We start from the raw sequence: 72,089 nt of genomic DNA on the forward strand, positions 1-72,089 counted from the left end.
AAAGAGCATTGAGCAATTTGATCATGCCGTCAGAAAGGCTAAAATAATTGAGGTCAAAGAAGAAGAAGACGTGATGATGATGAAGCTGAAGGAAAGAGATCATATTCATACAGATGATCAGCTTGTATTCTTTGAAGAGAATGAGAGATTCATAAAAATTGGACAAAAGGTGGCTGGATTGGAGGAATGGAATAATAGGATAATGATCTTTATTTGCAGCCTAGAATAATATGAAATTTGAAAATGAAATATTGTGGTTTCCTAATGAGAAAACTGTTGAGCATATCTCAATGTATGTGTATATTTAAAAAATAATAGACTACATCATGATAAAAAATTAAGGCAGAAGAAGTTTGAATACCTATAAAGTATAAATTTATTATAGAGGCTTATTATGATATAATTTATAAATTATACAATTTTTATTAAGACTAATTAGATTTTACATTCATTTCAATAGCATCAGGTAAACGAAATTACTTTAATATTTTTTTAAATTTCAAATTTACGCAAATCCATTTTTATATAATTTTTCATTATACAATATCTAAAATAGCTTTTAAATCAAATTATGTAAAAAACATTCTATTACATGTTTTTATATTTGCAATCTACTCTTTAAAAACATCAAAGATTAGTTATAAAAATATATACAAGAAAAATAGTATTTATTTTTATTATTATACACTTTAACTGACTTTTGAATCAAATTATCTAAACAAGTTTTAGTTTGTCTGACTAACTTCTAAAAAAAAATATCCAAACATAAATCACGTTAAAGTTACAAACTTTTTTCTAACCTCAGTTTGTTAATCTCAGTTGAATCTAACCTCAGTTATAAATTTTTTTAATCCAAACACACTCTAAATAAGGTTGAAATTACTTTGTGCATGCTGTTCACCATGCTGCTAATGCATGCAGTGGCGGACAATAGTTGTGACCATGGTGAGTGCTTGGTGCATGTTGGCTAGGGTAAATAGAGCTGCCGACTATGACAAGTGGGTCATGATGACTTGCGCCATGGCAAACATGCCTCTAGCTATAGCAAGTGTGTCAATTAACAGTTGGTTGTGGCAAGGCTACTCTTAGCTGCGGCGAGTTTGTACAAGTTTTCAAATTGACTATTTTGTCCTTCAATGTTCCTCTAACAATGCTAAGTTGTACATATCATGTCTTCACATATTTTCGATCACTCTTACTTCTGAAAAATATTTTTTTTCTCTTTGAGTCTGTGTGTATATATATATGGGATTCAAATTTCAAGTTTGATCTTTATATATTTTGTTAACTTTAAAATCATGATTGATCCTTTCATTTTAGGTTGTCAGTTACTGGAGTTAATTAGGAATTAATTACATAAGTCATTACAATTTTTTCACTCTAATAAGAAACCTCCTTCACGCAAACACACACACACACACACACACTGAGACACGCACGCACGCGCACGCCCACGCGCTCACACACATATGGGTTGTGGCTACAGGTATAATTTTGCTAATTGAACATACAGTCACGCAAACAAAGAACCTCGTCAGATGGCTTTTCTTTAGAAAAATATAATTAGGTGTCAAAACATTGAGTTATATTGTCATTTAAGTTCCAAAATATAAAATTAATAAAAAAATTGAAAAAATGTAACTCTTTGATTGTAAGCATGAGATTCTTGTTTATAATTATCTAAATTGATATTTACTTTGATTCTATTTATAAATCACTTCTATCATTTTTATTACAATCAAATAAAATTTTAAATCTCACTAACTCTATTTGAAAATTCAAAACATTTTTAATTTTACCCCTATTAATTATATACATTTTAAAAATAAAATATTTTAGCATTTAGTAATATTTCCAACATTAAATAAGGGCAAAATAATAAAGATGGATATGATAATTATTGAGGTGACTAAAAATTAAACCAAAAATATCCTCTTCCTTTATCCTATAAATAAGATCAGTTATGTTTAAGTAAACGATTCATTTTTTTAATAGCCATTGTGGGCGTATTAAGCATTAACAAGTGATCTCGGGAAACAGTTTCTCTTCTGTTCTCTCTCTCCTACACTTTTCCTCCTGATACTTTAAAATCCATTAATGGCTTAATTCTTTTGGACTTCTTCATTTAATTATTATGTTTACCATATGTAATTCCATATTTTATATGCAACCGGGAGGGAAATCAGCAAGAGAATCCTATTATGTGATCTTGATGACATATATATACATGATTCAATAACTGGGAGATGTCAATAAGAAGAGGACAAAAGTGAAGTGACATTTGGTAATAAATCAGCAAGAGAATCCTATTCTTGATTTTCTTGATATATTGATCCACGATGGCATCCTCGTCCACCGATCGGATTTATCTATATAAGTGTAAATACCGGTGACATAATATGAAATATGAAATACTGGGACAACAAATTAGAAGAAATTAAAATATGCTAAAAGGGAAAGCACCAAGAAAATGAAGCTAGACGTGGAAGTAATCTCTACAGAAATGGTGAAACCTTCGTCTCCTACACCTCACCATCTTCGTCACTACAATCTCTCCTTCATCGACCAGATAACTGCCCAAATCAACGGTTCTCTGGTCTATTTCTTCGATGCCGATGATGTCGCAAACAAACTGAACATCAACGAAGCCTCCAATCTTCTCAAGAAATCATTATCTCAAGTCTTATCTCTCTTCTGCCCACTCGCTGGAAGACTCCTCAACGATAACCTAACCGTAGATTGCAACGACGAGGGTGTCCCTTTCATAGAAACCAGAATCAACTTCTCCGTCAGCCACGTCACCGACAGCTCCTCTACTGATGACGTCTGCAAGCTGCTTCCCTACGACATGGATGAGGTTGTCGACACAGTCCTCGGAGTCCAGTTCAATGTCTTCGACTGCGGCGGAATAGCCATCGGAGTGTGCATCTCCCACAAGGTCGCCGACGCGATGTCGGATTTACAGTTCATGAAGAACTGGGCTGCCGTGACACGTGGTGAACCGGCAGAACAAATCAGAATTCACTTCCAATCTTCCTCACTCTTCCCGCCAAAAGACATGTTGGGATTCGACCCGAATCTATACATCGGAAAGCAAAAAATCGTGGGAAAAAGGTTCGTGTTTGAAGCATCCGTTATAGAATCTCTGCGAACAAAATATTCCAAGAACGTTCTGGAAGGCCAAAAACCACCTACAAGAGTAGTGGCATTATCAACTTTCTTATGGACACGGTTTGTTGCAGCTACTAAGAAAGAAGGAAGCAAACAGATTCACTTGGTCGGATGGACAGCGAATCTACGCCCAAGAATGGAGCCGCCATTACCGGAATATGCATTTGGAAACTATTATTGGTATCTTCAAACCTTTCCAATGTTAGACGAACAAGGAGAGTGTAATGACCTTGGAAGACTGTTAGGACGAGAGCTAAGCAAAATCGACAAAGATTTTGTTGTGAAAATTCGAGAAAGTGAAGAATGGAACCCTATTAGCGAAGAAATGGTTAGAGAAATTGAGAAGGGAGAGATGGTGCTGTTCAGTGTCACGTCACTGTGTAGGTTTCCGATGTACGAGGTTGATTTCGGATGGGGGAATCCGACGATGGCATTACTACCTACGTGGAAATTCAAGAATATGGTCTGTTTAAAAGACACCAAATCAGGCGGCGGCATTGAAGCATATGTCAACTTGACGGGGGATGACATGGCTAAATTTGAACGTGACGAGGAACTTTTTGCTTATGTTTCTACCACAGGGTTGCAATAATCTTACACTAATCACTAATGTAATAATGTTTAAATTTGTGTACTTTGGGTGTTTTAGTGTTTAGTTGATCTTCATGTATATATAAAAAACTTTATGATCCTTCATAGTAATTAATATTAACTCGCGAAGGTCTCTCTGTGAAATTTTCACTAAAAAAAATATCCTTTCCAATACTCCATCTACTAGATGAATCTCACAAGACAAGGATCCAAATCGAGATCATGATGTATAAATTGAGTTGCGGAATTCGTCAATAGAATTTGAAATAATTCCACAGGCTCAAGGTATCTCTTGCGATTAAAATTTTGAGTGAAAAGACATAATTGCACATTTATAAAATAAACAGACCTTATGTTAAAAATAAATAAACTTTGACAGTTATTTACGAATGGTTTGTTGTAAATTTCATTTTGTGAATTTCTTTTCCTTAAACAAGTGTAGCTAATGTGGATTATGTGAAATAAATGGATATTTTGTTATACATAAATAGATTTTGAATGTTATTTATTGAGTTTATATTAAGTATAAATAAACCACGTGGACATATGAATTGAATAAATATTTTGTTGTTAATAAATGGACTTTAAATATTATCCATAGAGATTTTGTTATAAATATCACTTGGGTAACTTGTAAATCTCCTTTTTTCTTCAAAAAGTATAAATCATGTGGAATATGTGAAATAGATGAACATTTATTTTGTTAGCAAATAAATTTTAAATATTATTTTTGGATATTTTGCTGTGTATTTAACAAAAGGTCAATAATTCTGTCCTTTGAAAAATTTAATTGCAAAAGGGGTTTTTGGCCTACAAAAAGCCGTTAATGCAAATGTGCTAGTTTTAGGGCATGCATTGCAATTCTCCCTTTAATATTTTTGCGTTAATTACATGTAATGTTATGAGAACTAGACCGGCTATTAAATTGGTGAAGGCAGTATTTTACGGTTCAATAGTTTGATTGGAGTCAGACTAGGGTTAGACTGGATGTAATTAAATTAATATATTTAAATATTATAGAGAAGTTTAAATTAATTTTCTTATTTTTTTTAGAGTTTCAAAATCATTGTTGATTTTTTAGGATGGTGATCACACATATTTTAAAGGAAATAAGAAATAAATTTGTTTGAAGATATGTAAATAAATATTTCACTACTACAAAATAAGCTTACAGGAACGCTTTTTTTTTTTACCTTAGGGAGCGCTTTTGAAGCGCTCCCGTATCAAGCGCTCCGAAATTTACAGGAGCGCTTTTTTTAAGCGCTCCTGTATGTAAGCGATACAGGAGCGCTTTTAAAAAAGCGCTCCCGTAATAGCGCTAGAGTACACGTCATGTACGGGAGCACTTTATGTAAGAGTGCTGCTGTATGATGCATACCGGAGCGCTCTCTATAGGAGCGCTCCCGTATGTAACCTTACCGAAGCGCTTTCTACAAGAGCGCTCCTGTATATGAACTTACCAGAGCTCTCTTTAAAAGAGCGCTCCCATAAGTTTCTTTACAGGAGCGCTCTTCAAATGAGCGCTCCCGTATATTATATTTATTTTTTTTAAATTAAATTTTTTAAATTTCTCCTTTTAAATATCTTTAATAATGACAAATCATAATATCAAAAACTAATTTAAAAATAATATCAACATAAAAATTTTATATACAAGAAAAAAATTTGAAACTGATACAACAATTTCAATTTTTTAACTAACCTAGTTTAATTTCTAACAAGCCTAACAAATGAAACTATTGTTATTTTTTTAACATTGAAATCTAACTTCCTATTACAAACAGCCAATAATATATTCTGACCATTCTTCAACTAAATCTTCTATTTGCTCCATAGTAAAATGCGAATATCTTGCTCTAACAAAATACTACACAAGATATGAAAGCAATATATAAGTAATTAACATTATATTAACTTAATTTCAAAGCTTTTGACTTACATTTTTAGGAATGATCAACTCTTGTTGTGTGATTACTTTTCTCATAAATTTCATAACATAGTATCCACACTCCCAACCTTGTAATTGTGTAGGTACCTATAAAACAATAAAAGATGTCATTTATATGGTAGAAATAAATTCTAACTTAATTTAAAATACTTCAGTGATGAAATTATATATATGATACAAGTATTTGCTGTCAAAAATCCGGCAGAGTCTCCCCTATAACTTGGAAGTTCCAGAATTTTTCAAAAATTCTACATCAATCCAGAACAACATATTCAGAATAACAAACATAAAATATCAATCAAATAATCATTTAGATATGTACCAACTTGTTTTATTAAGAAAATAATACAAACCTTTATTCTTTTCCAAGAATAAAACTCAACAGGATCAGGTCTTTCAGTGTTTGGAGGGAGACCTTCACCTCCTCGATAACGTGCTACAACCCTATTATATAATGATTAAGCATACCAAGTAAAAATTAATTATTATAATAAACATATATAAAGAATATAGAACTAAAAACTTACTGATTAAATAATATACTCATAGATTTGTAGTTCTTAAAGTCACTATCTCTTAATGAATCAAGATAATAAATCACAAGGACGAATGGATTGATACAAACAAGCACCCAATGTTGCTTGAAAAAATAAAATAGTTCATTAACTAAAATATCAACTAAAGTTAAAAATAAACAATAATAACAATTTACCCTGGATTGTGAGGAGCTAAAAATAACATGTTTCTTTTGCCTTTGACTTTGAATGCATCAGTAATCTTTTGAGTATGGTACTCAACACTGTAGGTACTAGTGTTGTGCGGGCTAATAAATGAAAATTTTGTTATCAATGAGCCCGGCACCACAAAAGTATGATATAAGTACCTAAAATGAAAAAAAAATAGAATCATTCACAACTAAAATTAAATAAATACCACAATAAGTAATAAAATTGAGAGAGCACCTGATGTATAAACTAATTTATGTTGTTTGTAGCCAATCCTTGGTCAGAATCTCGTTAATATTTTCAGCTGCTAATTTTTCGCTAATTATTTCATCATAAATCTCCTTTTCAAATTCTACTTCACAGATCTCATTTTTCAATGTTGTCCGCATAATCATTTCAAGTGCATTTTGATGAGGATATTTCAACTGAGTAGATTCTGTGCTGGTCTTCCTTGCCTTAGTCACAGAGGTAGATCCTTTCGATGGCTCTCCTTTCGCTTTGATTGGCTTTTTTACAACTTCTTTAAATTTTGAGGACTACAAGATGTAAAATGGATTGATAAGGCCGTAAGAAAACATGAATGATTTTAAAGAACCATCAATTATTATACCTGTAACTTAATGAGCTTTAAAGGCCTAGCCACATAAGTTCCAACAGCATCAAAAATCGTGAATATATCCTCATCTTCTATTTGCACTGGCAACTCAGCATCATTTTCTATTGGAATAGTTATAGTCACCTTTAAGTGATCAGCAGGCAACGGTCTGGAGTGTATAGTAACACTATTATCATTATACACAGATCCAATTGCCACAACACGACAATGTGGTGATTCTAACCATAATTGACATTGAGACTCGCCCTAAAAATTAAAAATTAATATCTTAAAAAATGTGAAACATAATTTGTGAATAAAGAGAAGATAATAGAAAGAAAAATTATAACCTTAAGAAAGTCTTCTTTAGTATGGAAGGAGCAACTATCTTTATCACTGGGGCTACCTTGTGGCATATTTATAACTCCAATCATTTGCTCAAATCTCTTTTCCATTTGAGCTTGAAATTTTTTTTCCATTCTCACCTCCATTTCTGCCATCCTTGCATTAAAATCATCTTCAGTAAAAATTTTAGACCGATGTCCAAAGTAGGTGCCCTGAGAAATGCCAAATCCAACTCCTCTAACACAACCAGAGACCTCTGGAGTTCCCAATGCCCTACCAAGGACATCCACATGCTCCCCCACATCATCTTGTGATATTGATTATGATAATGCTTCCTGTTGAACAAATTGTAAACTAATTATTAAGTAAATAATGTAAATAAAGTAATACACTAAAATATTAATACTCATACAATCCTCCCAGACTTTTTGAGTGCGTTCATCAGGTAATTTGCCTTCTTTATCTTCTCGAGCAGTCTTCCAAACAAGAGCTCGAGAAATTGGAGCATTAGGTACAACTTCTTCCCTCTATTTAAAGAAGATATTAGAATAATTAAAAAACATTTCCTTATATATATATATATATAAGTAATATCAACAGACGATATTAATTGAAACTCACCAAACTATGTTCAATATTTGGATAGCTCTTTCTTCCTGCTCTATATTGAAAAGGAGTACTTGCGGCTCTAGAGCGATTGACCTGGCTGATCTGTTGAAATTCAGGCTGTTGGCGCATTTTAATAAATTCATCCCAATGCTCTTGCTGGATCTCTGGATACATTTTAGGAGGATGAGGATTGAATTCTTCATTTGCATCTTTTAGATGACATGTTGTGAGGGTAGCTCAAAACTTTCTATGAGCATATGCTGCTTTTCTCATGATATAATGCCTATGACTCTCATCCAGGTCAAAAGATATACACAAATCTTCCCATATATTATTTTTTACTTCTTCAAGCTGTGGGTCATTTTTCTTTCTCCAATCTGCAATGCAACAGGGAACATAATGACGAGCTAAGACCCCTATGTAACTGACCAACTGAGGAGACTTAACTAATTGGCCCCTATCATTCCAATTTACTGGTAATTTACGACCAGCTGCTCGAGCCCGTATTACTGCTTTCATAACAGTTTTACCCCGTTTAACCTCCTTGAATGCTTCTTCTTCAGTGGGTGGAGCATCACCACTATTTTCAGGTGGGGTAGCCATATACCTGAAAGGAAAAATGTAAATTTTTAACAACAAAAAAAAATTTAACTAAAAATAAATTTTTACAATTAAAAGAAAATTTAAATAAAGAACTTACAAGTGTTAACATTTATTTTTTCTTTTTTTTATTTTTTCTTTTGTGTGTTCTACATATCCCTCATCAATCCAAATCCCTTCCGCGTGATCTTCTCTAATATAGAAGGCATTATCCCCAGTTGAAACATCAAATGTCCGTGATGTTCCCATGAAAGGGTCATCCTCAATATTGAAATCTTCATCCTCCTCATTACCCACTATTTTATTTGTTAAAAGAACAATCGACCAATTTTTATGCGCTGGATCTGACACATAAAACACTTGTTGAGCTTGTGATGCCAAAATGAATGGTTCATCTTTATGAGCCACTTTATTAAGATCTACTTGAATAAAACCTAACTCGTCAATTTGAAAGCCGTTTTTATTATCAACCCACGTGCAACAAAAGACAGGTTCACAAAACTTGATATAATCCAATTCCCAAATATGCTCTATAATCCCAAAATATGACATCATTGCATAGATTGGATTCTTGTCTTTAAAACTAGAGACATGCATTCATTGAGCTTTAAGCGTTACACCACTATTCTGTATAGTGCTCCGAGCATATTGACTTTTTGTATAAAATGTAAAGTCATTAATTACATAACCTGTATAAGAAAATACTTCAAATCCAGGACCCCTAGCCAAAAACCTCAACCTTTTGATGGGTGAGACTCCTCAGAGATGCGAGATCTAAACCAATATATAAAGTGCCGGTTGTGATATGTTGCTAGCCATGTTTCATTTTTACCTTTATTCTAACTCTTAACTATTGCCTTGTGTTCGTTGATATATGGTTGAACTTCCTCAGTGTTGTGTAAAACATACAAGTGAACTTGCTCCCATTGTGTCTTGTCTATGCTAATGAGTTTCTTCCCAATGATTCCACCCTGTTCACCTGTGGTGTCTTTTGTGTACTTTGGTAACCCAATGGCATCCACATTAGAGAGATATCTAGTACATAATTCAATTGCTTCTTCCATGATGTACCTCTCAACAATACACCCCTCGGGCCGACTTTGATTTTTTACATATCCTTTTAATACTTTCAAGTAACGCTCTATTGGGTACATCCATCTCAAATAAGCGGGGCCACACAACTTTATCTCTCTAACTAAGTGAAATGATAAATGAACCATGATGTCGAAGAACGAAGGCGGAAAATACATTTCCAACTCGCCTAAAATCTTAGCTATTTCATGTTCTAGCTTTGGCAATTTTTTCGGGTCAATCACCTTGCTACAAATTGCCTTAAAGAAGAAACAAAATCTAGTAATCGTGGCTCGCACCTTCTTCAGCAAAATGGATCGTATACCAACCGGCAATAAATTTTCCATGATGACATGACAATCATGAGTCTTGAGACCTACTAGTTTGAGGTCTTTCATGGATACGAGGCTACTTACATTTAAAGAATATCCTTTTGGCACTTTAACTTCATGCAAGAATTCACAGAAAGCTAATTTTTCTTTTCTAGACAAGGTGTGAGCTGCTAGAGGTAAAAAAGTACGTTTTCCCTTCCTCTTTGGTGCCAACTCTTCTCTTAACCCCATGCTAATCAAATCCATCCTTGCATTAATTCCGTCTTTACTCTTTCCTGAAATGTGGAGTAATGTGCCAATAAGACTATCGCAGACATTCTTTTTGATGTGCATTGTATCCAGGAAATGCCTAACATCTAGGGTCTTCCAGTATGGTAGCTCAAAGAATATGGACTTCTTTTTCCAATCATTCTTAACAATCTTACTTGCAAATGGTTTTCCAAATTCAATATTTAAATCTTTGACCTTTTCAAAAAGCTGCTCACCAGTTAATGGCATGGGAACTCTACCCTTCTCCGGGTGGCCATTAAAGGCCTTCTTTAGTTGTCGGTAATGATGTGTTTGCGGCAAAAATCGTCGATGACCAATAAAGACATTCTTCCTACAATGTTCCAACCGCACTGAACATGTGTGCTCCTCACATACTGGACATGCATCTCGTCCTTTGATACTGTATCCTGATAAATTGCCATAGGCAGGAAAGTCATTTATGGTGCCAAACAACATTGCTCGCAGGATGAAATGTTCTTCTCTATACCCATCATAAACTTCCACACCTGTCTCCCACAAAATCTTCAGATCTTCAATCAGAGGAGCTAAGTACACATCTATATCATTTCCTGGTTGTCGAGGCCCAGAAATCAACAATGACAGCATCATAAATTTGCGCTTCATACACAATGCTGGAGCGAGATTGTAGATCATTAAAATAACCGGCCATGTACTATGAGTACTACTTTGCATGCCATGTGGGTTCATTCCGTCGGTGGCTAGTGCAAGGCGTAAGTTTCTATCTTCAACCCCAAACTCAGGGTATATAAGATCAAACTTTTTCCATTGAGGAGAATCTGCAGGGTGTCGTAGCTTGCCATCCTTAATTCTCTCATCAGCATGCCATGTTAAGTGTTTAGCATCTTCTGCAATGCTATATAGGCGTCTAAATCTTGGTATAATTGGAAAATACCACAATGCCTTCGCTGGGCTACATCCATTTCTTTTGTACCATGATGCATCACATTTTGGACACTTATCTAAGGTTGAATACTCTTTCTGAAAGAGGACACAATCATTTGGACATGCATGTATCTTCTCATAGCTCATCCCAATAGAACAGAGCACTTTTTTAGCTTCGTAAGTATTAGGTGGAAGCTCGTTGTACTCAGGTAACATTTCATATAAGAGTTCAAGCAAATCCGTGAAACTCTTATCGCTCCATCCATTCGTTGCTTTTAGGTTGTATAGTTTCAAAATAACTGATAGTTTTGTGAATTTTTTACAACCGGGGTATAATGATTTATCAGCATCACTCTTCAATCTCTCAAACATCTCAGGACAGTCTCTAAGATCCTCTTCAATCACATCAATCATTGCATCAAGACGGTCAACATCATATATCCCACTATCATGATCAAATGTTGAGTAGCTCGCACTATCCCTCCAATCACTTGCATTATTCCTTCTCTCCCCATGCATGGTCCAACAAGTATAAGTTGGATCAATCCCATTACATATTAAATGATCTTTCAATTCTATTGGCTTTACTCTTTTTCCATAGCAACATTTCAAACAAGGACATATGACTCCACGGGGGTCTTCATCATGACAAAATGCAAATTCAATGAATTCATCTACACCATCCCAATATTCTCTAGATAGTCGATTAGCCGACATCCACTTACGATCTATGTCACTAATATGATTACCAAAATTCAATAAACAAAAAACTTAAATTTCTATAAAAAAAATTCAACAGTATCTTCCTTAAAAGAACAATCCCTCAAATAATCAAACAATCAAATTTCACAACACAATATATCTAAACTAAATAAATCAATTCATCCAAATAAAAATTTAGTACCATAATGTATCTAAATTCTGTCAATCAATTGTAATTTAATTAATAACAATAATCTCCCATAAAAGTATATTTCATAAATAAAATAAAAATGTTCAAGTAGTTTCCTCAACTTTAATCTAAATTATCAACTACAAATACTCCATAATTTTAATATAAATAACTTCAATTCATATATTTTCTATAATATTTATTATTAAAAAATATTTAAAATTTATTCTCAAATATATATAAATTAATTATTAAAAAAAATACCTTCAAAGTGTAGTCTTCACGGCAGCAGCGACGTCAATTCCTCTGCTGTACAGTAGCGACGCACAGCGGTAACGGAGGTCTTCACGGCGTCCCTTCCTCCGGTATACAGCAGCAGCACAGATCTGCAACAGCAATACAGATCTGAAACAGAGATGCAAATCTAGAACAGCAAATAGCAGACAGCAAACAGCAAACAGCAGAATAGATGGATGGTGATCTGCAACAGCAATACAGATCTAGAACAGAGATGCAGATCTAGAACAGCAGAACAGATGGAGGCGTAGCAACGGCGATGCAGAGACCAGGCAGCGACGGTGCGGCGGCGGTGACGCAGAGACCAGACAGCAACGCGACGCAGAGATTGGACAGCGACGGCGGCGGCGACGCGGAGACGGATGGCGACGGCGACGCAGGGGAGGACGGCGACGGCGACGACGACGGCGACAGCGACGGCAATGAAGGCACAGAAACAAAGAGAGAGGCGCGACACAGAGAAGGAATGAGAGGCAACAAAAGAGAGAGAGGTATGAAAGAAACTAAATGGAGAAAAGAAAACTGACGGATGTATATAAGAGTGGGAAGACTCTTCCAGAGCGCTCTTCGTCGAGCGCTCCGAAAGACTTATCTCTTCCAGAGCGCTCGTCGAAGAGCGCTCCGGAAGGTTTTCTTGTGGAGCGCTCTTCAGCGAGCGCTCCCGAAGAGTTATCTTCCGGAGCGCTTAAGTACGAGTGCTCCCGAAGGTATTTTTAAATTTTTTTGTCATATTTTATATATATTAATTAGGTGCGTTATCTTATTGAAGCCTGACATACAAGAGCGCTTATTTAGAAAAGCGTTCCGGTAAATTCCGCATTCACATTTTGGAGCGCTTTTTAAATAAGCGCTCCTAAATACCCGCTCCTAAAGATATATTCTGTAGTAGTGTTTGGATGAATATAAATGAAAAAGGTGTTTATGTGTAAATAAATAAGCCCAAAGAATCAATTAAAAAAGAGATGAAATAAGTGTATTCTTGTTTTTGATGTTGGTCATTAAGCATTTTTTATAGGTAAATTATAACCAAATTAAAATGATATCATATGAAACAAAAATATAGATAAATACCTGGAAGCATGGAGATAAAAGTAATATTCATACATGAGAAAATAAGCATAAGGAACTAAAAAAAAAGAACAAAAATGAGGAGAAAAAAAATAAAAAAGAAAACTTGTTGGAAGGACTAGCTAGCACGGACACATTGCTGAGGGAAATAGTCCCACATTCTCATCTACATAAACGGAAAGAAGTGGTGAGACATAAGGAGTGCTATTGAGTGACAACTTGTATGAGCTGCGGGCCCAATGCATAGTACTTAACTTTTTCTTCCCCACTGTTTGATCAATTTTCTTTTGCATTTTGGCTTTTTCTTATTGCGTTTTGCGTTTTGCGTTTTGCTTCTCCCATTGAGTGTTATCCGAAATGATAAAAAAATAAAAAAAATCTAAAACCACGTTGTATTTATAAATTGGGAGAGAACACAAAATTAGAGTGAACTGTTTGAACGTTTAAACTGTCGGTTCTTCTACTTTAGTTCGGTTCATGGCCGGTTTAGGCGGTTCGCAGATGGTTCTCTCCTCCTTTGGTTATGTAACAGTTTCCGACTGGCTACCTAGGATCCTGATTAAACTAGTCAAATCAGGTCCGATTTTAATAACCATTATTACATGTCTTTTTTATATCAAGAGAAACGAGCTATAGGCACGCACAAGCCAACAAATCCGCGCTCTCATGTTTTCCTGAAAATTGGTCAAAAGATCCCCTCTTTGTGTATGCAATATTCTCTCTCTCTCTCTCTCTATATATATATATTTATGCATGTATATGTATATATAAAGTTTTGTTTTCACCATTAAAATCTTTCATACTCTTTATTGCACGCAACTTCACCGTCTATCTGTTGATCACCTGGGATCTAGATAAAAAACCATATCTGATGTTGTTAAATATAACACGAAAACTTTCCTAATAAGAAGAGGACAAATACTAGAGATGTATAAGTAGGGGTGAAAAAGAGTGAGTTCTTTCAGGCAATAAACCAGAAACAAACACGGTATAGAGAGAAAGCAGACTAAGAAACAAAAATGAGGCCACAACTACAAGTGGAAGTAATCTCTACCGCAATGGTGAAACCATCATCTCCAACACCTCAACATCTTCGTCGCTACAATCTCTCGTTCCTCGACCAGATCACTCCCCAAGTCAACAATTCTATGGTCTATTTCTTCGATGCCGATGATGTCGCAAACAAATTCAATATCAACGACGTTTCCGACCTCCTCAAGAAATCATTGTCTCAGCTCTTAACTCACTACTACCCACTCGCCGGAAGACTCATCAACAAGAACTTGATCGTTGACTGCAACGATGAGGGTGCCCCTTACATAGAAACTAGAGTCAGTTGCCACCTCAGCCACGTCATCACCGACAACCCTTCTCCTGCCGACGTCAGAAAACTGCTTCCTTTTGAAATGGATGAAGCCGTCGACACAGTCCTCGGAGTCCAAGTCAACGTCTTTGATTGCGGCGGAATCGCCATCGGTGTTTGCATCTCCCACAAGATCGCCGACGCGCTGTCGTACTTCCAGTTCGTCAAGACCTGGGCTGCCGTGACACGTGGCGAACAAGAACCGATTAGAACCCACTTCCAATCATCCACGCTCTTCCCACCAAAAGACGTGTCAGGATACGACCCGGATTCTCTCGTCGCGAAGGACAAAATAGTGTGCAAGAGATTCGTGTTTGAGGCATCCACGATAGAATCTCTAAGAGCGAAATACTCCGAGAAGATGACAAATGTTCTGGGAGGTCATCAGAAATCTCCTTCACGAGTTGAACTGTTGTCAACTTTCATATGGACGAGGTTTCTAGCAGCCACTAAGGAAGAATCAGGAAGCAAGAAAAAGATTCATTTAGTCGCATGGACAGCGAATCTACGGCCAAGAATGGAGCCTCCATTACCGGACTATGCCTTCGGCAACTACTACTGGCCAATGCGAACGCTTCCAACGTTAGACGAGAAAGGAGAATGTCACGACCTAGGATTGAAGTTAAGAGAAGAGGTAAATAAAATCGACAATGATTTTATTGTGCAGCTTCGAGAAAGTCAACAATGGAACCCTGAACAGAAGAGAGAAGAAATGGTGAGATCAATCGGCAATAATGTTCAGCCTGCGGCTTTTGCATTTACTTCGCTGTGTAGGTTTCCAGTCTACGAGGTTGATTTTGGTTGGGGAAATCCCATGTGGGTGGGACCGCCTACGTGGAAATTTAAGAATGTGGTTACTCTAAAAGACACCAAGTCAAGTGGTGGCATTGAAGCTTACGCCAGTCTTGCCGAGAAGGACATGGCTAAATTTGAACACGATGAGGAATTTCTGGCATATGTTTCTACCACGGGGTTAAAGTGATATTATGCTCATCATTTGAGTTCACGGTGTTATAACAGCTTTAACGTTTCTTGATTTATTTGTATGGTTTGGGCTTTTGTATTATCGTTTATATTACAGTCATGGTCTGCAAACCAAGATCGATCAGTCCCTTGATAGAAAGTCATCGCCTTTATTGTTTGATAGAAAATAAAAAAGTCAAATGTCTCATCTTCTACGAAAGTGTTATAAAATGTTTACTTAACTTGTTTGGTGCAAAATATGCTTTTAGCAACTTGTTGATAGATTGATTAGATTACAAGAGTTATATATGTGTCAAATACTCAAACAAATTAAATTTTGGGAGTATTTCAATAAAGACCTCATGATCATAGTTGATAAAAAAGAAAACTCAAAAACTTTATAAATTCATTGCAGTCCAAGTGTATTGTTGTTAAATTAAAATGTTGAGATCGTTGTCTGTCATCCCCTCTCAATCACATCCCCAATAAATAGATAATAGGGCAATCAACAACTTAATGTAAAATAATGAACAATAGTATGTAAAGAAACAAACAACTTATTTAGCATGATAACAACACTTGGAATGAAACCAACTAAAAATAATGAATAAACAATAAACAATAGGGCAATGAATAACTTAATGTAGGGTAATAAACAACAATATATAAAGAAATGAACAACTTGTGTTATTATGTTGATAACACTTGAAAGAAATTAATTCAAAATAATGGATAAACAACAGACAATAGGACAATGGACAACTTAATATACAGTAATGAACAACAATATGTAAGAAAATGAACAACTTATATTAATATGATGGCAACACTTAAAATGAAATCAGCTAAAAGTAATAGACTAACAATAGACAACAAAACAATGAACAACTTAACGTAAGTAATGAACAACAATATATAAGGAAACGAACAACTTCTATTAATAAGCTATCTTTTCGTAGGGACAGTTAGGTAATTTTTCTCAACATTTTAATTTACCGCAGTGAATTTTCAAAGTTCTTGGGGTTCTCTTTTTTATTAACTATAATTAAGGGGTCTTTTTAAAAAATTTTCCTTAGATTGTTTTCGATGAATATGATAAGATATTAATGGTGGAAAAAAGCAGATATTAGCTTGGCTATTCAACGTCTAATGTCTTTCTATTTTAGTTAGAGCTGCTCATTTGCCTTCTTTGTTTAGATGAAATAGAATATATAGATGGGTACCAATATCGCAAGTGTTCTTAGAGCCTAAAAGCATGTCTTAGTTCTGATGAGCTTTTAAAACCCAACTCACTTAAATGTTTATGATTAAAACAATAATATATAGATGAGTGGACCGAAATGGAATAAAAGGTTCTGTTTTTAATTAGTGGTTTTGCATGGACAAAAAACTCATTTAACCATTAGTAAGAAGTTATTATAAAATTGATGGAATAAAATGGATTATGTGTTTTTCTAATAACTCAAACCTTTTAACTATCTCGCCCGAATTAATTTTATTCCCAAACAATTGTAATCGAATCCCCGATTAATTTTGAACTTAAGGAATTGGGGAATTGCAACTTGAAGAATAACAAAGGTTTTTTTTTTTTTTTTTACATTTCAATGTTCATATAAAATGTTTTGAGCATAACATTATGTACTTAGTTCACCAATGTTTTGTAAACACGTGTTCATATCATAGAAATAATACATTTTTAAGGGACATTAGACTTAACTTTTTATTATATTACTTTACATTTTTCAAAGGTAACTCATGACATTCTTAACTTCATCTCCCTATATAGAATTCATGTCTTCTTTATAAATTATGACACATTATTTCACAATCAATTATTGAGACCTCTTGAGTGTAAGTGTTTCTATATATATATGACATCTCATTTTTATTGTAAGTATGAAAAGGAATACAAGAAAAATTATCTTCAATTCATTTTTTTTGTGAATAAATTATCCTCATTTCTATTGCTTCTATTCTTTCTTTTTCTCTTATTCTCATTTTTATTTTCTCTATGTTTTATTTATAACATATATATATATATATATATATTACTTTCATATATTTTAAATTTTCAAGTACAAACTATTATTTATTTAGTATTTTATGAAAAATTTATATACATAAGTTGGCTAAAATATTATTTTAAACACGTACATGTAAAAGAAAAAAAAGACAATGAATAGTTCTGCCACATCTTACATGTTCTTGTTATGAATAAATTTCACCTTTCAGTGTACTTACCTTATGCTTTATTTAAAACTATATATGATCACAGTATACTACAATAGTTTCAGATTATATTTGGATGGGTGGATTTAAGTTAGAAATTTGGATTTAAAATCTCATATATGAACTCTCACATTTGAAATTCATAGATTCTAAATTCTTTGTTTGAATGATATAAAATTTTAAATTATAATATTAAAATCCTTTGTTTGAATCTAAAATAAAATTTTAAATTTTAAATTCCATATTTAAATTTAAAAGAAATTTAAAAGATTGGTCAAACTCGACGATTCGAATGGCTAACTTCCAACTAGATTAAACAAACAAAGCCCACTGGCACTGTGGTATCAGTCACCGTTGGGATGAGACCTCTGACTTTCACTAGGACTAGATCGTCTCGACAATGGGGATGGCCAACTTTCATCAGGACTGGACCAACAGCGATGATGGGGACCGGATGGCCAACTTCCACTGGACCAGACTAACAGTGATAATGGGACTAGATGGCTGACTTCTACAAGGATCGGACCGATGGCGATGATCAATCATCTTGTCCCTGTCATTTCGATCTTAATAGAAGTCGGCAGTTTAATCCTAGTAATTGCTGTCAGTTCAATCCTAGTGGTAGTCGGCCACCTAATCCCCGTCGTCATCATCGGTCTGGTCCTGGTGGAAGTCGGCTGTCTAATTCTCATCTTAGCTGTTAGTCTGATCTTAGTGAAAGTTGGCCATACGATCCCGGTGAAAGTTGGCCATCCAATCCCTGTTGTTGCCATCGGTTCGATCCTAATGGAAGTTAACCATCCAGTCCCTATCATCACTGTTTGTTGGTCCTGGTTGATGTTGACTGTACGGTTCCTTTTGTCGGTCCGATCCTGATAGAAGTTAGCCATCCGGTCCCTGTCATGTCCATCGGTTTGGTCCCCATGGAAGTCAACTGTCCGGTCCCTATTGTCGCTGTCGGTTCGGTCTTGATGGAAGTCGATCGTCTTATCTCAATCAACGGTGGCAACTTTTTTCTGTGAACTTTAGTGGTTCGGTCCAATTATTGTTAGCAAGTTGATCAAGCCTTCACGCATTTAGGTCAAAGTACAAAAGAGCTTGATTTAGGATTTGAAATAATAGGAGTTTTGAAATGATTTCATGTTACAAAGAAATTAAGGGAGAACTTGAATTTGAATTTAGGTTAAATTTAAATTTATACATTTTGAATTATCCAAATAATGGATTTGGCTCAAATCCAAAGCCAAATCCATCTGTATCCAAACATAACATCAATGTACTGAAGTTATTGAAGTTCACAATGAAGATTTCTTTTGATTTTTTTTAAAGGAGTGATGTGTTGATTTGTCTGCTTCATTGGATACAGTGATTGGGATTCTACCATTGTTGTAACAGAATCTGAAAACCATCTCAAACCCAGCCGGGCCTCCATGGAAATCATTGATTTCAATCCTCAGGCTATTGATCTGATGAGGGCTTCATCTCCTTTTTTGAATGATTATTTTCTTCAATCCTGCGCAATATATTGATATAACCTTCTGCAAAAGAAATGAAGCAAAGTCATTGTGGTTTTCCTTCAATATGCAGTTGTTAGAGAAAGAATGAATACAACATTCCAATCGATCAATAATACCTTTTTTAAGAAGAAAAATTATTTAGCATCAACGTGGGCTTGCAAATCACAAAGCTCGGGCATGTCTGGCTACTTTGGCATTGAAAGATCAGAAGATATGAAATGGTGTTGCAAGGGATACATTTGCATCTGAGTAAGAAGAATCAATCAATCCTGGCTAAGTAAATATAAATTTAAAATTTGAATTTTAAAAGAAGTGAGAGGGTTGATAGGTAAGGCTAGATGTGGGAATTTGGGCCTGGTTTGAATAAGCCCGACTTAAATAGGCCCAAATCCAAATAAGCCTAACTTCTTAAAAAGTCTGAATAGTCAAACCCAACTTGAATTTTATTTTTGAAATTATTTTTAATTAAAATTTTTACTTTGAAATTAATTATTTTATTTTATAAAATTATAAAATATATTTTTTGGATACTTAAATAATTTATAGGACTTAAATATATGGTATTTTAGCATAAAATAACAAAAAACTTAACGAATTAATATATATTATATTATATATAGTTTTTAAAGATATATTTTTTTTATTCAAGCAATCAGGACAAGGTCGAACCCAATCAAGCCTATTTGGGCATAAAAAGCATCTTTTTTCTAAGCTCATTTTTTTATTTTATTTTTTTGGACGAGTTTGGGCTAGCCTGTCAGGCTTGGTTTAAATTATCGACTCTAGGTATGATTATCAAGCCATCCTAACCCTAAAAGGCTGACCTTTTGGTCAATCTGACCCTAGCCTTAAGGCCTCAGTCCTATTTTTTTAGTTTTTAATTTAAAAATTTAAAAAAATATTTTTAAGATCTCAAAAAAGCTATTACACATAAGTCTAAAAAAATAAATTTAAGTCAATACACAGAACAACAAATTTGAATCTAATAAAAAAAACAAAAACATCACACAATCAATACTGATAATAATTACATGTTGCTAGCATCATCAATTGAATCTTGATTTTTATTGTTATCAATATTAATATAATTTTATTCTTATTCTTGTGGAATCTTATCAGTGACAAAGATATTAAACTTTTTAAAATTAGTGTAATATTTTATTTTTTAATATTAAAATTTTAAAAAATTATAAAAGAACTTAAAAGGAATAGTCTTTTTGTTTTAAAGCTTAAATAAGTTAATTTTTTTAAGTTTGAATTGTCATTTTATATTTTAAAATAGCAGTTCGGTTTTAAATTTTTTCAAGCTTACAAAAAGCTGATCAAAAGGATGGTCTGGTAAGCTTAGATCCAATAATTAATGGCTCTATTGACACGCACGGAGAAGACGCACTGGATGCTGATACAAGGGAGAGTAATTAGTGAACCGTAAAAAAACCAATACTGACACAGCTTTTGAAGGATAATATTGATGATGATGATAACCATTCGCCTAGGGAATATAACAGAGAGAACAGCTTTCGTTGTGTTCACATTCAGAAGCCAAACGCTTCGGCTCCTAGGAAATAAAAATTACGGTTGAGAAAGAATGTTGCGATCCATTGCGAGCACAATGGGCCCTTAGTGGGAACACAAGGAAGGGGTACTTATATTGGGTTTAAAAATAGAATTAATGGAATCTGACCAATAATAATTACAAAATTAAGAAAAAAAGACCAATAACATTTTAGCCATGACCGACCAACTAGATGCGTGATACAAGCTTCGTATAATAGAGTTGATATTTCTTATTATATTTATATGACTTGAGTGCTTGTTTACCGTTTCCCAAGTTATGTCATTTTTGTGTTGGTCAAAAAAAGTTATGTCATTTTTTGTTGGTTGTCAAATGTCAACGAGAGCTTAACTTAATTAATAGAAAGATTTCAGTTGATTTATAAAGAAAATGTCAAAAGTTTTATCTTATAAGCTTAAACAAAGAAATTTAAAAATTTAACATAACAATAAGTTAATTTTCTTTCAGCGCAACTTCTTTTTGGCTTGATTAATTTAATTACTTTACAAGTCAGAAGTTATTTGTGCCACCCGTGCACGCTTACTTTAAGTGGCTAGCCACGACAAGTTATAAATTATTAATTAAGGATAATATATTAGATTTACTTAAATAAATGAAGCAAGTGAGATCTTTCTTTCTTTTTTGTTCTAAATATAAAGGCCATTAAAATGTGCAAAGAATTAGCTGGCTACATTCAATTCAAAACGGAAGTTTTCACTAAGGCTCTGTTTGGTTGGGAGAAAATGGAGGGGAGGGGAGGGGCTCTTTTTCCCTCACTTGGTTAAAAAATTTTGGAGGGGAGGAGAGCCAAAATTTTCCCTCCCCTCCCCTCCCCTTATTTTGGTTCCCTTTAAATTGGAGTTTTTTTGGAGAGGAGCTAAATTTATTGACTAATTTACCTTCATAGTTTTTATTATATTCCAGTATTGCCCTTGGAACAAAATAAGCTCATGGTCAGAAGCTGTGCATTTTCACATCCTCAGTCTTTCCAAAGCAAAGAGTGATTGGAGCATTCTCATCTCGCAAATTGTTGTCTTCTTTGACTCTTCCGATCTCTTGCTATGCATCATCCTATCGGATTCTTGTTCGGAGCTCCCGCCATGCGTCGCCCCATTGGATTCTTATTCGGAGCTCCCGGCGTGCGTCATCCCATCGGATTCTTGTTCAGAGCTCCCACCGTGCGTCGTCCCATTGAATTCTTGTTTGGAGCTCCCACTGTGCGTCCTCTCATCAGATTCTTGTTCGGAGCTCTCACCGTGTGTCGTCCTATCAAATTCTTTGAAGCTCCCATCGTGCATTGTCCTATCGAACTGTAAGTTCTTCCTTGCTCCATCGCCCTTTTTCGATCTTTGCTTAGTTATGGATCTGCTATTTCTCCATGCATTTTGTTTGATTTGTGCTAAGATTCATCCTAAGCACACAATCTTTGCTTTCGATCTGTCACTTCATTCTGTTTTGATTCACAGCTACTTGCCAATCAGATTCATAACTTCTCAGGACTCTTATACCAGGCATTCTAAAGCTTCTGCTGCTTTTACTTCTCAGGCATTCTGTAGGCGTCCTCTTCTGCTTTTGGTTCTTACCCATTTTGCTCCACCAAGGTTCGGCTTCTTCCATTCCTGCTTCTTTCACTCATACTCTCTCTGCTTGATCAAGTGGGCATGAGTTGATTTAGCATTTTGATGAATGAAAAATTTTGCTCATCAATAAATTGAATTTGGCCCTTAATTAATTGATTTAAGTGTCAAATTTTAGGCCTTCCATTCATAGTGTCATGAATATGTGATTATTGTAATACTTGATATTGATTTAAAGAAATCAGTTCAATTGAGTTAAAATCAGAGTGTCTCATTTTCTTTAATCACTTGTTTCCTAGTTTTACTTTGAGGAAAAAGTATAGAAATACTCTTAATATGATAAACCAGGGTTTGATTTCATGAGCATGTCTTTAAAACCAAGGTATGATTTGTATCAAGATTGTATGTATATATGTATATTAAGATGAGTGTGTGATAAAGTTCACTAACATCTGTGTTTTTTGCTGATGAAATTGAATCTTCTGCCATTATTTATGATAATTGTGGCTTGTTTATTGATTTGTATTATGCTTTTTGGTTACTTTGTTAGATGAGCAAGGAATGTGAATATTTTTTACTAATGTAACATTGGTTTGAATTGCGTCGAAGAGCACTAGCTCTTCTTGCTTGTGTCCTTGTAAAAGTATATGCATGTGAGATATGTTTGAAGAAAATAAGTTACAATTTGAGTGACAAGAGAGAAATGGTGCGTGATGAAATAATGAGTTGAATTAGTGATTGTTTATCTAGTCAAAATATCATTGGAATGATTCCTAGAACTTTTTTAGAATTGTGTGATATATTATAAAGAGAGGTTAGCCTACAGCCCACACGATGGTCAAGTGTGGAAGAAATGGTTGCAAAAACTCTATATATATTGACGCATAATGTAAAAAATCATGAAGTGAATTTTTGATTTAGGCATTTTGGTAAGACAATTAGTTTCCATTTTCATCAAGTTTTGACAATTATCATTGACTTAGAAGAAAAATTTCTTGCTCAACTTAATAACTCAACCATCCCTCCTGAAATTGAAAAAGATAAGAACTTCTTCCCATATTTTAAGGATTGTGTTGATGATATTGATGGAACACATATACGAGTCAAGGTTCCTTCTTTAGATGCTCCTAGATACCATGGTAGGAAGGAATTCTAGACACAGAACATGTTAGTAGCATGCACATTTGATCTAAAGTTTACTTATGTGCTCCCCTAGATGGAAAGGTACTGCATCTGACTCAAGAATCATTAAAAATGCATTAACATGAGAAGAAAGGCTTATAATTTCTAAAGGTAAATATTTTACCAATTTTGATAAAGTTTACATTTGTAATTGTAAAATTATTATAGTAATTATTTTCCTTTATGATAGGTAAATATTACCTTGTCGATGTTGGGTTTATGTTAACAAGAGGACTTATAACACCTTACCAGGGAGTTCACTATCATTTGAAAGAATATTCAAAACGAAATCCGCCCCTAAACTATAGAGAGTTATTTAACCATTGACATGTAAAGTTACGCAATGCCATTGAATGTACTTTTGGTGTTTTGAAAAAAAGATTTTCTATTCTATCCAATGTAATTGGACCTACATATGGAATCAAAGCTCAGAAAATGATAATATATGTATGTTGCATTCTTCATAACTTCCTTGTGAGTATGGACCTTATTAAGATCTTTTAAACAAAGTTGATGCTGCCCTTGCAAGAGAAAACCATTCAAATGATAATAATCATGCTCAAAGAGGTGACAATAATAAGGCTGCTTGAGCTGAACTTTGTAACATCCAAATTTTTAGATAATAAAGAAATTGTGAAATTCAGGTTTTATTGAGGATAAAAAATGATAATAATAGGAATTTATATTATTTGAAGTTATTTGAAAACAATAATATGGTTAGATATTTAATTATGAATTAAAAAGTTAGGTTTAAAATCACATAAGAAATGTTTAGTTAAGATATAATTTTAAGATCTATAATATATAAATAATTGTAGGTGTGTGCGTGTAAGTAACCAAAATAAAAAAAGGTGGAAGGTTTTTTTTTTTTTTTGGTCTCACATCAATTAGATGTGGGAAGAGAAGATGTTTCCTCATATGTAAAAGGGGAAAGTATGTGCATCAGGAGACAAGAAGGGCTAAGATACAATTTGAAAAAAGTTACAACTAATAGGCTAAGAATTTGAATAATTAAATTCAAACATATAGTCTTATATATATATATATATAATTGTGGGACCCACAATCTTATTTTTGTATTATTTTCCCCATCTCTCTCTCCCTTTCACGTTGCTCCATCCAAAGGTGTTATTTTCTTATTTCTTCAAGTATGATTCAATTTTCTTGTTTAAATTAGCATTTAAAAAAATTATTTAATTACAAAATTATTTTTATAGTTATTTTCTAAATAATATTAGCTTTCTAATGATATGATTATTTTGTAGAGTAGAGCAAATATTCTGATTAGGATTTTTCTGTAGGATAGTTAATCTGATGATATGATGGATCAAAAGTACATGTTAAAGTTTTTAGGGATATAATAAATATTATAGAATATTTTTTTGAAGTTGAAACTCATGTTTAAGAATTTTTGAGTTAGAATCTAGATCTATATGGCTAAATTTATGTTGAATATGAGATGTAGGGATGAACCTTTGATTACTAAATATTTATTTATGTATGAATAGGTATTTATAAGGCTATAGAATGGTAATTTGAGGCTTCAGGGTAATTCTAAAATTTTTAATTTATTTTTGAACGAATTTTTAGAATATAGATGGATGAAATTGTGATACTAGAAGTGACTTGAGATTTAAATATAGTTTATTAGGGTATGAGAATTTTAGAAAAGAATTTGAAAAGTTAAATGAGGCATAAACCTTAAATTAGTGTCAATATGAATCTTAGGCCTAAGACTTTCTAACTCTTTAAATTAGAGTTACTTATTAATTTTAATATAAAATTAATATATAGTATTATGGAATAATTATGTAGATTGTATTGATAAAGAGTGGTGAAAGAGGAGTTGTGAAGGGGAACTTGTTGTTTAAGATACAAGGTAACTATTATTAATGTATTGTGATGGGTGTGTATGTGATTAGTTATGTGTTGTTTTGTTGTTTGGAAAAATTATGAATTATGAATTATTGAAAATAAATATTGTTATATACTTGTTTGGAATTATTTTCAAGTGGGTTAAAAATTTATTTTTGTTTATCATGATGAGATATTATTATTCGGTTATATTCTTGCTTGGATATTTAAATGATGCATGCCTTATTAGGCTATTTTATTATATGATATTATTGGGGATTTCTGTCTGGTTAATTATTACCATGTGGTAATCCCTCATTGGACCCAATGAGTGGTATGTAGCTTGGTCTAACTCACCTTTTGCAGGGTGATTTGGCGTCCAGGCATAGCGAAAGGAGGATATAAGGTGTAGTCATGCAATTAAATACTTATTTGGTTTGTTTGGAAATACTGTTCAGTTAAATATTTTTGTGTGCCCACTTAGCAATCGTATGATTAGTTACATCTACATGCATCATTACATATTAATTTTTAGTTACTGAGACTTTTAAGTCTCATTCCCCATGGTTAATATTTTTACAGGAGCAAGTTCAACCGAGAAAGCACCAGAAGCGTAACTTTGGTGTATGAGACACCATCTTTTACATTACCTCTTATTTTGAATTATGCAATGTATTTAGTACCAACTTAGGACATATCTTATTTTGTGGAGTATATAGACTCTAATTCTTTTTCATTAACTGCATTTATATGACCAAGAGGATCATGTCTGTCCCTCTTGATTCTTAACCTGATTTAAATATCATGCCATGAGGATCTTATTTGTCCCTTATGGTTCTAATTTCTTTTTGGGATATTAATAACATAACTAAATTTACTTAGAAGCATTAAATATTGAGTAAAAAAGTATTCATAATATGAATAAGGGTACATCCTATAATCATATTCTATGAAGGATAAGTGTTGGATTATAGTGAATATTATGCAGACCCATTTGGGGTATTGTTGAACTAGTATTCTTTAGGAAGTATTAGTACTTAGTAGTTAAATAAGACTTGTGGTATATTATCTTGGATGTATGCTTGGTTCACATAACAACATTAAAAATTTGTATTTAGGAATTGTTTGGGATTTTGCCACCTTAAGATAGGCTTTTACATCAAATGTTAATTTAAAAATTATTATTTTCTTTGATATGAATTGTGTTACATTTTTTTATATTAGGTAAAATTTTATTATAAATGTATTTTCAATTATCATGATAGAGTTTATTCATTATGTTAAATTCTTTCTACTATGGTAAGCTATTTGTAAAATATTTTATTTATATGATAAACTCTTTTTTGCCATAGTAGAGTTTTGAAAAGAAGTTTTTTTATTTATTATCATGGTAGAAATTTTTCTACCATCATAAGGGTTCAATGATGTAAAAATAATTTCTTGAACTAATAATTTGCAAAAAATCGGTTTGAAAATTTTAGGATGTTACATATTGGTATCAAAGCATCATGTTTTGAGCCTCTATTTTGGTGATACTAATTTAAACCTTTGTTTGAAACTATTAATTGGTTGGATTTAATATGTATTTATTATGTGTGGTGTGATGCATTGCATATAGTCAGTTGGTAATATACATTGTTATGGTACTTCTCATTGTATGGCCATTATATGGTTAGGCTAACTTTATTTTTTTTTTATATTCTATATCCTTTAAGAGGGGAGAGAGAATGCCTGTCACTCACGGTAACTTAGGATCCCAACATGAGCACCCACCACCTCCACTGCCAAATGAGGAGCCTGACTTAGCAGAGTTGAAAGTGCTTGTGAAGGCTTTAACAGACAAGGTTTAGAGATACGAACAAGAATTGATGAAGCTAAAGAGATAAAAGGTCGCTGAGAATGGGAATAGGGCTCATGTTAAGAGTCATGTGGGGGAAGGCAGTTCCTCACATTCTACCATACCGAAAGATCATAAGCTTAGGAGGGAGGAGACTAGGCAGGAGGAACAGAGAGCCCTACCGACCATTATTGATGTATAAGAAATTGTTAGGAAGTTTACCACGTTTGATGGTAACCTTAAACTATGCATGGTAGAAGAATGGGTGAAGAGACTTGAGTCCCTCTTTTGAGTAGTCACGTGTACTAGTAATCAGAAGGTGCAGGCAGCATTAGTACTCCTAATGAAGGGAGCAAGAAATTGGTAGGAGACAGTAGGGCTTAGGATTCTACACTCACATAGGAGGAGTTCAAAGAAAAATTATTCAAACATTACTTCCCATCAGAGTTAAGGTCTGAAAAGGAAGCTGAGTTCCATGCTTTTAAGAAAGGGAACCTCGACAAGGACACATTCATTATCAAGATTCAGGAGTTATCTAGATACTCTACCTACCTGCAGTATAGGGATGATTATGAGTGGAAGGCCAAGCACTTATTAGAGAAGGTGAGACCAAAATTGAGGGAGCAATTGGCTCATCTGGATATCCATGACTATGATAAAATATGTATAAAATTGTAAGTAGTAGCCTGTAGTAAGAGAGAGGTTGAGAGAGAGAAGAGGGGGTGTTCATAGAGTAGACCCCTAACCTACCCCCACCCATTGGAGGCATTACGAAGAAAAACCATTAGGGTTCAAGTGGCTTATAGAACCAGGGAAGGCAGAAGGGTCCATTTCAAAAGGGCCAATGATAGAGGAGACATTATAGTAGTTATCGAGGGTCACAAAGGGGCCCAGCAATATCTACCCGTTCCCTGAGTACTGCAAGCTCTCAATAGTGCACTAAATACAAGCGCCGTCACTTCGGACTGTGTTGGGTCTGTTACATTTGTGGGAACCCTGATCACATTATGAAGTTTTGTGGGGACAATCAGGACCTAAATATGAAGAATCTCTCCCAGCATCCTACTGTCTCTGGCCATGTGTTTGCCCTCACTTAGGCATGATAAACTCCCCAGATGCCATTAGAGGTAACATCAAAATCTTTTATCATGATATTGTTGCACTGTTTGATTCGAGTGCTACGCACTCTTTTATTTCTGAAACTTGTGTAAATAACCCTGATTTTCTTGTGTGTATATTACCTTTTGATATGAATGTGTCTACTCCTATAGGAGAATCTATAAAGACCGCTAAAGCATGCCTTAACTTAACGGTTGAGTTTGAAAACAGGAAGACAACTATAGACTTAATTATCCTACCATTGAGAGGTATGGATGTAATTGTAGGAATGAATTGGCTGTCTATAAATGGTGTTATCCTGGATTGCAAAGAGAGGAGTATGTCTTTATTTGCTTTGTAGGTGACTCCAGTCGAGGCTTAAACCATGTTTTCTTATTGATGGCATAAGTTGGTAGATATATGAAGAAGGGTTGCTAGGCCTACATGGTTTTCTTTTCTATTCAAACTGAGATTAATGAAGGCGTGAAGAATATCCTTATTGTCAAAGAATTTACAAAGGTCTTTCCAGATGAAGTCTCCAGTTTACCTTCGGAGCGTGAGGTGGAGTTCTCAATTGAATTGATACCCAGTACAGGGCTAATTTTTAAGGCTCCTTATCGATATCCCCCTCAAAGTTAGCAAAATTGAAAAAGCAAATTGAAGAGCTACTTGAAAAGGGTCTCATCAGACCAAGTATTTCACCTTGGGGATCTCTAGTCCTTTTTGTGAAGAAGAAGGATAGAACCTTCAATTAAGCATTGATTATAGACAATTGAACAAAGTAACCACCAAGAACAAATATTCACTTTTGAGAATTGATGATTTACTAGATCAGCTTGTGGGATCAGCAATTTTCTCGGAGATTGACTTGATGTTAGGGTGTTAGAAATTGTACCCTAAAGCCAATCATTGTACTATGTACATTATTATTTAATGAATTTTTCTTTTGTTATCATAACAATTGCATGTTCAATATGATAAATGTATCCCTGGAGAAACTATAATGATTGTCCTAAATGTCCCTGGTTGGTCATCTTTGAGGGATCATAGATGAAACAAGACTAATATGACTTTGATTAATTATAGAGATACAAATTAAAGTCATAGACACTTGAAAAAGTACAAGGTGCTAGACTGACCCGCTATGAGAAAGTTGCATGGTACAAGTCATAAACTTATCTCATATGTAACTATGTCACTAAACCCTTTGACTTGAGATCATTATGGATTTCTATATGATGACCACTGAACTTTGACCTTGTCAAAAGTCGCTTTTGACCGAGTGATCATAAAGGCTATGATTAAGTTTAGTGATATTATGCAAAGGAATATGAGTGGCTGATATAGAATTTGTCTCTCACATTAAGTGAGAGATATTACTAGGTCCCTCAATGAGTAAGACTGAGAAAATGTATGGCCATACTATAATAGAAAGGGTTTTTCCATTATTACTGTCAGTCTACTTAGATATCAAGAAAGTAATGGTCAGATAAAGGAGAATGACAATTTCATGTCTCATACTTAACCAAAATATCACGTGACAAAAGGGATATGATATGGTTGCATGATAGGTTACATCGGATCATTGATTCCTATGTGAATTGGGTAGTTACAATGTTTTGCTAGAGGTTATTTGTGACTTGTGGGCTAATAGCGTAATTAGCCTATTACCAATTTCATATGGGCCTACAGGATCGCACACAAGAATAAGCCAACTCAAGCTATAATGTTCAAGTTCATTGAATTTGGAATATGTCTAGATTTAATGAATGTAATATAGGGTGAATGAATTATATATATATATATATATAAATATTTATTTGATAAATATTTATATATATTTATATGAAATATAAAATTCAAAATATAATTATATATATATATATATATGTTTTTGAAATATATATATATATTCATATATGTATGTATGTATGTATGTATGTATTAGATATATATATATATATATATATGATATATGTCTATGATATATAAAATTAAATATAGATAATATATATATATATATATTTGAAATATATATGTATATATATATAATATAATATGTATATGTGATATATATATATTATATTATATTATGTTATGTTATGTTATGTTAGTTTTAAATTTAATTTTATATGATAGATTAAATTTAATAACTAACATGATATAAGAGAATATCATGTTAGTTTTATAATTTAAATTTATAAGATAAATTTGAATTAGATATGATATTATGGATTAAATTTATGAGATAAATTTAATTAAATTTTTTTAGGCTTTTAACTGGAAGACGAAAACCCTTATCTATATACTATATATAGATGAGGACATCCTTTATGAAGGATGAGAGAGCTAGAAAAGTTTTGATAGCAAAAACACTTTGAGAGCTATAAAGCACCCTATAAAAAGGAAAATTAATGTCCAAAGAAGAATGGAGCTGAGAGTATTAGCACGCTGTTCAAGTTAGAGAGTTATTCGTGTGAATACCAGTAGAGAGAGCAGATTTATATTGTCAGCTCCTAAAATCTAGATTCTTGAAGAGAATATATGCCACCTTCAAAGAATTAAAAGGTAAGTCTTTTATCCACTTTGACTTAAACGAGTTTGTTTGGTCTATATCAGGATAGGAACTTTAAAATTTTAATCTTTCATTGCGCCTCCATATCCAACACAGGGCATCACCAATTGAGAGTAAGAGCAAAGGACATACTTAAGATAGCATTTCAGACTAGATATAGGCATTATAAATTTATGGTGATGTCATTTGAACTTACGAATGCTCCTATATTATTCATGGATTACATGAATAAGATCTTTTAACCCTATTTAGATAAGTTTGTAGTAATATTTATTAATGACATTCTTATTTATTCGAAAGACGAGGAGGCTCATAACGAGCATTTAAGGACCATCTTGCAAGTTTTGAGGAAACATAAGCTTTATGCTAAATTGAGCAAGTGTGAGTTTTGGCTCCAAGGAGTAAAGTTTTTGGGCCATAGTCTAGAGATGGAGTTATAGTGGATCCCAGCAAGATTGATGTAGTAATGAAGTGGGAACAGCCTAAATTTGTGACTGAGATACGAAGCTTTCTAGGTTTAACAGGTTATTATCGTCGCTTTATTAAGGGATTTTCACAAATTACAATGCCCTTCACTAAGCTGACTAAGAATGATGTTCCATTTATTTGGACTGACAAATGTGAAGTTGCTTTCCAAGAGTTGAAAAAGAGGTTGACCATTACTCCGGTGTTGACCATTCCTGACCCTGTGGTGCCGTACACTCTGTACACTAATGCTTCTTTAAAAGGTTTAGGATGTGTTTTGATGTAAGATGATTGAGTAGTTACTTATTCCTCTAGACAATTAAGGCCACATGAGGAAAATTACTCTACACATGACTTGGAGTTGGCTGTACTTGTGTTTGCTCTGAAGATATGAAGACACTACTTGTATAGATCTAAGTTGCAAATCTTCAGTGACCATAAGAGCTTGAATTATTTATTTGATCAGAAGGAGCTTAATATGAGGCAGTAATTATGGATGGAATTTTTGAAGGATTATGAATTTGAATTGCATCACCATCTGGGTAAGGCTAACATGGTAGCTGACCTTTAAGCAAGAAGACTATTCATTCTGCACATTTGATGGTTCGTGAATATCATTTGTGAAACAATTTTCATGATGTTTCAGTGGATGTGATTGAGCATCAGATGGCCGCACTCTAGGTAGCGGACTTTGAGAGCAAATTCTGGGCAGATCTCAGAGTTTCACAACAGCGTGATGATTACTTGAGGAATATAAGGAAAGAGGTAGTGGCAGGCAAGGCCTTAAATTTTACCATCTCTGATGACACAATGATAAGGTATAAAGGAAGAGTTTGTGTACCTAATGATCCAAGATTAAGGAATATCCTTTTAGAAGAGGCTTGTAGGAGCAAGTGTACAATTCATCCTGGTACGACTATGATGTACCATGATTTAAAGCAAGGTTAGTGGTGGCAAGGAATGAAGATAGATGTAATGAAATTTGTTTCTAGATGTTTGACATGTCAAAAAATAAATATAGAATATCAGAAGCTAGCTAGAACACCCTCGGGTAAGGATACTATTTGGGTAATCGTGGACTGACTCACCAAATCAGCTTACTTTTTGGAAATCAACTTTACCTCTACATTAGAGAAATTTGCTAAGATATAGATTAAAGTGATAGTTAGGCTTCATGATATACCCTCTAGAATTGTGTTAGATTGTGACCCAAGGTTCATTTCAAACTTTTAGGGTGCATTACAGAAGGCAATGGGTACCAAACTGAGTTTTAGCATCACATACCACCTTTATACAAATGGACCAATAGAAAAGACGATCCAGACTTTGGAGGACATGTTGAGAGCTTGTGCCATTAAACTACTAGGCAGTTAGAATAATCATCTGCTATTAGCTAAATTTGCTTATAATAATAGTTATCATTCTAGTATTGGGATGGTGCCTTATGAGGTCTTGTATGGAAGGAAGTATAGATTGCCTTTGTGTTGGACAGAATTAAGTGAGAGGAGTATCATTGGCCTAGAAATTGTAAAGCAAACCACTCAGAAGATTGCTATGATTAAGCAAAAATTACTAACAGTTCAGAGCTGACAGAAGAGCTATGCTGATAAGAGGAGATGGCCGTTAGAGTTTGAAGTAGGAGATCATGTATTTTTAAGGGTCTCTCTAGTGACAGGCATTGGTAGATCTATTAAGGAAAAGAAGTTGATGCCTAGATTTATGGGCCCGTATAAGATCTTGGAGCGAATTGGACTTGCTGCATATAGAGTTGCATTGCCTCTGCAGATTGTAGGTATCCATAATGTGTTCTGTGCATCATAGTTGAAGAAGTACAGACCAAATCCCTCCCATGTTATTGAACCTGAAGAAGTGAAATTAAGGGAGAATTTGACCTTGAGATCCAAACTGGATCGAATTGAGGACTTTAATGACAAGCAATTGTATAATAAGACCATCTGACTTGTAAAGGTGATTCGGAAGGGTGCAGCCCTAGGTGATGCCACCTGGGAGATCGAGGAGAATATGAGACAAGATTATCCACATTTATTTACTTAGGTACGTAGCTTCTAAACTTACCAGCCTTAAATTTTGAGGACAGAATTTCTAAAAGGAGGGGAGAGTTATAACATCTCAATTTTTATATAATAAAAAAATTGTGGAATTCAGGTTTTATTGAGGATAAAAAAATGATAATAATAGGAATTTATATTATTTGAGGTTATTCAAAAATAATAATATGATTAGGCATTTAATTATGAATTAAAAATTTAGGTTTAAAATCGCATAAGAAATGTTTAGTTAAGATATAATTTTAAGATTTAGAATATATAAATAATTTTTTGTGTGTGTAAGTAACCAAAAAAAGAGGTGGAAGGAATAAAAAAAAAGGAGGTGGAATTTTTTTTTAGGTCCTAAATTAGTTAGATGTGGAAAGAGAAGATGTCTCCTCATGTATAAAAAGAGAAAGTACGTGTATCAGGAGACAAGAAGGGCTGAGATGTAATTTGAAGAAAATTACAACTAATGGCCCAAGAGTATGAATAATTAAATTCAAACCTATAGTCTTATATATATATATATATATATATAATTGTGGGACTCACAATTTTATTTTTATATTATTTTCCCCCATCTCTCTCTCCCTCTTACATTAATCCATCCAAGGGTGTTATTTTCTTATTTCTTTAGGTATGCTCTAATTTTCTTGTTTAGGTTCACATTTAAAAAATTATTGAATTATAAAATTAATTTTATATTTATTTCCTAAATAATATTAGCTTTCTAATGATCTGATTATTTTTTAGAGTAGAGCGAATATTTTGATTAGAATTTTTTTATAGGATGGTTAATCTGATGATATGATTGATTAAAAATTGAATTTATATTGAATATGAGATGTAGGGATAAAACTCTGATTACTAAATATTTATTTAAGTATGAATAGGTATTTCTAAGGCTATAGAATGGTAATTTGAGGCTTCAGGGTAATGCTAAAATTTTTAATTTATTTTTGGACGAATTTTTAGAATATAGATGGATGAAATTATGATACTAGAAGTGATTTAATGCTTAAATATAGCTTATTAGGGTATGAGAATTTTAGAAAAGAATTTGAAAAGTTAAATGAGGCATAAACCTTAAATTAGTGTTGATATGAATCTTAGGCCTAAGACTTTCTAACTCTTTAAATTAGAGTTGCTTATTAATTTTAATGTAAAAATAATATATATTATTACGAAATAATTATATAGATTGTATTGATAAAGAGTGGTGAAAGAGGAGTTGTGAAGGGGAACTTCTTGTTTAAAATACAAGGTAACCATTATTAATGTGTTGTGATGGGTGTGTATGTGATTGGTTATGTGTTGTTTTGTTGTTTGAAAAAAATTATGAATTATTGGAAATAAATATTGTTATGTACTTGTTTGGAATTATTACCAAGTATGTTAAAAATTTATTTTTCTTTATCATGATGAGATATTATTATTCGATTATATTCTTGCCTGGATATTTAAATGATGCATGATTTGTTAGGGTATTTTAATATATGATATTATTGGAGATTTCTGTCTAGTTAATTATTACCATGTGATAACCCCTTATTGGACCCAATGAGTGGTGTGTAGCTTGGTCCAACTCACCTTTTGCAAGGTGATTTGGCATCCAGGCATAGCGAAAAGAGGATATAAGGTGTAGTCATGCAATTAAATACTTATTTGGTTTGTTTGAAAATATTATTCAGTTAAATATTTTTGTGTGCCCACTTAGCAATCACATGATTAGTTACATCCACATAAATCATTACATATTAATTTTTAGTCACTGGGACTTTTAAGTCTTATTTCCTATGGTTAACATTTTTACAGGAGCGAGTTTGACTAAGAAAGCACCAGAGGTGTAACTTTGGTGTATGAGACACCATCTTTTATGTTACCTCTTATTTTGGATTATGCAATGTATATAGTGCCAACTTAGGACATATCTTATTTTGTGGAACATATAGACTCTAATCCTTTTTATCAACTGCATTTATATGACCAAGGTGTGTCGCCCTTGTCTTGTAGGCTCTTTGTGTTGGGATTCTAATGATTCTGCGGTTGGTACAATTGGTGGGTATTTAAATAAAAAATAGGAGACTCTGTAGAGGAGATCAAATGTTATGGAGTCGTAAATATTATATTCGAGGGATCTCCACATTCAAATATGTAATCATTGTATTCGGTTATAAATAACAGTGGATCATCAAATAAAGAAGTGAATGAACCAAATTGTTCAATATTTAGAGAGCTAAACTAGTAGGACAAGGATGATGGGGGCATGTGATGGGATTGAGTAAATAAGTTAGAAGAAGAAGGGTGTCCTTAGTCTTATTCTATTTCATCTTTAATGGCATCAAGTAGTTGTGTAGACAAATAGCCTCCACGTCTTTTACTTTGTCTACCTTGAGGTATATGTAGGCGTTGCACATCTACTATAGGTGGAGCAAGTTGAGGGAACATTGTGAAGCGTTGCTCTCTTAATGTAAGTAATATATTGCGTTGGTCTTGACAAACCCTTTCTTCATAATCTATTATAGGTATTTGTAAAGGGTTTTGAAGACTTAACTTATATAAATCTTTCGCTATATCTGCTTGAAATTAGTTAGAAAAATATTAAGAAGTAGGAATATCAATTGTAGAAATATAATGATAGTGAATACTTACTGCAAAACCAGTTGCAGCAATTCTTGAGTTAATCCACCTTTGAATATGTCTCCAATACCATTGCATGTACTTGAATGTGTGATCTAATGGCTCGTTTGATATAGGAAACTCTACAATAGCATGTTCCTATCCTTCCCATGCATTAATGAAGTTTGCATGCTCCTCAATCCAATTTCATGATGTTCTTCTACTAAGTTGTAATGTGTAGACATTCCCCAAACTAACTGGGGGAAAAGGAATCAGTTGTTGAAGACCAAATTATCTCATGACATGACCAGGATGGTGCCATTCTATTATGGGAAAGCATATTAAGGGAACTAAAGCCCTCCAAATTTATGGTGTGACTAAGTAATAGCATGGAATCAAAAATTGCACCAATTGAGAATCGTATGGTTTCTAAATTATCTCATCCTTCACCATTGCATCGAGCCAAAGTCTATATTGTTGTAATGCCATGGCATTAGGACAAGGTGGTTGCCCTACATTTTTTCATCTGTGATTAATTTTTACAACTTATTAATAAATAATATAACTCATATTAATGAAATCCTAAAATAAGCATTACCTAAATCTAAGAAGGGGTATGAGAGGATAGATATCTGTTTGTGTATCTGGAGTTGGAGGTCGCTCTGGTGCGAGCATCGAAAAGTGATCCTATGCCCATAAGGGAAGTAATGCTAAGCATCCACCTATCCCTTGCTCAATTAGGTTGGTGGCATTACATAACTCCCTATAAAGATGTGCTAATACTGTAGATCTCCATGAAAAGTAACTAGCTTTTTCAAAATTCTAAAGTAACAGAAGATATATTAAATAAACTTTATGACCTGACTTATCTAGCATTAAATACCCACCAATCAACCTAAGTATGTAAGCTCTTGTGAATTGTTGAATTTGTACATCATTCGCATCATCTGGAAGGTGGTGAAAGTGTTCAGCTAGCCAAGAAATTACAAGCCTTTGTCTTAACATTTTATCTTTTGATGGTCGTATTCCAAAGAGTCATTCACAAATATTAAACCAATTCTAGTCTGTTTTACTAGAGACAAGAGTTCCAATACATAGAAGGCCTAATTGAATAACAACATCTTGTAAAGTTATTGTGCATTCACCACGAGTGGTGTGAAAAGTATGTGTCTCAGGTCGCCACCTCTCAATAAGTACTGAGACTAAAAGTTGGGTCATATTCAAATTGTTCTATTCTTGTAACTCCATAAAATCTAGCTTGTTTAAGGTACTTTATTATTAGCAGTAGTGGATCTATCAATCGATCCTCATGCATGACTCTTTGAGTTTGAAGGATGCGATCGTGCTAAAAAAAATTAAACTTGATAAGATTGTCAAGTATAATAATTTTAGACAAGATAAGGAGAAATTATACTTACATTGTCATTCTATACAGTCTGTGAAATATGTTGTTCTTGTAAGTATAATAATGTATTTTCTTCTAGGCCTGGGTTAATAACTTGCCTTGGTTAAGCCATTTATATGCTACTATAATGCAATTTGAAGAAACAAAGAAATTTCTAACAACAAGAAGAATGTCAATTACAATTAACACACTTATCTAGAATAATTAATGTCAAATTCAATACAAATCATACAAATTAACTTCTACATGCTTGTTTATTTGAATAAGCAGAGCGATTAGGACTTGTTTGTCTACATAAACCACATTTATTTGGCTCAGTGGGTGTGGTCCAATCCATCTCATTACGTATGCAAGTTGAGAGGGGACAACCTCTTTCTCTAATCATTGATGGGTCAAAAATCAAACTAAGAATATCAATTTTAGGCCAATGAATCTCATCTCCTATGGGGCGAAACTCATTAGTATAAGCTTGGCTCATATATTGTAAAGTGAAAATAGGATTCACAAATTGTAAATGGTTTAAGCCAACACTAGCACATGCTACAATCACATGCATGCATAGGTATTTTTCTACTTGAAACTCTCCACAATCACATTTTTTCTCATTCAAGCTAACCTTGCAATAGCGTCCAAATTGATGAATTTGAACATTGTATGGTTCTTGCACCTCAAATGATGTTTCCCTTCGATTAAAAGTGTGAATGATACAAGTTGATGTAGCTTGTGTGGCCATTTCTATCTTCTTACTAATTATTTTAGGAAACATTTAACTAACTGCTATTTGTGCTTCAACTTGTTGGGCATGTTTAACAAAATAGTTATTCACCCTATACATAGTAGCCTTCACAAGTCCTATAATTGGTAGGCTTCAGATACCTTTAAAAATACTATTCATGCATTTTGCTAGATTAGTTGTCATGTGACCATAATGCCGACCTTCAATATCATATGCACACGACCACTTTTCTATTAAAATTTCACCTATTCATCTTGCTGCTCACTCATGGATCAATGCTATCTCAGCCAATTGTTGGTTAACAACATGAAGCTCATATGCATAAGCTATATATAATAAGAAACATATAATCAATAATTATATCATGATAGGATTTTATTATTAAAAAAAATAATTGACTCAAATATGTACAAATTTTTTCTTTAACCAATTTGTCCCATGTACTTTGGGGAGGTTTACAGCCACATGCCTTAAACAAAATACATGGTATCCATTCAGTGGTTGCCACCCAACACGTGGATCCTCAACTACAGCCATTACTGAGTGATGCTTGTCAGAAATTAAACATATTCCATTTCTATCCTTTACAATGTATGTGCGAATATTATACAAGAACCAAGACCAAGCAGATTTCATCTCTCCCTCAACCATAGCAAGTGCAAGGGGTACAACATTTCTGTCACCATCTTCCATATAGAAAAGTATCATCAACTTGAATAATAGACTTTAAGTGTTCAAACGCATTAATGCATGGCTTGAATGCTTAAAAAAATATGCACAAACATTTCCACAGGCTGACCTTTATAATTAACTTCTGAGCATATCTTACTTTTAAATCTCACGCATGATCCAGGCATGAAATGTTGGACTATAGCTAACTACCTTGGTAATAATGAGTATGAGCTCTCCTAATTACCAAAAGCCATTGCAACTGCTAACTCTTTAGCCTTCCATGCTTTCTTATATGACGTTATATACCCAAACATGGATTGCATACACTCAAATTATTTGGGATACTTTCACATCTAGTTGATTAGTTACCATTGTAACAATAGAGGATGAGATGACATCAGCATCTAGCTTACTTTTAAATCTCACGTATGATCCAAGCATGAAATGTTGGACTGTGGCTAACCACCTTAGTATTAATGAGTATGATCTCTCCCAATTACCAAAAGCCATTGCAACTGCTAACTGTTTAGCCTTCCATGCTTTCTTATATGACACTGTATACCCAAATATGGATTGCATATACTCAATTATTTGGGATACTTTCACATCTGGTTGATCAGTTTCCATTGCCATAATAGAGGATGAGATGACATCAGCATCTAGTTTAGGGTGGTCTTGACTTAATGAGGTTGCTAAACAAGTATGAGGTCCTACATATTTTGTAATGTGCCATGATGTTCTATTTCCTTTTTAACAAGCCCTTAATCTCCAATTGCAACTACTTTTATAATTTATGCATCGATATTCTTCATACTTATCACTTGAATGAAACACCTTGAATGTGTGATGAACTCAAATAGAGTATAATTTGGCCACATGTCTTAGTATGTGAGTATTATTAAATATTTGACCGATAAAAAACTCCTGCCAGTCATTGGGATGTAAAAGATCTCCCATTCCACTAAACTCAGGAGTCGCTGCAGACTCTATATTAATTCATGAGAAGAAAGTTGAGGCAACCTCTTTATTGTTCTATTCAAAGGCCTTATCATTATCATGGTCACTACCACCATTTATATAAAAATCATACTCATCTTCATCTTCAAAATCATCTGTAATATCTTCAGATAGAGCTTGTGAAGAAGATGATATACTATTATTACCAATATTAGGGCAAGGAGGATCAAACGGATGAAAATTTTCTAAATGTAAGCTAAGCCTTCTTCCTTCGTCCATTAGATCTACGTGATTGCTATTTGATGGAAATAAAGATCTAACAAAGTCTTTTAGTGGTTGTAATCCAGGGAAGTCATCAACTTCTACATTTGAAATGTGTGTATATAGCTTTGATCCCGTCAATTGATTTAAATATCACAAATTTATATGCCACATTTGTTTTATGTCAGAATCATTCTGCAACTTACATGCTTAGTATCTTGGCGGATTTATAGCTATTGGATATCTATATACTATATTAGACACAATTTGATTAGAAGGAAGCTCTAGTATTTGTCTAACATTTTACTTTAGTCAGGCTAGAGTAATATTTATATCAATCCTCATCATTCTTATATCATCAGATTCAAATGTCACAGCATCTGAACCATTGAAAATTTGACCATTTGCATATATGCAACTAGCTCTTTTCTATTGTGCATTTTCCCTATATATTTAAGCAAATATTTTTATCAATCAAATTAATATCAAGGAACCAAAAAAATAATCTAATCCTTACACAATAAATCAAGCATCAAAGCATTTTTTAGTAACATTCAAGCATCCACATTTTAACACGTGACTAATTATTTATTTATAAAATTATAACAGTAATTTATTTCATTTCCCTCTAAAATTATGTTTATATTTTGTTTTACCTTAATAATGATTAAAGGCTAAATCATCATTAAACAATTAACACATTTTTGAAAAATAATTTTTTAAAATACTATTTCATAATTAATTAGATAAGTTTTTTATATATTTGAACTAATCATTTCAAATTTTTTAAAAGAAATCACTTGTAAAAACATAGCTACTTATTAAAGATATTTGTAATTTTTTTACCAAAAAATTATGTGTATATAAAATGGTTGGTGATTCTTTTCCCTGGATTTACTAAACATACATATAATTGTGTATATATATTTTTCTTAGTAAATATAATTATTAATTGTTTTAAAAAGTATCATTTTTATCTCATAATTAATTGTAAATATTTTATTGTTGACCAAGTTTAATTAGCTTCATCAGCCACAGATATGGTCCACTTATGAGAAGAGAACATGTACGTCACTAACTATATCTAATATATTCATTTATTTCAAATAAAATTAAATGTGAGTCAGTAGCATATAATAATTAATTAACACAATAGCATTCATCTTTCTAGACTTTGAATCTTTCACTAAGTGTTTAATCAGAGAGAAGCAAAATGGTTGAGAGTGAGAGGGAAAAGCAAAAAATGTGACTTTAGTTTTATAATTTTATTTTTTATGTAAGGGCATATATTTTAAATGATTAAATTAAAATTAATTATATCAAACCAAAATTTAAAGATTAATTTTCTATCAAGTGAAAATTAAAATGATTAAGACACAACAAATGAAAATTTAAAAACTAAATTTATAATCAAATCAAAACTATAGTCATAACATCATCAGACAACAATGCAAGGTTACAATAAGATAAATATTTACATGCATAAACAAATTCTAAACATAAATAAAAAATAAAACACTTTTTTTCATAATCAAAATATTAAATCATATGATAGATGTACTTACCTTTTTTAATTTGGTATCAAAATGAGCAAGATTGTTGAGAGCTAAGGAGAGACAAATGCAACACTTGCAGAAAAAAGGAGCAAAGGAGAAAGAAGATGCAAACGCTATAAGATGAAGAAAAGGAGAAGGAGAATTCATGTAACAATTGCACAACTTATATTTATTTTTTCAAAGTTTCTCTACTATGGACGCACATGATGTGAAATAAGGGAAGGAAAAAACACGCATGCTGATGAACAATACAGCACAAAAATCAGTTTCATGAATCTGTTCAATTCAAGACTTAACACTGCTTATATTTTCCTACATGTCTTGCAGCGTAATGTCATATCTCAATAGCAATGTTAAAAAAAAATTAAAGTAAAGCTGGCAGAGCATGCAAAAAGAGCATTTTCTCACTTACAACTCATTATTGTAGAGGTCAAGTAACATAATATGTAGGCATCGATTTTCACAATTGCATGTACAAGCATTTTTTTTACATTTTTTTATCATTATATTATTTCACTTTTCTGACACAAAAAAGACAAAAAAAGTACTGCCACGTGAAGCTCTCATATTTCTTTGCCTTTTCTTGAATCCATCCTCCTTTATGTGTACTTTTTTGAGCTATAATAGGACCACATGAAGGGGAGAGAGAGGAGAAAATGTGGGAAAAAATTTGACAAATAAATTTGGTGAGATAGAAGCCAACTTCTACAGACAATGAAAGAGAACATCTAAAACTCAGTGTCTATCAGAGTAAGTTTTAAATTTATAGTATTTTAGGAAATAATTTTTTTTCCTGTATCATAATGGTCAATTTCCCGTTTTTTAAAAACCTTAGTGACGAGCATAATTTTTTTTAAAAAAAATAATTTAGCAATTATTTTTAGTAATTTAAATAATTCAACAATTTTTTAGTAATTTAAATATTTTAAATTTAATATTATATTTTTATTTTTTAAAATGTTTTGAAAAAAATATGTCATGCAATTTAATTGTTTAAAAATATTTTTGGTAATAAAAATTTATTTATTTTATTATCAAATCATTAATACAAATGATTTAGTATTTTAAGTTTATCCGTTGTTGCAGAAGTGTACATTCAATGTTATTTATGTTTCTTTATAATTTGTAAGTTTACTGATTGAAATTTTTTTAGTCAGTTTTCTTATACTCCTTCAGTTCAAAAATGTAAGGCATTTTTAATTGAATCTCACCTTCAATAAAGTAGTTACTTATTTTCAAACTAACTCTATCTTTTCATATTTACCCCTATTTAGTAAAGTGTTTTACCTTAAAATAAATATAAATGATTTATTTAATAGGAGCATTTTTGAAAAAAAGATAAAGATTACACCTTAAAAGACTAAGAATATCTTATATTTTTTAATAGAAGGAATATATCACTTCAATATCAAATCTTCTCGACCTGTAAAACAAAAGTAAATATAGTTAGAAAATCTAAATTAAAAGAAGAAACTATAAACCAAAAAAGAAAAACCACTAACCTAAAACTATTATATTATGATGACCAATGAAGTTGCTGAAAGAAAAAAAAAATAAACTAATATTTAGTAAAAAAAATGAGAAGAAGAAGAATGAAATCATAAACAACTTATAAGATTTTTTAGAGATGCGAAAGAGGATATAATGTCGGAGAAGAGAAGATAAGCCAAAAAAAAAAGAGGACTGTGACTTGACAAGTATAAAAAGATGTGGGCTTATAGCCACGTTTTATACATCTGCAAAAAATGTGGCTATAGCCATGCTATACGAGAAAATGTGGCTAGTGTAACATTTTAGAAATCTAAACCTAGATAATTAAGCTTAATGAGAGTAATTAGTGAGTTAATGTGGTGTATTGTTAGAGAGATTTAATAAGGGTGTTTGATTGTGATTTCAACCCTAAAAACAAGTCTGAAGTAAAGTCGGGCTATTCAACCATTAAAAGTAGGGGAAAAAAGGAAAAAAAGTCTTTTGTGCCACATGCTGAGTGTGAGGGTTGTCCACCGCAATGCACAAAGATAGTTAACGAGAAAGAGCCTCTTTGTGCCATAAGTTGTAGCAGGAGGCTACATGCGCCACTGCACACGGCTAAAAATCTGACTAAATTAGTTTATGTTTATGTGAAAAATTAGAAGCGAAGAGTGGGAAAAAATGAAAGACACACTAATTTCTCTGCTATGACACGATATTAGATCCTATTGTTGATATTTTAGAGCTTCCTAATGCCCAAGATAGGTGCATTGTACTTCTTTCATCCCTTCTCTTCCATTTCTTATGAGAAGTTAAGTTAGGGTTTGAGTTAGAAGAATGATTTTGGGTTTATATGAGTTATGGATCTGAACCCATTGACTAAAATGAATATAATAGGAGTGGTTTAGAGTATTTAAACCCTACATTAATGATTTTAAGAGTTGTTAGTTGATGAGAGCCATTAATACTTATAGGGTAGTGTTTAGTATTATAGGTAGCATTTCTAAGTTGGAGAAGGAGGCCATTTTAAAGATTCTTGTTTCAACTATTGAAAGATATTATGCTGCTATCTAGTGTGATTGTAAGGATGGCTGCTATACAGTTAAGTCAGGTTACTTTTTTGCAAAAAATTTGAGGGAACTTGATAGGCCTAAAGATCCAAGCTCTTCCTTTATGCTTAGCTTTGAAGGAGGCCATGCAGGCAAGTAGCAGATTTTAGAACTCATCTATTTGCATTAAAATGGATTGTGAAGCTCTGTTTGAAGTAGTTCAAAGCAGATCGAAAGCTAGTTGTGAATAGCAGTTCTATTCCCTTACTCTCGAGGAAAGGGAATAGAACTGTCGATATGTTACCAATCAATGCCTATAGGGAGATGTAGCAGTGTAATTGGTTGGTCTTTGTACCATCTTCTTTAGTTGATATTTTGATGCTTGACTTCATGAGGTGTAATGATCCTACTGTTGATCGTTGTGTTGGTTTCGGAAAAGAGGGTATTGGCTAATCTGGTGGTCTTTCTTGTAGGTTTCTTGTTTTGTCTTCTTTTTGTTGTTGTTGTTTGTGTTTAGGTTGTATTTTACGCTTTATTTTGGTGAGTGTTTGTGTGCTAGCTTGTATTCTTTAGGTTTATTTGGCTTCGGCGAAGAAGTCCATGGCAAGCTAGAAAGTTTGTGCAACAATTTTCTTCTTTTATATTAACATGCGATTAACATTAGTTGTTAGTTGATAATTTAACTTTGCATTTTTTTTAATGAAAAACTCTCTGCATTTTAATTTCAATCAAAACCCCCTAATTTAATTTATATATATTATTCAATTGGAAAGATGACCTATATGGTTGTGTACATGTACTTGTCATGGCAGAGCTAAAATCTTGAATTAAGAGGTACAAGACAACTCAATTTAAAAATTAAAAATTAAAAATAATATGGTAATTTTTAAAAAATAATTACATTGGTCAAAAAATATAATAACATGAGTAAAATTATGTATATTTCTATTTGGGAAAATACATAGAGTTTTTTTTTTGGCCAAAAATATGTTGATGAGAAGGTTGATATATGTAGTTTACCTTTGGAAGAAAAGAAAACTATTATCCAAAAGAATGACTTAATTTTGTTGTGGTTGTATTTTACTGTCAAATAATTAAGCAACTCTTTGATCCATTTTTTTTATAATATGTCTAATGAGTTTTTATTTTTGTAAATTTATGGGATTTGAGAAGAAACATCATAAATCTAAAATTTTTTGAAATTCAAATATTTTTTATTGAATCTATAACTATCAAAATTCTAAGAATAAAAGGTACAAGATTGTAAATTTTACAGAACATATTTATAATAGCATGGCCCTACCACCGATTACAAAATCTAGCTCTATAGATGTTCCTCTATATTAGCTAGGGGTGTTTATGGGACGAGAAGGGATCGGGATACCCTCGTCCCGTGTCCCGTGCTGAAAAAAGATCGCGACTGAATTTTGGTCCCGTGTCCTGTCCTGTCCCAAAAGTCGTCCCGTCCCGTTAAGAGTCGAGACGGGACCGAAACAAGGTCGGGACGTCCCGTTGTCCCGACAAATGGAATAATATCGAAAAAAGATTTGGGTAATAATGTTCATTAAAATTTTAAATCATATAATTTATTAAGTTTAAAATCAAAACAACACAAGTACATAAATAACAATAATTTAAAATTAGTTATTGAATTATATTAATCACAACTACATATTATAATAATAAATATAAGTAATCTTTATGCTATAAGATTAGCAACAACAAGCAAGTCAAACACAACATCAAATCATTGTTCTTCTACTTTAATGAAGATGTACTAAGCTAATTACTCTTCCAAAAATAAGCAAGAAATATGTTATAAATAAAAGTTATTAAATAGATAGATATAAGAATAAATTATATTAATATAATTAATATATTATAAAGAAAGATATCGCCATGTTTACTCCATGCCATTAAAATTATCAATATAAAAAAACTTTAATTTTAAATAAGAATTGCAAGTATTAAAATTATAATTGATATAATTAATATAAGTATAAATTATATTAATATAATTAATATATTTAAAATAAAAAATAATATATATAATATTTGGGACGGGACGGGACATCCCGATGGTAATCCCGTGTCCCGTCCCGTCCCGAACCCCTTTCCAGTCCCATCCCGTAAAATCCCGTCTCGATTATTTTCGGACTGGGACAAAACTCGTCCCGATATGATTGGGACGATACTGGGCCAGTCGGAATGGGTCCAGACTGAACACTCCTAATATTAGCAACAATCTTTTATATAAAGCAATATTTTGAGATACTAGACCTTTTCCCCTAAACATAACCTTTTTAGTATCTATTTTTATATAATAATTTTAGGATTAATACAATAATAGATTTCTATATTTTTATTAGGTTTTAATTTACTTTTGATCCATCTAGTTTTTTTCATTGTTTCCTCTTCCTATAATTTAAGCTATCAATAATGTTAGTCCCTATACTATAACGGGAACCTAACGTAATAGTAGCTGATGTAACAAAATCCATTATTTTTCTTTCCATCTCTTGCTGATGAGATGGGTTAAAAAAATGAATAAATTAAAGCCAAAAGAAATAGGGGGAAGGGGATAGAAAACCGATAGAGGGAGGGACCTATTAAACTTGTGAAGAACGCTAGAGTGGACCCACACATTGGCCCAGCTGAGTCGGACACCGGAGAGACTTTCAGCCGACAGCGAAGACATCGCCAGAATAGTGACAGCGATGCGCAATCACTACTGGCTGATTTGTTGGTCTTCGATTTTGCATTTTGACAGCACCGAAGGCATTGAACTGGGGTATGGATGATGAGGGCATGCCAGATTCCTATCATTTCAGGGAGAATCATGATTCACTTTTGCAAAGTTGTATTCTTGAAATCGCTGACCTGATCTTTTCATTAAACCATTTTTAATCATGGGAGGAAAAATTTGATTGTTATCAATTAGTAAATAAAAAGCTATGCTTATGCTTGTTTCTATAAGAGAGCACAATAGAACTCGAATTCAAGACTTGCTTCTTTTTGGAAAGAGACACTAGTGCATGGAGCTTACAACCTGACCTGTTCAGGGGGTGTTTGGTTGCATTTCACGTTCTGTTGTTGTATTGCTCTGCACAAAGTGAAAGAGTAACTGAGACATTAGAAATAGAATTTGTGCAATGCCAATTTTTAATTGAAAAGGTGCAAAAGAAGTTGAGTGGGTGGAAAAAGAATACGTTATCCCTTGCTGGTAGGTTAACATTAGTGCAGTCGATTACTCATCAAATGCCTGTGTTTCATATGTTGCATGAGGATATTCCTAAAGGAGTTTGCAAGCAAATCGAGAGGATGCAGAGAGATTTTATATGGGGAAGTGGGGAAGGGAAGAGGGAAATGCATTTGATGCGATGGAAGAGATTATGTTTGCCTAAGGGAGTTGGTAGGTATGGGTTGAAGGATTTAAAAATAATGAATGATGCTTTACTCTGTAAAATGGTGTGGAAAATGATTTCAAAGCTTCAAAAGCTTGTTTCTAAGGTATTAAATGCGAAGTATGAAAGAAAAAATGTTCTTACTAAGAAATGTACAGTGAAGAGTAGGGATTCTGTTATATGGAAGAGACTTGGTGATTTATGGAAAGTGTTGATAAAGAAGGTTGGTTGGGAGGTAAGGAGTGGAAATAAGGTGTGTTTTTGGGAAGACAAATGGGTAAGAGAGGAAGGGAAGCTTGCTGAAAAAGGTGTGCAGTTGATTTCTGCTAATATGAGGAAAAATACGTTGCAGATTATGTTGATTCTAATGGGAAGTGGAGATTGGAGGAGTTGAGGGATTGGTTATAGGGGGAGGTGTTGGAAAGTATTGAAGGAATTTGTCCTCCTTGTTGGGGGGGGGGGATGATAGAATGTGTTGGTTGAGAGGGTCGAATGGGAAATTCTCGATGGTTGCTATGTATGATTTATTGAGAGGTTTGAATAGAATGGAGGAAAGAAAATTATAGAGAGTAATTTGGGGATGGACGGGCCCTAGACGGATTTAAGTATTTTTATGGTTAGTTGCAAATGAATGCTTACTTACTGTTGTTAACAGAAGTAGGTGTTTGAAAACTTTTCCTATATGCTAGAGATTTGTGAACGCAGATGAGGATGTGTTGCATGTTTTGAGGGATTGTAGGTTTGCAAAGCAAGTCTAGAGGGAGTTGTTACAGGGGAAGATGTGTGATGATTTTTTCGAAGCATCTTTGCATGATTGGATGTTGCTGAATCTGTCTTCTAGAAAAGGTCAGTGGGCTGGTTGGGAAATGTTATTTGCTGTCACTATTTGGTTTTTGTGGTATCGGAGAAATAGTTGCTTATTTGAGGAAGGCTTTATATGGCCTGAAAATCTTGTCTTGGTTATTAGGAAGTATGTTAGAGAAGTTAGGGAGGCGTATACTGATAAGGGGAAGGAAAAGGGGAAATTCTATACTACGGTATGTTGGATGAAACCTGATGAGGGGTGGATTAAATTGAATATTAATGGTGCTGTGAGGGGGAATATGGAAGCTGGATGTAGAGGTATTTTTCGTGATCATGAAGGGAGATGGTTAGGCAGATTTGCACGCAAATTGGGTAGATGTAGTAGTGAGCATGCAGAGTGGTGGGCTTTATTGATGAGCATGTCATCAATTCATCATTTTGAAGGGAAGAAAGTGATTCTTGAAACTAATTCTATGGATGTGGCAAGGGTCTGGAGGAATTTTTGCAAACTGGAGAAAGCTGTGTTCATTTTAGGCAGATGGCTGGTCAATTTATGAAGTATGGTGAGTTTTGTGGCTCGTATACACTCAGAGGAAAACTGATGTGCTGATTGGCTAGTGAAATGGAATTTTCTTCAGACCAAGTCCATCCAGCTGCTAGAGGATCCGCCTGAGAGTTTATCTAGTCTGCATAGGGATGTAATGGGCATTTCTTGCCCAATAGAGATTATCTTTTGATTTGTTTCTGTTTGGGCTATCGCCCCGTTCTTAATAAAAAAAAAAAAAAAAAAGAAATAGAATTTGTGGATCTTGGATGCATTATCGTTAGCTGTGAGATCTTTGTTCGGATGGTTGGCACACTACTGGGGTCTACCTTCTTAGGTGGGTTCATCAACCTCATTCTCGAGATTGCCCAGTGCCACGGCCACGAGCATGGTCCTCCTGATACAAACTAATATTTAGACAAGAGGTCAAAAGTGGGTAGATACAAATTGATATTCAGAGAAGACCAAGTCTGAAGCCCTATAGTTGCCCATTGCTCTCACATCTTTTGGAGATAAAGAATTTAGAAACTCAACTACTGTCGCCCGTGATGTCTGAAGTCGAAGGAAAGGAAGCCCATTGCTCTTGCTGAATCATATTGCCAACTAATCACTCGTTTAAACAGATTAGCATATTAGTTATGGTGTTAGATACAAATCAGCTAATTTAACGGTGTCATGCTGTTGAGGGACTAACGTTATTGACGGCTAAAATTATAGGGACTAGGAAAAAAAAAAAAACTAGAGAGATCAAAAATAAAACTCAATAAAACTATAAGGAATAATCATTGTATTAACCCTCAATTTTAATTCCATTATTCTACTGTGGATCAATGGGCAACCAATCTTTGTGGTGTCTACATCTTTCATGTTTGAAATGGATTAAACGTAATAATCCTTTGTAACATAAAATGTTTCTTGTAAAAAAAAAAAAAATGTTAATCACTGTTGTGCTTTGATCTGGCATGAAGGACAAGATTTGAGGCAAGAGTGGTAGCACTCATGTTATCGCACCAAGCTATCGATGGTTGCTTGAGATGAAGACCAATTTCACCAACAAAATATTGCATCCAAGCAAGTTCAAAAGTGAGATCGAACAATGCTTTGCATTCTAACTCTTTGCACTTGATCGATCAATTGCTTTTTGCTTCTTCGCTGACCATGAAACCTGAGAGTCACCCAAGAAGACACAAAACTCGCTGAGTGCTTGCCAATGTATGTCTGTGGGTGAACTGAGAAATTTGCTGAGTTTATTGCCTGCAAAAATGGTATCTGGTCTAGGTTATCAAGTATTTATTAAGAGATCCAAATGATCCAATAACTTGTCTATATAATTATGGATTTTTCAGAGGCAGTCCTCCTTTAAAATACTAGTGACGATTAGCTACGATATGGGTGTATAGGAATTGGAGAACTATTACCATGCCAAATCATTGGAGGAAGTTGTGTTGATCTATCTCTTCAGCCTTAAATAAAGTCCTGTATCGTCCTTGTATGTCTCTATAACAATTTAGATCGCTCAGATCTTTTAAAGCAAACAATGAATTTAGCTTTTTGAGAAACAAAGACCAGTAAATTATATTAAATGGGTTTCTAGTGACGATGATCTCATCTACATATATTAAAACAAACATCATCTTAGATCATCCCTTGAGGAAAAACAGAGAGGGGTCATGTATAATACTTAAAATTTACAATCCAAAAACCTTGGACAAACACTATGGTAATAAAAATCAAACCCATAAAATAATTACCATAGTATAAAAATTATATAACTAATAATTTTCTCAAAGGTATTTAAAAGGTGACCATGACAGAAAAGAATTGAACATAATTTTAAGAGCTATCATGGTTATAAAAATTTTCTCCTAATAAACAAATACTTAAAAACTAATCTTGGTAGAAAAAAATTAAACTAATTAAAAGAAAACCAAAGTTAGAAATTTATTATCTTAATATATTCTAAACAAGGTATATCTAAAAACAACTCTATTTTACGTCCAAAAACAAAAGCTAACATCCTATTACGGCAGAAAAAAGTTTAACATGCTAGATATAAAATAACTTGAAAATAACTCAATTTTACAAAATATGAGCTTAACCAAACTCTTAAACACGTGTGTATAACACCAATTAACTGCTCAATTTTTTATGTTATGACAACAATCTCAACACCAAACAATCGGTAAAATATTTATTTCAAGATAATCAATCAAAAATAAATAATAAATAATTAAATAAAATAATACCAATTTGCAAATGAGTCCCAAACTGATAAAAATATTAATTCTTTCATTGACCCTAAACTGGCACATGCTTTTGGACAATGTCTCATCTCTCAAAAAATAGAGAAAACTATGCTAACTATGCTAGAAATTATCACGATAATGATAAAATCAATCGCTATCCAAACACTTGAAATGATGGGTGGCAAAATAAGCCTAATTTCTTGCGTGGAAAAATAGTTCAACACACTTAATCGGGCACTAACATCTAGTGCAAAGCAGATTCCACCTTCTGATTTCTCTCAAATGGAAAGACAATCTATTCATATCCAAGAGCCTAAGTTGATTTAGAAGAGATGTTGGCCAAGTTAACGAGTTCTTAAACAAAGAGTAATCAAGAGTAAGCTAAAATTAATGCAAGAGTAGACTTAACTCCCAAGAATATTGAGGTGCAAATGAAATAGCTAGATTGCAATCGTAGTGAATGCACAGGTTGATTCATCTCTCAGGAATATAAAAGCACAAATCGGGCAATTAGTTTCTACAATGAATGTCATGTGACAGCATGGCATATCAAACAAAACAATACAAATATATCATCTATGTTAAAGAATGAAAAAGAACTAGTCTATGGCATATCAAAGCATCATGAAGTTGAAAAGAAAGAAGAAAATGAAACGATGGGTGTTGAAAGTAAGGGGCAAATTCAGATGTTCTGACTGGTGAAGGTTTGTTAAAAGTTTTAAATGATTTTTATTTCTGATTTAATTCATCAACCCAATCTTTTAGGCACTTATTCTTTTTGGTTGGTCTCTTTCTATATCTGACGCATGAGACCTAAACCTTATTTTTATGCCTACTATTTTTTTTCACTTCACTTTCTAATACACTATATATTATGTGTATATTTGTATATATACATCATTCATTTAGGCATTAATATATAATAATCTCTGTTCTCTCAAAAGGGATATGGAGAAACTCATTGCCATTCCATATGTTAAATGCACCTCACCAGACAGACAGACATGGCTCATTGATTGTTGCCAAATTCATCAATGGACCAAATTTTGCATTTATCATTGACTAACCTCTTCAGTTGTTACTGCAACATATTTTTTTTTTTTTTTTGGGAAATAGCAACATTTTCTGTTTTGGGACCGAACGTCATCCCATTTCGATGACATAACTATATATACTTCCATCATGCTAGATCATTAGAGATTTTTATAAAAGATTGAACGTCCTAAAATATAAAATATTTTAATAAAAATAATGCTTTATTAATTATGCTTTTTTTAATTGAAAAAATAATAATAAAATTCTCTCAAATTATATAAATGATAATCTAGTCTCTTGAAATTTCATAAGTTCACTAAAGTCTCTAAAGACTTTTGTGTTAATAAATTTTAAATTAAGAAGATAATTTTACTCTTATTGATAAATTGTGATTTTTTATTCAATTATTACGATTTTTTTAAAAAAAGTTGTGAATAAGTGTGTTATTTTAAGTACTTGTTTTTCAATAATAAAAAATTATATTTGACAAGTTGTAATTTCTTCTTCAACTCTTACGATTTACAAAACCACAGTTATTATTCCTTAAACAAAAATTATGATTGTGTCTTATTTTTCAATAACAAAAATTACACTTGACAAGTTATGATTTTTTATTCAACTCTTACAATTCACAAATAAAAGTTGTGATAGGGGCTTCTTATTTCTAATAAGGGTAAAATTATGTTTTCATTTTAAAATTTATTGACACAAAAGTTACTAAAAACTTTAGTAAAATTATGATATTTTAAGATACTAAATTGTCATTTGCATAATTCGGGAGGATTTTATTATCATTTTTCATTTCTAATTTTATCCTTTCTATATATTTTCTCCTCTAACATTCTTTCACAATATAATTATTAAATAAATGATATTTTTAAAAGTTTATATTTTTTGTTTTGAAAAAATAGGTATGCAAAGTATATTTAATGACCTGTAATTTATTAGTATATATGATTTTGTCTAAAATATCGAATAAATTGGGCCGGAGGGAGCATGTAGATATACTAACAAGCCGGCAACAAATTTTCTTTTAACTTCAATTAATTGCGCGCAACCTCACCCTCTGCAGGCCTCTAGAAGATGATTGAGATCGATTATCATTACACCCAGAGAGTATCAACAAAAATGACCTGTACTTTATATGATACAAATTTAGTGAATAAAAAATAATGATGACGGATAATTAAGAGAAGCCAGTAAGAAGAGGATAAAAATGTCTGTTTCGAACAAAAATGTTAAACAGAAAAAACAAAAAGAGTTAGCTTAGTTTATAGAATTTTCATTACCTCTTGTCTACGACGACATCAAATACATATCGACCAAGGTACATATCTAATCTAACATGAATTATTAATTACATTAGATTTCAATGATTTAGATTAAATTTTACTAAACTTTTCGTTTCACTTTTTTTTTTTGTACTTTTTCTCTGCAATATATACACACACCAGTGATAATTGAATTATATTTGTTCCGGGCATACCAGAAGCACTGAGAAAATGAAGATAGGAGTTGAAAAAATCTCTAAGGAGATCGTGAAGCCTTCGTCTCCTACACCTCAACATCTTCGTCACTATCATCTCTCCTTCCTCGATCAGTTATCTCCGGAAGTCAACAATTCATGGGTCTATTTCTTCGACATTGAAACTTCAAACCTATTGAACATCGCCGACGTTTCCGACCGCCTCAAGAAATCATCATCTCAAGTCTTATCCCATTTCTATCCACTTGCTGGAAGACTCTTCAACCAGAGCTTCGTTGACTGCAACGACGAGGGTGTCCCTTATATAGAAACCAGAGTCAGGTGTGGTTGAGTTCTTTTTATTAACTATGCTTTTCATAAGCTTTTGGATAGATATATATTCTTGGTTTTATATACATTATGTACCTTTTAATTCCTATATGTGAGGTTTCTTTTGTCTTGAATATTTCTTCTACTACATTGTTCTTCATTTTCTATATTTTTTTTAATTGGGCTTATACATTTTTTGAGTCTTGAATGTCTTAAGTTTTTTCATTTTTATTCTTCTTCTCTCTCTTTTTAATATATTGTTTTTTCTTTTTTATCTTTCATTTATTCTTTTTTTTACTCAATTTTTTTGTCTCCAATCAAATGGCTCTGGATATTATATTAAATATTTTTATGATAGTTAATTTACCAAATAATTTTAGTATTTTGTTATCTATATCCCAAGGTTTATATATTTATGAATTATGTTATATCTTCTGAATTTTAAATATGAGATTTCTTTTATCTGTCAGAGGTGCCACCTCAGCCACATCCTCGACGACCCCGCTCCTGATTACGTCAGCAAACTGCTTCCTTACGAAATGGATGAAGCCATCGACACAGTCCTCGGAGTCCAAGTCAACATCTTCGATTGTTGTGGAATCGCAGTCGGCATATGCATCTCCCACAAGGTCACCGATGCGTTGTTGTTTTTCTAGTTCGTCAAGAGCTGGGCTGCCGTGGCACATGGCGAATCGGAACAGATCAGAACCCACTTCCAATCTTCCTCACTCTTCCCGCCAAAAGACATGTTGGGGTACAGCCTAGAATTTCACATTCACAGAATCGTATGTAGAAGGTTCGCTTTTGAAGCATCAGTAATAGAATCTCTCAGAGCAAAACATTCCAGCAAGATGAAGAACTTTCCAGAAGGCCAAAAACTGCCTTCAAGAATTGAAGTCTTGTCAACTTTCATATGGACAAGGTTTGTGGCAGTCACTGTGGAAGAAGGAAGCAAAAAAGTTCACTTAGTCGCATGGACAGTGAATCTACGCCCAAGAATGGAACCTCCATTGCCAGAATATGCGTTCGGCAACTATTTATGGATGATTCGAACGTTTCCAACGTTGGAAGAGAACCTTGGAGTGAAGTTAAGAGAGGAGCTAAATAAAATAGACCAGGATTTTATGGTGAAGCTTCGAGAAGCTGATGAATGGAAGAAACTTCAACAGAGAAGTAGCAGCAGAGAAGATAAGATAGTTGTACCATTTGCTTTCACTCCGTTGTGTTGGTTTCCAGTACACGAGGTTAATTTTGGATGGGGAAATCCGACGTGGGCAGGACCACCTACGTGGAAATTCAAGAACTCTGTTGTTTTTAAAGACACCAAATCTGGTGGTGGCATTGAGGTCTATATTAGCCTTTCAGAGGAGGACATGGCTAAATTGGAACGTGACGAGGAATTTCTCGCGCATGTTTCTACTACAAGATTAAAATAATGGCATACTTTTTGTTTCGCAGTAAATCGATGGTCATATTTTGTGAGTATATTTGTGTGGATTGAGTGCTTTTCTCACCATTTAATTTATTATATGTCGTTGTCAATTGTTTACAATCATCTTTGACGAGAGGTTGGCTGTTAATTGACAGAAAGTTATGGGTTTGTTTTATTAAAACAATAATGTAAAAACTCTTATCTAATTATCTAATTATGTATACATTACAAACCTTATTGGAAAACTATAACATGATGGGAAATAAACGAATAAAGTAAAGTCCTAATATCCTTCAAAAGTGGGTCTAGAACCGGGGTACATTGATCTAGTTAAAACTATGTTGCAAAATGATTCCTAAGGATCACCCCTATCATCATGCATTTGTAATATCATGTAATATGATATTGTGACATGTCTTTGGGTTGGATTGCGTGTTTTATATGCCTTAATTGATTTAACTAGCATGTACATGATTTAGAGTTTTCTTTGAATATTGAGTACTCCCTATTATTTAATATTTTACAAGCACTAACTTTGGTAATGACAGGGAAAAAATTTCAGAGACTTAAGAATATTTATTCTTATTATAAGCCTCCCATTTATTTTATATATGTGTATTTTGTGAATGATATTGCCAACTTAATATGATGATTTTTTGTTTTACTTGCACCAATGCATATTATTTCTGTTTGATGTTTGTATTTAATGCCCTAGTGCTATACATGTGCTATTAAAGTGAAACGGGGTCTAAATACTGGCACAAATATGTTTATAATGGGTTATGATTTCCTTTGATTGGTGTAAGAATATTAAATGGTGAGTTATGATATATTTTGTTTCCCTTGTGGTTTTTGTTGATATTGCGGTTAAGTAGAGTTAGGAAACGAGCAGGCTCGACTTATAAGGGATAAGGGCCTAGCCTAAATGACCTTGAGCCCATAAGCGCAGTTTTTCATTTTTTTCCCATTTCTTGAGGCTTGACCTTTATTCGAAGGGCTTAAGGGCAAGCCCACAAGCCCTGTTTCCAAAAAAAAATTAAAAATAAAATTAAACATTATAAATTAGTTAAAATATTCTAAAATTTAAAATAAAACAAATCAATATTTCCATAATCTTCAAGAAATTAAGCATCACACATTTAAAAGACTATATTAATTAGAATATTCATCAATCTAAATCTAAATCCTCCTCTTTATCATCATCTATAAATAAAAATATTTGAACTAGGTATTAGGCATTGTGAAAATATCAAACCTATGCATTTTCATTTCAAAATTTGCACATATTCAAATCCTGAACAACTTATCAAGTATAGCTAGATTAAAGAAAGTTTCAAAAATTAAATCAGACTCATGACCCAAACATGAATTCATGTATATGATCAGCTCATGAACATCAACATGTGCTTGAGTTGGTTTAGCAGCTTGATCCAGCAAAGTGAAGGCAATTATATGATTTGTATGGAGACTGATTTTACAAGTGAGATGCAAATGTTTAATAAAGCGAAAAAAAAAACAAACATGAATCCCATAATAAGATAATGTAGAGCACTGTTCTAAAAACTTTTCAACTAGTTATATCATTGGCTTTGATAATCATGTTTACTCATAAATAGAATGAAATAAACATTTAATAAATACAGTTAGCACTTCAAATAGTGATAACACACCAACAAACCCCTCGATTCACTCTTATGCATGTGGGTAATGTAATAGTTCAATCCATTCTCTGAAGTCTTATATTTAGTTGCCAAAAGTTGTTTTAAATAAAAGCAATAATGAGCGATATGTTCTTCATTGAACACATGAAGAACACTCTTAAAAGAATTTTTTTGTATCCACATGATCTCAAACCTCCAATCTGAGAGTCAATATGTAAGTTACTACCCCTTCCACTAGGACCAATTTGTTGATCCTTGTTGATGATAATATTCTCATCTCTCTTTAAAATGCACAATATAAAATTAAAGTTTTCACATTATCAAGGAAGTTAACAAACACTAGCTAAACAACTTTGTATTGGGCATTGACTGGTTCTTTGACACAGTAGATAGATGCTTTGTTCATCCCTAATGCCTTGTTTAACCATCACCAAAGAATTAACTGAAATCTATAAATAAATCCTTAATCATCTTCTATCTACTTTTAGAACTATGCCTGTTTAACTACTACTAAATAATTATATTTTTCTCACATAAGATGCCACCACAAAGCACTAAAGCTCATAAAATTTATAAACTCTAAAATGAATAATTTCATTCAACTTTTGTTCTCTTTACAAGAGGGAGCATGCCTAATTTATATAGGCTTATAAAGAAGACTATTTCCTAAAATTAAGACCCTAATTTCCTAATACTAAAAAGGAGAAATGATATAAAATAATGATAACATATTTAATCACATAATTTAGGAGATGTGATCCTAAAATTATGGCATTACAGAACTTAGAAATTAATAATATAATTAATTCTAATCTTTAATTAGTCTCAAAATAGGAAATTAAGACTAACCTTGCTCCTTTAGAAAGGGAGTCAAATCAAAATACCATTAAAATAGAAAATAATTTAGGAGAAAATTAAGGGATTATAAAGGATTTAAAATCACACCACCCTTGACTTCTTCACTAGGGTTTCTTGCCTCCTTACTTACAAGAGACTCAACTTGTACTCTTTCTTGTATTGGGCTAAGGTTTGCATCTTTTGGGCTTGACTTTTCATAAATTTAGATCTTAAGCACATTATACACATATAGATGTTCTCCTTTAGGCTTGAGAGGAGTGCCCCAATGCTCTCCAAGCTCTTAGACTTCTTGCATAAGACTAAACAAGGCTTGCTTCATGGCTTTAGTTCGGGCTCTTGTCATTAGACCTTCAATATGTTGTAATGGGTCTTTAGGCACGTTGGATTGAAAGTATTGGGCTCCTTGCTCCTTGTCTTGGGCTCCTTCTATATTACCATGCTCAAGCTTCGTTGCCATTAATGCCATGTCATCCATGCTATGGGGTCTATCATTCCCTCCCATTTGGAAAGTCGTCCTTGAATCTGCAGAATCATATAAAGATAGATCAAAAACATTAAATGTGGCACTAACATTGCCATAAGATCTAGGCAAATCAATCTTGTAAGCATTATCATTAAATCTTTCCAAAACTTAGAAAGGTCTATCTCCTCAAGCTTGAAGTTTGGACTTCCTTTGATTAGGAAATCTCTCTTTCCTTAAATGTAACCAAATCCAATCTCTGGGCTCAAAGATCACATGTCTCCTACCTTGATTAGCTTGCTTGGCGTATTGCTCATTCTTTTACTCTATGTTTGCTTTAACCTTAGCATGTAAGTCCTACACAAACTCAGCTTTTTTCTTGCCATCAGTGTTAGCATGCGCAGAAAAAGGAAAAGGTAAAATATCAATAGGAGATAATGGATTGAAACCATAAACAATTTTAAATGGAGAATAAGAAGTAGAAGAATGAACAGTCCTATTGTAAGCAAATTCAATATGAGGTAAATAATTCACCCAATTCTTCAAATTCTTCTGAATTATTACTCTTAGCAGTGTAGTCATAGTTTTGTTAACTACCTCAGTTTGACCATTAATTTATGGATAGATAGTAGTAGAAAAAAGTAACTTAGTCCTTAATTTATGCTATAAGATACGCCAGAAGTGACTAAGAAACTTCACATTCCTATCATTCACAATAGTCTTAGGTAAACCATGCAAAAAAACAATCTCTTTAAAGAATAAGTTAGTAATGTTAACAGCATCAGTAGTCTTAGCACAAGCAATAAAGTGTGCCATCTTAGAGAATCTATCAATAATAATAAATATGGAATCTTTGTCTGTGGAAGATTTAGGCAATTCAATTACAAAATCCATGGAGATATGTTCCTAAGGGTGAGAGATGATGAGTAAAGGAGAGTAAACTCCATGAGGTTAAACCTTAGATTTTGTCTATCTACATTTAATGCATTTGTCGTAAACAGATATGACATCTTTCCACATGTGAGGCCAAAAGAAATAATCAGATAAAATAGCCAAAGTTTTCTCTACACCAAAGTGTCCCATTAAACTACCACCATGTACTTCCTTAGTAAGTAACTCACGCATAGAACAAATAGGAATGTATAGTTTGTTCTTCTTAAAAAAAATCCATCAAATATAAAGAAATCACCAGATCCATGATTTTCACAAGATTTTTAAATATTTTCAAAATCAGAATCAATTTTATAAAGATTTTTTAGAATCTCAAAGCCAAGTAATTGAGCATGCAAATAGGAAAGTAATATATACCTTCAAGATAAGGCATCAGCAATGACATTTTCTTTGCCTTGCTTATGCTTAATCACATAAGGAAAGGTCTCAATAAATTCCACCCAGCGAGCATGTCTCTTGTTCAACTTATCTTCAGACTTGAAAAAATTTAAACTTTCATGATCAAAATGAATGATGAATTCCTTAGGCCACAAATAGTGCTGCCACATTTCTAAGGCACTCTTTAGAGCAGAGAGCTCTTTGTCATAGGTAGAATAATTTAAAGCTGCACTATGAAGCTTTTCATTGGAGTAAGCTATGGGCTTAGAATCCTGCATTAAAACAGCACATATACCAATACCAGAAGCATTACATTAAATTTCAAATGCTTTAGAGAAATTAGGCAAAACAAGTAAATGGGCATTAGTCAATTTATCCTTTAGGGTTTGGAAAGCTCTTTCTTGTGTCTCACTCCATATGAAGGTCACATTCTTCTTAACAAGTTCATTAAGAGGGGCAGCAATGCTAGAGAAATCCCTAACAAATCTCTTATAAAAGCTTGCTAAGTTGCAGAAGCTTTTCACTTCACTTGCACTCTTAGGCTTTGGCCATTCATGAATAGCCTTAACTTTCTCCCCATCCACACGAATTTCCAGTGATCCAACAACAAATCCCAAAAAGATAACAGAGTCCATGCAAAAGAAACACTTTTGGAAATTAACATACAGCTTATATTCCCTTAAGGTGTTAAACATAGTTGTAACATGATTCACATGATCAATCAAAGATTTATTATAAATCAGAATATCATTCAAAGTAAACCACAACAAACTTGCCTATAAACTTTCTAAAAACATGATTCATTAATTCCATAAAAGTGTTAGGAGCGTTAGTCAAACCAAAAGGCATAACTAACCATTCATATAATCCAAATTTAGTTTTAATAATAGTTTTCCATTCATCACCCTCATTCATACGAATTTGACGATAACCACTTCTAAGATCAATTTTAGAAAAGATAGAAGCACCATATAACCCATCAAGCATGTAATCAAGTATAGGGATAGGGTAATAATACTTTATAGTGATTTTGTTGATTGCCTTACAATTAACACACATCCTTCAAGATCCATCTTTTTTTGGCACCAAGATAACAAGGACAGCATAAGGGCTAAGGCTCTCATGCATAAAGCCTTTCATCATAAATTCCTTTACTTGGTGCTGGATCTCCTTAGTCTTTTCAGGGTTAGCCCTATAAGCAATCTTATTTGGAATAGCAGCTCTGGGCAAGAAATCTATCCTATACTCAATTCCTTTTAAGGGAGGAAGTCCATCTAGAATCTCATCAGGAAATAGATCTCCATAATCCTATAAAGAGATAACACTAGAAGGCAAAGTAGGGTCAAGAGTGTCAGTAGAAAAATAAATATTCATGAAAATTACAATAAGAGCTTGCTCACTCATCGAAGCCTCTTGAATCTCACTTTTCCCACACAATAATATTTTCTTTTCACTATTTTCCTTCACTCCACCATTCTATTTTTTTTTCATTTCTCACCTTTTCACCACTCTTTTTCCTCTCTTTTGATTGATTTTCAAGTAAAGTAATACTCTCTTTCTTTTCTCTCTCACTCATGTCACAATCAAGGAGATCTCTCCTTTGCTTGTAATCTTGAGTAATCTTTAGTTGATCTTCATAGGCTTAGATGGGCCTACGAGAATTTAATACAACAGTCTTGCCTTTAAAAGGCACCTTGTAATAATTTTTGAAACCATCATGAGTAGCCTTACTATCAAACTGCCAAGGCCTACTTAATAACAAGTGTCCAGCAAGCATAGGGGCTACATCACATAATACATCACAAGTATAAACCCCAACAGAGAAAGTAATCAAAACTTGCTTAGAAACCTTAATTTCAGCAAAATCATTCAACCATTACAATTTGTAGGGCTTAGGGTGTGGAATTAAAGGTAGAGATAATTTATCTATAAGTAAAGTGCTAGCTACGTTAGTGTAACTACCACCATCAATTACCATGCCACACACTTTCTCTTTGATGAAGCATTTAGTGTGAAAAATATGCTTGCGTTGCTTATGTTCATCATCTTCCTTTGGTTGAATATTGAGAGCTCTTCTTACCACCAAAATTGAGTCAATTATACCATTGCATTCAAGCTCATCATTTGATTCATGTAAGGTAGAATCGTCATCAAAATTATTAGCATTATCTTTATCACTTTCATGCACATTATCATAGCCACCATTATCTCTCAAGATCATAACTCTTTTATTGCTACAATCTCTCACCATGTGGCCCATACCATGACATTTAAAACACTTAATAAGAGAAGTGTTAGATAAATAAGAAGGTTTAGGGTTAGAAGTTTTACCCTCATACTTGATCTTTATTTCTTCTTTAGCCTTGGATGTATCTTTGGCCTTAGAATCCTTCCATTTGGAAATTGCCTTGGAGTCTTTCCAATAAGACTTGGAACATTTGTTCTTATTTCTCTACTCCAACTTTATAGCGTTATGTATGAGCTCTTCCTTGTCCACAAAAGTGTACATGTCAAGCTTATCTCTCAACTCTAGCCTTAAGCCTTCCATAATTCTTGACATTGCTTCACGTTCATTTTCTTGAATATTTACACAAAACTTCAAGATATTTAACTTGCACACATACCCCTCCACTGTCATAGATCCTTGAGAAAACATTCTCAATTTTCTATTCAGCTCTGTGTAGTAGTAGCTGGAGACATAAGCCTTTCTCAAGTACCTTTTAAGCTTCTCCCACATTTTAATGGCCTTTTTCCCAAATTGGCTTCTTTTGTATTGTAAATCTTGCCACCAATAAACAGTATAGTCAATGAAATTTAAAGAAGCAGTTTTTACCTTCCTTGACTCAAACAAATCAAGAGTGATGAAGATTTAGTCCATCTTCATTTCCCAATCAAGGTATTTTTCTAAATTATTGCTACCTTTAAATGAAGGATACTTTACTTTCTGGTTCGGTAAGTCAACATCACACTTTGAGGATTTCTTTTCCTTAGGAGAAGGGGGCTCTTCATACTCCTCATCATCGTTGGAGGTCTCATACTTGTTTCCTTTAAAAGAGGAAGTCTCTAGCTCATGTTTATCCTCCTTATGGAACCTATGATCAAGTTCCAAGCGAACCTGCTACAACTGTGTTTTAATAAGTTCTAAAACAGAGTTCATATCAATACTAGGGGATTCATCCTTGTTACTCATGTTCACAGAAGCACTAGAAACCATATAAGATAAAAATGGATCCTCACACACATAAACTCATGTGTTTACTCTCAAGAGAAATAAAGTCACTTGTGTTTCACAAAAAAAAAATAATGAATTATTTTTAATGATAAAAAACATACTTGCCTTTTATCACTCACTAAGCTTGTGGATAGAATCTAATGATGAAACCAAACACAAATCAAGAAACTAAGAAACAACCAAGTGAATATCTTCTAAATTAAGGAAATTAGAATACAAGCACAAGATGAAAAGAGGATTTTTTTTTTTGCAATTTTATTTTAAATTTTGAAACAAATAGAAAAGCAAAATTTTCAAATAAAATCAAGCTTGCAAAAGGGAAAACCACACGTGACAAATAAAAATAGGAAAGAAAGAAATGGAAGTCAAAGAATCAAATACTTAAAGATAAATATAGGAAGCTAAATAGAATAGGAGAGTAGCACAAATAGCAAAATAGAAGAGTAAAAAATTTAAAAAGTACTACCAAAAATTAAAAATAAGAAAGTGACTGAAGTAGAAGATTTTCTTACCACCCAAGTTGACTTTTCTCTTTAAGCAACCTTTTAGTGACTTGGAGTTCAAGAATAGCCTTTCTCTACAGTCATAACTCACAGCAATATATTTTTTTTATAATTTTTTTGAATTTTTAGATTTTTTATTTTTTTCAACACACTAATACTTTTTTTTGCCTTTTTTTTATGAATTTCTAGGTATTTTTTCTTTTTGTTTTAAGAAGCATAATAAAAATGAAAACTAACATAAGATGAAAACGTCACAAAGATGAAAAAGAGAAAAACCAAAAGATAAAAGTAGACGGGAAAGATAAGAGATGATCACAAAAAGAAATAACTCAAGATGAAAAAGAAGAAGAAAGGACAAGAATTTGAACCAAAACTAGTAACCAAAGCTCTGATACCAATCTGATAGGGGATGCGGAAGCATAATCGTGCTAGTTTAGGGACAGAACCCTTAAACACAATAAAAACACAAGAACAAAAAGAAAAGGACGAAATTTATGACAAAAATAAAGAAAGAAAGGAAATAAAAAACGGGATAATGATCAAGGATAAGATCCTCTAGAGCACCTGCTCTAGGAACCTCAACCTTCGAAGACACCACAAGAGTTGATCATGCTCTTGATCATATCTGTTTCTCACACGGGATGCCACCACAAAGCACTAAAGCTCACAAGAGTTATAAACTCTAAAATGAATAATTTCATTCAACTTATGTTCTCTTTATAAGAGGAAGCATGCCTAATTTATATAGGCTTATAGAGACGACTATTTTCTAAAATTAAAACCCTAATTTCCTAATACGAAAAAGGAGAAATAATATAAAATAATGATAACATATTCAGTCACATAATTTAGGAGATGTGATCCTAAAATTATAGGATTACAAAACTTAAAAATTAATAATATAATTAATTCTAATCTTTGACTAAACTTAAAATAGGAAAATAAGACTAACCTTACTCCTTAAGAAAGGGAGTCAAATCAAAATCTCATTAAAATAGAAAATAATTTAAGAGACAATTAAGGGATCATAAAGGATTTAAAATCACACCACCCTTGACTTCTTTACTAGGGTTTCTTGCCTCCTTACTTGCAAGAAGCTCAACTTGTAGTCATCCTTGTATTGAGCTAAGGTTTGCATCTTTTAGGTTTGACTCTTCATGAATTTAGATCTTAAGCATATTATACACGTATAGATGCTCTCCTTTGGGCTTAAAAGGAGTGCCCCAATACTCTTCAAGCTCTTGGACTTTTTACATAAGATTGAACAAGGCTTGCTTCATAGCTTTAGTTCAAGCTCTTGTCATTGGACCTCCAATATCTTGTAATGGGTCTTTAGGTACATTTAATTGGAAGTATTGGGCTCCTTGCTCCTTGTCTTGGGCTTCTTCCATGTCACTATGCTTATGATTACCATGCTCAAGCTTTATTGCCATTAATGCCATGTCATCTATGCCATGAGGTCCATCAGTAAGTATCTTCACTTGGGTTTTCCTCTCCTTGGATGATTTGGCTTTGGGTAATTTGATTATATGCAATGCCACTTAAGACATGGTTGTCACGTGTGTTGCCATTTAGGACTAGATTTCCAAATAGGATGCCATCTTAGATGTCATCTAGGATGACATCTTAGATGCCAACTGGGTTGCCACACAAGATCACATCATTTTCCTCCTCTTGAACAAGAGTCATCTTTGACTCTTGAGGATTTTCAAATGTTGATCTTGGTTATTTATTATCTAATTTTATTAATTCATCATTAAATCTCTGTCATAGAGAATCAATATGACTAAAGAAAGAATGATTAAAAAATGTCAGTGAATAAAATTTTCTCAACCTCTCCTTCTTGTTCCTTTTTAACTTTTGGCTCCTTTTCTTTATTTTTCTTTCCCTCTTTCTCATTTATTCCTTCTTCTCTCTCTTACTCATATGTACTCCTTGAATATTTTTACTCAAGTTACTCTCACTCATGTGTTCACTTTTCTCTTCATGTTTAAGGGGATTTTCTTCATCCATAAGTATGGTACTTGGAATAAGAAAGGATTCATCTACACATTTATTTTCATGAGTTCCAACATTAAACTTTTCTTCGTCCTTTGTTAATTCAACTTGTAGTTCATTATCAAGGACAACAATAGCCATGGATTCTATCTCCTTTGAATTAGAGCTAGTCTTTGAACTTATCTTTTTGTTGAGTTCTTGCTCTTTGTCTACTTGAGGTTGCACTTGTAGAGAACAGGTGGTAACTAAAGCTTTAACGGTTGATAAAACTTCACCATCATATTTGGACTTGGATTCCTCCATGGCCTCAAGCATAGGCTTAGCTTCTTCTTGGCCTTAAAATTCTTCAGTTTAGAGGTTGATTTTGAGTTCCTTCTATTAGAAGTTGAAGGTTTTGATTGTTTCTCTTGAAACCTTTTCTCAATTTTGATGGATTTGTGCACGATCTCTTCCTTGTCTATAAAGGTGTATATATCCATTTTGTATTTGATTTTTGGCCTAATCCCATTAATGATTCAAGTCTTTAAAGCTTCATCAGCTTCATATATATAGGCTCCTTAAATTGATCAAGCTCATGTACATATTCTTTCATGATTATTGAACTTTAGTTGAACAACCGTAGCCTTCTTTTTAACTCCCCATGGTAGTAGTTGGGCATATACTTGTTTCTTATGTACTTCTTAACTTTTCCTAAGACTTTGGAGGCTTTTTAATGATGATTTGATGCTTTAGTAAGAAATATTCCTACTATATTAGTGCATAATTTGAAAATTGACAAGTAATAATTTTTACCTCCTTTTTACTAGGTATGTCATTAGATCAAAACATTTGCTCCATTTTAAATTCTCAATCAAGATATACATCTAGATTTAAATTACCCTTGAATGGTGAATATTCAACCTTTTGATAAGGAAGGTCAAATTTAACTTTGAGATTTCCTCTCTTGGAATGAACTTCTTCTTCACTATAACCACTACATTCATCTCATTGGGAAGCTTTCAATTATCTAAGTTCTCTTTCAAGTTGAGTAAGCTTCTCATAAAGAGCCTTAGAATAATCAATTTTAAGTTTTTTGGAAGAGTTTTTCCTTGAGCGAGAATACTCACTCATGATGTAATTGAAAGGTTAGTGTAGTAAAGAAAAATTAGACCTCGTACACTCACGTGTTTCACTCAATAAAATGTCACTTGTGTTTATCACTCTTTTAATGTGGAGTTAAACACTCTTCGCTCAATTCAATTTGGAAAAGTTTTAGGTGAGAAATGATGGTGTGAGATAATAGTTATGGTGAAACTAATATTAAGTTACAAAAGAAGTGTAAAAAATGAGATATGATAATTAAGGTAGGTAAGATAAAATAAGATTGGATGGGATATGATAAGATAAAATAAGATATGACAGATAAAAATAAGATGAGATAACAGAAGATATAGTAGATAAGACATGATAAGATTCACCAAGTTAGAAAAAAAAATACTAACTCTTTTCTATCAAATTGAATCTCCACTCTTTTTCTCTAAATATTTTTTAGAACAACTTTTCTTTTCAACTCTCTTTTTTTTTTCAATTTTTTGCAACTCTTTTTTTGCACAATTTTTTTCTTTTTTTTTCTATAACAAATATGAATATGTAGGGGAAAGAGATACAAAAAATCAATAACAAATCAAAAGTGTTTTTTTAAATAAAAGAATGGATGAAAAAAATATAAATGGATGAAAAAAAATGGATTAATGATATATGGAAGAAAGGATGAACGAATGAGAAAGACAAACATGATAAATAATGAAGAACACAATGAAAATGAATTATATATGGAAGGAAGGATGAACGAATGAGAATTATGAATATGGTAAATAATAAAGAATACGATGAAAGGATACAATCTAAAAAAGCAATCAATGCTCTGAATACAAAATGACACGGAGCAACCAAGCAATAGCTCACAATAACTCAAAATCCCATAGTGTATATTATCTCATGAAGAACAACACTAATTAAAATAGCCCCACAATTGAAAGAAAATTCAATTATCAATTCAATCATCAAGTCTTCTAAACAAATACAAAAGGTTGAGCTATTTAAATAGACTTCTAAAACCTAAATGACACAATCTTAGTTGCTTTAAGATTCCAAATAGATAAATCATATTGTCAATGAATATATTGTATCCTTATTTAAATTTTACACAAAATAAAGTAATTTTCCTAAATTTAAATATGAAAATAAAATAAGAAAAACTAATTTCCTAATAGAAAAAAAATAACATTAACTAAACTAATTGGACTCAGGGGCCTGAATATCTTAGGTTAAGCCCAATATACTAATAGTCTTTCTTGGGTCTTCTAAAACTTCATTCATCTTTGGGACTCGTTGATCACGTAGAACATTCCTAATTAATGAATTTAGAGCTTTTGTCATTCTCTTGGCTCCGGATCTAATTATTGGTCCTCTAATGCCTTGTAATAGATCAAAGGTGCTAAACGTTAGATTCTATCTCGTTCCTTGATTCCTATCAATTGCAAGTTCGTATAAATAAATGGAATAAAGAAATGAAGATGAAGAAACATGTGAGAAGTGCATGGTAAGAACAACCATAATAGTAATAATGCTAAAAAGGAAATTATGAGAAGTAAAAGATGGAAAATTAAAAGAAAAAGAGTTGGCATGCTATTATTGCTGTTCTTCTAGAAGTTGGAGCTCTACTAATTACTAGAGACCTTTAATGCTCTCTATTAGATGCATGGCGCTAGGGGCACTGTGTCAAATTTGTTGAAGGAAAATGTGTCTGATTCGGTTAAACCAAGTATTGAAGCAATTAGAATGCTTTTGGAGAGATTGTCTCATTTGTGTAGAGTTTGTATATTGAGAGATTGTGTCTCAAATGTGTGTAGTGACTTCTCCTTTTATGAGAATAAAGTAGTAGTTTCTCTATGGTTCATGCTCTTTTTTAGGGCCACTAGCTACAATTTTTTCCCAAAACTTTCTCTATTTCCACTTTACCGAAGTGTGTGTCACTTGACCAAGTCTTCCAATAACATCCTTTTTTCTAGAAGACTCTAGTGGATTTAGGATAAAATTATCAATTTTAACCCAAGTTGTTGGGCTTGGGGCCAAAATTAGATTTTGACCCAAATAATATACATCTTGTGGTATTATTACTCCTTTCGTCTCTATATATAAGATGTTTTTAATCAAATCACACAAACCAATAAAAGTTAGTTATCTAATTAAAAATATAATAACATTCCTATAACACTTGCCCTGAGTGTTATACGAAAATCACACAATTCAAATAAACTAAGTGTAGTTAAGGAATTAATCCTAAAACCAACTTAGGAAACAAACCATTTAAATCACTAAGCAAATACACAATTGCAAATTAAACATTTAAAGCCTTTAAAAAATTTTATAGGTTCTACCTATAGCACACAGAAGCAAGTTAGACGAAAGAAGGGTAAAAATATGCTGTCATGACAGCATTAAATTGCTGTCATGACAACCCTACTGAGTCAACTTTAGGGAGGCACTGTTCTGTCTTTCGATCTCCGATCGAAGAAATTTTAAAACTCACAGGTCACATTCAAAGGGTCTATAAGTGTACCAAATTTCAAAAAGATCCAACAGTCAGATTAAAAATTAGACATGTTATAAATTTGGTCACTTTTGCTGTCATGACTGTCATGACAGCACTTCCAGACCAATTTTTGAAGTGCACCATTTTATCATCCGACCTCCGATCAGAGTGATTCAAAAGCCCACATGTCACTTTTTAAGAATACTATTAGCATACCAAATTTTGAAAATATCCAACGGACGGATTGAATTTTGTGTAGGTTACAATATTACTACTGTAGCTGTCATGACAACAATGAAATGTTGTCATGACAGCACCTCCAGACCAAATTCCGGAGTGCGCCATTTCTCCATCTAATATCCGATTGACATAATTCCAAATTTCACACGAAGCTTATAAAAGGTTTTACTTGTAATCCAAATTTTAGAGAAATCCAACAGTCGGATTAAGATTTGGACACTTAGATGTAAAAGTGCAGCTTTTTGGTAAAAACCATTTTAAAAATTGTCCAAATCTCATCCTAATGGTCACAAACCTATGGGAACATTTTAGACATGTCAAATAAGACTAAAAACACCTGATAGAACATTCAAATGATGGAAAACCCCCATACATCAAAATTTGACCACTCGGGTGCCATTTCTTAAAATGGACCCTAAACCCCTAAAATGCACAAATCATACAAGAGTGGTCACAAATCAATCTAAATACCATGTATTTGTATAAATACATATGCTAAAAATTTTTACTTGGCTCAGAGCTCCTTGTGGGGGCCCACGCACCAACTCTCTCTATCCAAGGTATATGCTTGCCCATAGCACACCATTTGCAATGCAACCACTTTGCATTTGCTTATAGAATCACATATATATATCAAAATAAATATGTGCTTGTAATAGAAACTTGGTCTACTAAGTAAATCTATCAAAACCACACACCATAACCAAGTTTCCTAGCCACAAGTCTACAAACAGACAAAAATTCATACACAAGCACACAATCCACACATATTCACACACACATACATAATCATATCCTACTGGCACCCTAATCCTAAATACATTACAATATATTTGCTCAAAAGAAAGGGGTTGCAGTTCTTTACAAATCACAAGCAAACCCCTAGCTTTGCTCCTTTCCCTGTCCACCACTGGATCTTTCACCTGGACCTAGAATATTAAAAAGAAAGGGGCGAGACAACCACAGTCTCAATAACAGAAAAATCTACATTGATTATTACAAAGCAAGCCATAATCAAATAAGCGAATAATAAATTCAACATAGTATATAATTTAGCCATTTAAAATGCATGACCTAGGCCGGTATGGCCTTTCATGACCAACAGAATGCCCCTGGCACTCTTTAACTTGCAGGTAAATCTTATACCTACTTGTACCTCCACAAGCACAAAAATGATCTCAGGCATGATCTAATCCACCGAACCGCCTATGCCCCTTCGACGTGAATTCTGAGCAGTCAAAGCTAACTCCCTCTCAGAGCCAACCCGACTTACTCTCCATGTGAGGGCTACCTTGGCCTAGGCACTCAACCTCACACTTCATATGTCGGATTCCCTCCCCCACTGAGAGGTGTCGAACACTCAATACACTAACCGTTTTAGTGCACTGAGCCTATAATATGTAAGGCAACACTGAGTACTGGCAGTGTACCATAGAATATCAAAAGTACACACCTTCTCATTGGTAAACTCCCACCGAGATCATGTCTTTTATTCGTGTCTACCTTTCCCGAGTATTGACCACTTCAACACTCTAAGGTAGTATAACATTTATAAATCTCCCTTAAATGGTTCCTTAACCTATCTAAGGTATCTTACTTAGTTACACTTCCTTAAGTGCAACTTCTATTCCTTATGATTAAAATACATGTAAACAAATCTCGTTTCCATAAAAATATTATTGTTAAACAATTAAAAAATATATTTGCACTATAATCAAATTAGCACCCCATAACCCCTTATAAAGCACATTTAATCTTTTAAAACATGTAATGCATGATAGCTAGTAATATTTATTCAAAAATAGCTAAAACAGAGTAATAAAAAATATAAATTTCCCCTGTTACCTCAACCCTTTGGTACCAAAAGGGTTCTCCTTGTACAAAATAGGACTCAGCTTGTTCCTTAACTTCTGAACAAATTCCACCAACAATTCCTACAACATATAAGTGATCCACATCACTTATCATGTCAAATAGTATTAATGAAGACTATAACTCATACCACACAACTTGAGTTTATGAGCCATAGTCCATCCCAATAGTCCATATATTAAACCAACCATTCACATAGTATCGCTTAATCACCAAAACCATTTATTAGCCATTACTAGGCTACTTTCTAATTTATATAATTTTTAATTAATTAAAAACCTTCACTTAGTATCACCAACTTTCACCATTAGCCCTTATATTGAAAACCAAACCTTAATTTAAATCTTATTGAGCTTAAATAGCAAAATTATAACTAAATCAATAGGCTTAAACCATTGAAGAGCAAAACCCAATCTCTCAGGGTTTAATTTATACCCAAAACACCTCTTTTTATCCAATTATCCACTCAAAACATTAGATCACTATATAGAAACTCAAAACATCCTCCATAGGATCCAAAGAAACAAAAGCTTACAAGAATAAAGCCTTTGGGATCAAAATCTAAAAATTTTCTCTTCCATAAATTGAAAAAAAATCAAGAGAAAGGGAAGAGGATTGAAGTAGAGAGTTTACCTATTGTGTAGCCGAGCTCGCAACGGTCGCAAAGACTCCTAGATCCAAGTTTAACTCCCTC

The 72,089-nt window shown here is 33.1% G+C and overlaps 4 protein-coding genes across 4 annotated transcripts; all 4 read left to right on the forward strand.

The window, feature by feature from the left end:
- Window positions 1-2,503: 2,503 nt before the first annotated feature.
- LOC129308946 (stemmadenine O-acetyltransferase-like) lies at window positions 2,504-3,763 on the forward strand. The gene has a single exon (XM_054950304.1). It carries the CDS (start codon window positions 2,504-2,506, stop codon window positions 3,761-3,763), a length of 1,260 nt encoding a protein of 419 aa, XP_054806279.1.
- Window positions 3,764-14,475: 10,712 nt separating this feature from the next.
- On the forward strand, window positions 14,476-15,762 carry LOC129308947 (stemmadenine O-acetyltransferase-like). Its single transcript, XM_054950305.1, has one exon. The coding sequence runs from the start codon at window positions 14,476-14,478 to the stop codon at window positions 15,760-15,762; it is 1,287 nt and encodes a 428-aa protein (XP_054806280.1).
- Window positions 15,763-53,943: 38,181 nt separating this feature from the next.
- LOC129308948 (stemmadenine O-acetyltransferase-like) lies at window positions 53,944-54,892 on the forward strand. Its single transcript, XM_054950306.1, has 2 exons — window positions 53,944-54,243; window positions 54,707-54,892. Exons 1-2 carry the CDS (start codon window positions 53,944-53,946, stop codon window positions 54,890-54,892), a joined length of 486 nt encoding a protein of 161 aa, XP_054806281.1.
- On the forward strand, window positions 54,179-55,679 carry LOC129308119 (vinorine synthase-like). The gene is made up of 2 exons (XM_054949133.1): window positions 54,179-54,248; window positions 54,707-55,679. The coding sequence occupies exon 2, from the start codon at window positions 54,983-54,985 to the stop codon at window positions 55,670-55,672; it is 690 nt and encodes a 229-aa protein (XP_054805108.1). The 5' UTR covers window positions 54,179-54,248; window positions 54,707-54,982; the 3' UTR covers window positions 55,673-55,679.
- Window positions 55,680-72,089: the final 16,410 nt, after the last annotated feature.

This window comes from Prosopis cineraria, unplaced genomic scaffold (genome assembly GCF_029017545.1).
Source record: "Prosopis cineraria cultivar Desert tree isolate PC_DT_omini unplaced genomic scaffold, ASM2901754v1 PC4, whole genome shotgun sequence".
NCBI lineage: Eukaryota > Viridiplantae > Streptophyta > Magnoliopsida > Fabales > Fabaceae > Prosopis > Prosopis cineraria.

What these genes read in the sequence shown, in the direction of transcription:
- LOC129308946 (XM_054950304.1), top strand. Translation starts at nt 2,504, where the DNA reads ATGGTGAAACCTTCGTCTCCTACACCTCACCATCTTCGTCACTACAAT.
- LOC129308947 (XM_054950305.1), top strand. Translation starts at nt 14,476, where the DNA reads ATGGTGAAACCATCATCTCCAACACCTCAACATCTTCGTCGCTACAAT.
- LOC129308948 (XM_054950306.1), top strand. Translation starts at nt 53,944, where the DNA reads ATGAAGATAGGAGTTGAAAAAATCTCTAAGGAGATCGTGAAGCCTTCG. An exon ending in TCCCTTATATAGAAACCAGA is followed by an intron (nt 54,244 to 54,706) that starts GTCAGGTGTGGT and finishes TTTATCTGTCAG; the next exon opens with AGGTGCCACCTCAGCCACAT.
- LOC129308119 (XM_054949133.1), top strand. Translation starts at nt 54,983, where the DNA reads ATGTTGGGGTACAGCCTAGAATTTCACATTCACAGAATCGTATGTAGA.